The sequence below is a fragment of the Vulpes lagopus genome, chromosome 7 (assembly GCF_018345385.1).
Source record: "Vulpes lagopus strain Blue_001 chromosome 7, ASM1834538v1, whole genome shotgun sequence".
Taxonomy (NCBI): domain Eukaryota; kingdom Metazoa; phylum Chordata; class Mammalia; order Carnivora; family Canidae; genus Vulpes; species Vulpes lagopus.
The window spans coordinates 76566083-76627030 of NC_054830.1; the positions used below are offsets into that span (position 1 = coordinate 76566083).

General features: G+C 45.9%; 2 protein-coding genes and 2 pseudogenes across 2 annotated transcripts; 2 read left to right on the plus strand and 2 right to left on the minus strand.

Moving 5' to 3' along the window:
- Positions 1-19413: 19413 nt before the first annotated feature.
- On the minus strand, positions 19414-26013 carry SEC61B (SEC61 translocon subunit beta). Its single transcript, XM_041764046.1, has 4 exons — positions 25855-26013; positions 25564-25661; positions 22897-22998; positions 19414-19699 (listed from the first exon to the last, which is right to left on the minus strand). Exons 1-4 carry the CDS (start codon positions 25855-25857, stop codon positions 19612-19614), a joined length of 291 nt encoding a protein of 96 aa, XP_041619980.1. The 5' UTR covers positions 25858-26013; the 3' UTR covers positions 19414-19611.
- Positions 26014-26293: 280 nt separating this feature from the next.
- Positions 26294-30167, plus strand: ALG2 (ALG2 alpha-1,3/1,6-mannosyltransferase). The gene is made up of 2 exons (XM_041764045.1): positions 26294-26686; positions 29132-30167. The coding sequence occupies exons 1-2, from the start codon at positions 26339-26341 to the stop codon at positions 30032-30034; spliced, it is 1251 nt and encodes a 416-aa protein (XP_041619979.1). The 5' UTR covers positions 26294-26338; the 3' UTR covers positions 30035-30167.
- A 13810-nt stretch (positions 30168-43977) lies between these two features.
- LOC121495188 lies at positions 43978-46754 on the plus strand (annotated as a pseudogene).
- A 1081-nt stretch (positions 46755-47835) lies between these two features.
- On the minus strand, positions 47836-48627 carry LOC121495895 (annotated as a pseudogene).
- Between the last annotated feature and the right edge of the window lie 12321 nt (positions 48628-60948).

Here is a 60948-nt window from a genome sequence, read left to right on the forward strand (position 1 = left end):
AAGACGCCCTGAATTGGCCAGATAGAGCTGTGAGTCCAGGAGGACCAAAGCAGCAAGGACTTATACCACAGAGGACCAAGAGGTGAGGTCACTAGGAGACAGAAACTCAGAAATCTGCATAAGACCCTCTGCGTACCTACTAATAACACATGCAGGAGGAGAAAGTACCTAACATGGAAGAAGGAACCACCCGAAAAGATAAGAGACAACAAAGCCTCAGGCCCACATCGCGCTGGGAGCAGTGCCCAGACCCAGAAGTCAGACTGAAAAACTCATAATTCACAGGGCATGGGGCAAAGCACTCAGGAAGTTCCTCCCTCCACAGTGGGGTGCAAGCACCCCTAGACTGCTCTGCTCCAGACCTGCCTAGAAGGTCGTGACAGTAAGAACCAACAGAATCCCAGTTTCCCAAGTACTTAACTGTAGCCAGAACAATACTCATGATTTGCAAAATATCTAACATCAACAAGGTTAAGTGTAAAACATCTGATATCCAATTTAAGCTTACTAGGCACGTAAAAAATCAGGAAAACAATAATGTAGCCAATCAATCCACCAATCAATCGAAACCAACTCAGAACTAACACAGATGTTAGAATCAGCAAAGAAGGACCTTAAGTAGATATTATAATAGTACCCCCAGGGTTCAGAGTTAAGTAAACCCGGAGAATATGCAGAAGACCCAAATCTGTCTTGTAGAGATGAAAAACCACAACATCTGAGATGAAAAATGCACGCATTGGATGAACAGTAGATTAGAGAGTGAAGAAGAAAAAATAGTGAACTTGTAATGAACTTGTAGAAAGAGAATCTATGCAAAATGAAACACACAGAGAAAAACGAACTTTCAAAATCACAAAGAGTGTCAATGACCTGTGGCATAAGCCCAAGTGAGAATGGACCGGCTTCCAACCCTCCCCTTTCAGCTGCTCAAAGCCTGCTTACAACTAAGGGCAGCTTTGTCCTCCGAGTGGTGCTCTTATTTAAAGTGTTTTTAAATGGGTGAAAGGGAGTGGGAGATTCAGGTTTCCAGTTATGGAATAAATAAGTCAGGAGAATTAAAGGTCCAGCATAGGGAACATAGTCAATGGTATTGTAATGACAATGTAACTGGTGACATATGGCACCTACACTGTGAGCATAGCACCCACCAGTGTATGGAGTTTGTGAATCACTATGTTCTGTGCTTGAAACTATTGTAACATTGTGTGTCAACTATACTTCAATATAATAAATACATAAATGACCAACTTCCTTCTTTGGGCTTTATTTGTTCCTCTGCAAATTGATCATGTAGCTTAGAATTTCAGTTTTAATATTTTTCTTATCTTCAAAATTATCCTTTTTTTAAATCTGCAAAGCACATGAAAGCAGAATCTTTACGGCTGAGAGAGATTCCATGGTGTATATATATATATACCACTTTTTCTTTATTTATCTATAGATGAATATTTGGGTTGCTTCCATATCCCAGCTACTGTAAGTAATGTTGCAATAAACATAGGGGTGCACATATCTTTTCAAAAAAAAAAACCGTTTCTAGGGTATCTGCATATTTCACGTTTTTAAAAGTATATTGCAAAGATAGTACAGAGGTTTATTGTGTGCCCTCATCCAGGTTCCCCAGACGTTAAAATCTTACATAACTGCGGTGCAAAATGTTAATTTGTAAAAGGTTAATTTTTCAAAATTGATACTGGAACATTGCTATTAATGAAACTACCAACTTTATTCAGATTTTACCAGTTTTTCCATTAATGCCCTTATCCTGTCCTAGGAGCCAATATAAGATAGCACATTGCAAAAACAAACAAACAAACAAAAAAAAGATAGCACATTGCATTTAGTCCTTAAAGTTTTCACGTTTGGAAACCTAAGTACATATATCATGGCTATACAGCTCGCTTATTTATTTTATTTTATTTTTTTAGAGCTTTTTGTTTTGGAGTAAGTTTAGCTTTGCAGAAAAGTTGCCATGGACATATCCATCCAAATCAGCTGCCAGCCTATCTTCCCTCAAACCCAAGCTAATGAAGCAGCCTCTTTCTGGAACATTGCCAGTGGTAAGGAAGAGAAAAAAAAGAAGAAGAAAGAAAGAAAGAAAGAGTAAAGAGTATAGCAAATCACGTGCTGGCTAAAGATTTTGCCTGAAGGTGATATATATCACTTTCATTAATTAGCTGAAGCACGTCACATGACCAATACTAGAGTCAGTAGTGAGGGGAAGTCCAGACGTCTCCCAAAGAGGGTCAGCTAATATTTGGGAATAATAATCAAGCTTAGGAATTGACAAGGTTTCCTATAGAGGGTCAGAGGGCAACTATTTTAAGCTTTGCAGACCACACAGTCTGTGTCACAAGTATTCGCCTCTACTCCTGTAGCAAGACAGCCATAGACAGTACGTAAGGGAAGGAGCGTGGCTGTGTCCCAATAAAGCTTTATTTACAAAAACAGGCAGCGGCCGCCTGACTCAAGCGAGCCTGCCCCTGGCCCCACCTACCACACTGGCTGGAACTAACTTGAGAGGAAATGGAAGATCCTTTCAGTTTTATAACAAAATAAGAACTTGAATGACTGGTTTTTAAACGTTCCCACAAAGAAACTATAGGTTCCAGATTGGTTTTCCTGGGGTACTCTCTACCGTTTCATGGCAACTGTCAGACAAAGTATGAAATAACAAAATCCATGAGTTTGGATTACAGCAGAGAAAGGAAGCCTTGAAAGCACAGACGACAAAGAGTGAACAGGACCCAGTGTGCCTGCTGGTGACGAAGCAGAAGGTACACCCCACCCTGCTACCAGAAGAAGAGGATTAGCTCCCCAACTTTGGCCGGTCTTCCCCCCTCCTGGTAAACTCACCTTCCTACTGATCATTCTGGGCCATCGTGCTATTTTCACTTGCTCCCCGCTCCAGGGACTACCACCATTGCACCCACTTCCAGCAGAACAGTGCTGATGGGCCTCCCCTGCAGAGGACAAGGCTAACCTGGCGTCCGTATTTACCTAGACTGGGAAATGGAAACTGCTTCTGTGACTTTCCCACTGTGTGATCTTGAAAATCTCACACAATCTTCATTGTCTGGTTATCTCTTTCGTACAACAGGGATAAAAGTTATTTCCCTCCTTCACTGGGAGGTGATTAGGACCTAACCATTCACCATGTGAGAACGTGCCCGGAAAGGACCAGGCCGGCAGACACTTAGGTCATCACAGAATAAACAACATCTTGAGAGAGGGCTGGGGAGGGGCGATGTGGTCCATCGGCTAGAGGCAGACCCAAGGTCTAAATCATTGGTTTTTTTTTAACTTGAATAATGCACTGAACCATTTTTAAAATTTATTTATTTGTTTATTTGAGAGAGAGAGAGAGCATGTGAGACAGAGAAGATGAGTGAGGAGGGGAGGAGCACAGGGAGATGGAGAAGCAGACTTCCCGCTGATGAGGAGCCCAAGGTGGGACTCGATCCCAGGACCCCAAGATCACGACCTGAGCCGAAGGCAGACGCTTAACCAACTGAGCCACCCAGGTGCCCTTGGACCCTTTTATTTTTTAAGTCTCAGACTCCAAGCACTGACTTCAATGACTCTTACTATAATGTTTCCAATACATGAGGAAACATAAAACTAGGTTTTGATTTCTTGCGTTTCCTATATAATTTATAACAAGAGCATCTTTTAAAGAAGCACGTGAATAATAGTATCAAGGTGCAGTGAGCCAAGTAGAGTGAAGGCCTGAGGAAGATACTGGAAGTTGGGGAGCAGCCTTTTGAAAAAGATCCTCTGGGGGACCTGGGTGGCTCAGTGGTTGAGCATCTGCCTTTGGCTCAGGTCGTAATCCCGGGGTCCTGGGATCGAGTCCCACATTGGGCTCCCCACTAGGAGCCTGCTTCTCCCTCTGCCTATGTTTCTGCCTCTGTGTGTGTGTGTGTCTCTTATGAATAAATAAATAAAATCTTTAAAAAATAAAAAAGATCCTCCAACTTTGTCTTGCTTTTTCTTTCTCACATGGAAACTAGAACTCACTGTATTAAGATCAACACAACTGTCGTGAGCTAAATTGTGCCCTTGCCCCCAAATCTATATGTCAAAGACCTAAGCCCCAGTACCATGAGAGAGAACGTGACTGTGGTTGGAAACGGGGCCTTTAGAGAGGTAAGGTAAGAAGGGGCCACTACTAGTGTGGGCTCTAACTCAGTCTGACTGGGGTCTTCACAGAAGAGCAACACAGACAGGGGACAGTGAGGAGACGGAGGGACCATCTCATGACGACAGCAGTCAACCATCTGCAAGCCAAGGAGAGAAGCTGCCAGGAGAAACCAAACCTGCCGACACCTCGATCTTGGGCTTCCAGCCTTCAGCACTATGAAAACACCCTCCTGCTGTGTAAGCCCCCAGCCTATGGCAGTCCATTATGGTGGCCTGAGCCGACTAATACAATGATGTAAAGGTCATGATTTCTTTTAAAAGAAATTTCTTTGGGGGACACCTGGGCAGCTCAGCAGTTAAGCATCTGCCTTTGGCTCAGGGAGTGATCCTGGGGTCCTGGGATTGAGTCCTGCATTGGGCTCCCTGCTAGGGGCCTGCTTCTCCCTCTGCCTATGTCTCTGCCTCTCTCTGTGTGTCTCTCATGAATAAATAAATAAAATCTTTTTAAAAAAATTTCTTTGGTGCTTGCTTCTTCAGAAGGATATTGTCAGGCAGAAGCTAATGTTGTAAATAGTTATGATTTGCCTATGGGAATATTTATGGATAACCTCCCATGGACATGGGGTGGGAGTTGGGGGGTGGGCCGCAGGGGTGGGGGGGCCTTTTGCTTGTTTCTGTCCAGGGACGACTGCTGCCTACCAGACTTGAGGGCCAAGGCAGGGCCAAACTGCCTGATGGTACTTAGGAATTTTCTCGCTGGTGTGGGCCAGTCCCACAGCGGTGGACTCGTACAACCCAACACTCCACTGCTATTAGAATGAGCAAAGCAGGGATCCCTGGGTGGTGCAGCGGTTTGGTGCCTGCGTTTGGCCCAGGGTGCGATCCTGGAGGCCCGGGATCAAATCCCACATCGGGCTCCTGGTGCATGGAGCCTGCTTCTCCCTCTGCCTGTGTCTCTGCCTCTGTGTGTGTGTGTGTGACTATCATAAATAAATAAAAAAAATTTTTTTAAAAAAAAGAATGAGCAAAGCACAGCCACCTGGCATGATGGGGTGAATCTCATAGACAGAACGAACGAAAATGCAAGTCACAGAAGAAGACATGCGGGATGATCTCAGTCAAACAGAATTCACAAACAGGTGACTCAACTCTGCTATACTGGGATGGATACTTAGGTCATAAAACCAAAAAGAAAAGCAAGAAAATGACTTTCCCCAAAGTGAGGTCAGTGATGACCTGGTATGGGGAGGAGGTGCAGTTGTCAGGGGGTGACGCAGGGTGCGCACAAAGCTCCATTTCTTGACCTGCGTGGTGGCTACACAGCAGTTTGCTTTATAACTGTTCATTAAAATGTACAGATTTTTTAAAACTTTTTGTATAAATGACATCCCCCCGCCCCAAAGAAAACCAGGAAAAATGCTGAAGCAAACAGGACTAAACAGTAACTATTTTCAATCCTGGCAGGTCTATGTTATATTTTTAACTATATTTCTCTTTGATTTGGGATTGAGTTTTTTTTTTTCATATTGTTATGCTGAGTCAAAGAAACCAGGCAAAGAAAGAACACATACATTTGTGTGAAATTGAAGAAAGTGCGAAGTAATCCCTAGTGACAGTAAGTAGACCAGTGAGCGATTCCTGGTGGCCAGGTGGGTAGCCAGGCAGGGGCATGGAGGGAGGAGATGAGGAAAGTTCTGGGGGTGATGGATATGCTATGCTGATTGCTGATTGCAGCGATGATTTCATGGGTGTATACCTATGTCAAAATGTATCAAATCATAAACTTTAAATATGGATGGTTTGTTGTACGTCAATTATACACCAAGAAAGCAGTTTTTTTTTAAAGTCTCTCTTGTGCCTTTTCATATGTTTCACATCGTCTTCAATATACATATGTCGCTTGGAAATGAGGGAGACTGGAATAAAGACCGGGGATGCCGGCTCCCAGACCATCGTATGTGTCCTTGGGTCACTCACGGGCGTCAATCCTGTCGATGTATTTTGTTCTGCCTTGGACCTTAGAAGATGCTCCACTCTTCCCCTTCCCTCTTTTATCCCCTCTACCCCCTTCTATCTCTCCTTCCCCTTTGGCTCCTTTTCTCTTTGGCTCTCACTCTTGCTGTCTCAGAAAACCCCTTTCTTGGGGCTCGTGGGTGGCTCAGTCGGTTGAGCCTCTGGCTCTTGATTTCAGCTCACGTCCCAATCTCAGGGTCCTGGGATCAAGCCCCACATCGGATTCCACATTGAGCGGGGAGTCGGCTTGAGATTCTCTCTTTCTCCCTCCCCCTCTCCCCCTGCCCCTCCCTCTGTTCACACTCTCTAAATAAATAAGAAAGAAAGAAAGAAAGAAAGAAAGAAAGAAAGAAAGAAAGAAAGAAAGAATATTTTTTCTGTTTTGTTTTTGCCAATGGCACATGCAAGCAAATAAAATCTTCTAAAAAAAAGAAAACCCCTTTCTTAAAAAAAAAAAAGAAAAAAAGATTTTATTTATTTGACAGAGAGAGGGAGGGAGCATGAGCAGTGGGGAGGAGGCAGAGGGAGAAGGGGAAGCAGGCTCCCTACTGAGCAGGGAGCCTGATGTAGGGCTCAATCCCAGGACCCTGGGATCATGACCTGAGCCAAAGGCAGACACTTAAGGGACTGAGCCACCCAGGCCTCCCAAGAAACCCCTTTCTTCAGCTGAGCAGACAGCCTTAGGAGACATGACCACACTCGGAATAAGGAGAAACAATCATCTCTGTTACTGAAGAGCATCTATAGGTTATAACGTGCTTCCTCATATCTGTCTTTTGGCGCTCACAGCAATCCTTGGGTGGCACGGCAAGGAACCAAAGGCAGCCGTAACCTCTTCTGTTCTAAGCAGGGTGGTCAATTTCATATTGGGGTCGGGGCCGGGGAAAGAAAGAAAGAAATCTCTCCCCTCCACTTTCAGAGACTGTTCGTGGAGACAGCAGATGAAAGATCCAACCATTTCTTTAACTCCACCTCCCTTCCTTCAGCTGCGTGATGACCTCTTCATTTTAATGCGGTGAATCATTGGCTATGCAAAGGGGGGTCCAGAATGGAGTTGGGGATTGTGGCGGACTTTGATGGTTTGCCTACCTAAAATTTATTCCTATCTTCTTACTTACACAGGGCCCTGATTTTGTTGGAAGTAGTGATGTGCCTGGCTGAAAAGTTAGATTTCCCAGCCTCCCTTCCAGATAAGAGTGGCCATATGACCAGTTTCCAGTCAATGGTATAAAGGAATAAACTATAGATAAGACTTCTGGAAATGCTTCCTGAAAATCAGATTAGGTTGGCAGGTTTCTTCTCGGTCTTCCAACCTCTTCTGCCTGAAACATGGATGTAAAGCCTGGTGCTATGGCAATAATTTTGTAGTCCTGAGGTGATCTTGATTGAAGACAGTTGGCTTGGGCTAAGAATAGCAAAAAAGAGAGAGACAAAAGGTTAGGACATTGATGAGACTATGGCACTACCAAACCAGCCTTAGGATGTCTTTTCTCCAAAGTCCTTGGGAGAAAAATTTGAACCATATTTAAGACATTGTTCTACAGGTCGCCATGGAAGCAAAACGTAAGTCCTAAATGATAGAGAATTGATGAGCTAAGTAATACTGTGTTGTGAGGTGAGAGAGGAAATTTCTGGGATGAACCCTACAGAAGAGTATTTTTAAAAAGAAGGGAAAACAACAACACGATTTTACAGACCCCTCTGTTTTCTCAAGTTTTCTATAAAGTCTGCTACGCATGTGTAGATGCCTTCCTTGCAAGTGAAGGGAAATTCAGGGAAGGGGGTTGTGGTTCCTCATCAATGTGCACAAGGTAGGGGCTGCACCTGGGAGACAGCAAGTTGCTCCACCAGCTAGATAGATTCAAAATAAACAAGTTCTGGGAGCTAGAGGATGAGGAACTATTAGCATCACTAAAGCAGCTCATCTCACTACACCCAGGGGTGAGTTCTAAACCAATCCCATTCGCATCCATGTGACAGATACTGCAGTTAACATGAAGGTTACAGGAAAAAGTAAGGACCGGAGGACCAGAGAGGTCAAGTGACAGCTGGCTTGAGGGCAAGCTGTTCTAATTCAGGGCTTGTGGGTTTTTTATTCCCCCGCAGCTATACATGGGATTCAAGAGAGGCAGGCAAGAGAACAGCCACGGAAGCACGGCTTAGACCCTGTGAATCCTGGTGGTCAATGCGGACACAGGTTACAGGTAGACGCCCATAAATATATTTATGTGTGCCTGTTGCCTCCCTCCCACATGGGGTCGTACATGAAAGCCAGATATAGATAGGTAGATAGATAGATGGATAGATAGATAGATAGATAGATAGATAGATAGATAGATAGATGATAGGGATTCCTATTATTATAGAAAAAGAAAACCTTCAAACTACATTTGAATCTAGGCTGAGGGACACCTGGGTGGCTTCAGCTCAGGTCATGGTCCCAGGGTCCTGGGATAGAGCCCCATTCGGCTCCCTGCTCAGTGGGGAGCCTGCTTCTCCCTCTCCCTCTGCTGTTCCCCCTCCTAGTGCTCACTCTCCTCTCTCCCTTTCTCTCTCTCTCAAATAAATAAAACAAAATCTAAAATAAAATAAATAAAGTTAAAATTCACAAATGAATAATATCTAAGCTGGAATCGCAGCCCTGCGCTTACTCCCAGTGTGATCGTGGGTGAATCCTTTAACCTCTCTGGGCCTCCATGTTTTCACCTGTAACAAGAAGGATTGGCCAAACTAAGTTCTGAGGCCCAATCCAAACCTTCTAGGAGTCCATATAAATATGTCATTAAAATAAGATTGAATCAATTAAGCATTAAATGAGAATAAATTCAGCTTTATGTAAACCCAGCAATGCGAATCCACCATTGCACAAATCATAAGTCCCTGGAGAACAGGATGGATCTACAATTAAATGAGCCATGAATGAGTAGCAGCTCCTTCCTATTCTCTGCCATCCTTAAATCATTCCCTTGCCGTCTTGATACATGCGACAGCACATTTCTAACTCCTCACACCTAGGTATATAGGTATATTTGCATTAGGAAATCTACCTTAAATGGTGAAAATCATTTCCTTTAAGTAAAAACTAAATAGACACAATGGGAATTTAAATACACGCTAGTACTGTCCCAATAGCACAAGCGTGTGTGGCACGAAGCTGGTAACATCAGCCATGGAAGGATTTTATTAGACAAACTGGGTAGCTTACATTAAACATCCCAGCGCCTTCTCTTCATAAATGCAGCCAAGCGGATGGTGCCCCTCGTGAGCTCTATACTCTTTATTCTTACATTTAATGAGCATGAATAACCAGGAAGTGATGGTATCATTTATGAGTGCTCGTGAACCCAAGAAAAGGGTGATTTCAAAGATTCCGTGGGGATCTTTAAGGCCTTGTCTATAAAATGTGCCCGGATTAGCTGGGCTCCTCTTCAACCCCAACCTCATCTTCAGCTGGACTTAAAGTCCCAGGAACCAGATAAGGGAAGAGTCTGGAGTCTGAAACCCTCACCTATGAGTATGTCATTGAGTCATTTGCTAAATTACCCTCTAAACAATTATTTGGTCCTATTCTCTGGCAGCCCATATTATTGTTGAATAGGGAAAGACATCTTGTTCCCTGCAAATGGAGAGTTTAAATACATCAGACCTGTAAACAGAGCTCCTATTTGGCATCTACAAAATGGCCCAAAGAAGGCAGGGATTCCCAAAGAGCAGTGAGCTCCCTATCACAAGAGGTTTCCAAGCAGGGGTGCCAGGTTGAGCATCTGCCTTTGTCTCAGGTCGTGATCCCAGGGGTCCTGGGATTGAGTCCTGCCTCAGGCTCCCCGCAGGGAGCCTGCTTCTCCCTCTGCCTATATCTCTGCCCCTCTCTCTGGGTCTCATGAATAAATAAATAAAATCTTTAAAAAAAAAAAAAAAAGAGGTATCCAAGCAGAGTCAGAGACTGAACAGAAGATGTCAGATACAAATTAGAGCTTGGAACAGGAATTTTCTTTTCAGTATTAAAAGTTGTTGATTCTACAACCTATAGGACCAAATGGTACTCATTGTGAATATGACTACTTGTTATTGAAGGCTTATTACGGTGGCAGGCCCTGTGCTGAATGCTTTACTTGAATTCTTTCATTTAACCCTGACATAATGGAAGAGGCAGGCCTAGATCCTTTTATAAGGTACGATGCCTGAATATCTGCAGACAAGGGCACCGAGGCTCGGGATAGCCGAGCACCGAGAGCCACAGCAACTCAGACCCCTGCCTAAGCCCCCCCACCGCCTGGAACCTGCACCTTCTACCTCTCAGGGGGCTTCACCCACAGGGGCAGGAGTTGCATTAACTGGATCCTACAGGAAGCTGGCCCAGCCCTACCTGGAATCGTTCCTCTTTCTCAAGGTTTGTGCACAAAGAGGAGATTCAGGAGTGACAGCGCTAGCAAAAATAGAGTTTGAGGGGGTGTCTCAAAGGTCAAAGGGCTGCAGTACTGAGAACACAAGGGAACAGTGAGAGCAAGGGACACTGGGGCTTTGATGTCCTGAGACCCACTGCTCCAAAGAAGGAAAATTCTAGCCCGAGGTGCTTCTGTTGTACCTTAAGCTACAGCCCTATTTCCTCTGAGAGACCCTGGCTGCCAGGATGCTTGAGGCCAGAGCCAGCGTTGCATTGCCCCTCCTCACCATTTCACACCCCTCCTGACAAGAGCCATCATTTCCCAAGCCTAGGCTGCCTCTCCTAGAGCCCCCAACCTCTTCACAGACTGAGCCCCTGAGATTAGAGTCAGGAGAAGGTGGAAGAAAAATTTAAGACACTTCGCTTTCTCTCTCTTTATTCTCTCTCTCTTTCTCTCTCTCTCTCTCTGAAAAGGTAGCCCCCAGCAGTGTTTGTTCTCAGAGAGGCCCTGAGAAGAAGGATGGTCACTCTCCTTTCTCTGGGAGATAATTGAAGAGAGGTAAGAAAGTACCTGTGTTTAAAGGCAAAATGATGACAATTAATCTCTAAGCAGAGGGCCTCGCCTTTAAATTCTTTGGAGAAACAACTCTGGGAGTTTAATGACAATCAAGAGAATGAAATTGAATTAAGAGACATAGTAATTAAATCAGGAAAGAAGTTTCTGCAAAGGGGATGGTAAAGGAAATTAAAACCAGTAATGCTGAAAAATGTGGTGGGCAGAGTGGGGTGGGGGAGGGAGCACCAGTTGGGGGGTTTGGTGGAGAAGAGGAAGGAGCAGACCCAGCAGAGCGGGCTGGGAGGGCCCGTGTTTGGCCCTAGAGAAAGGAATTTGGAAATTGAGGAATGCCCTGGTGGCTCAGTGGTTGAGCATCTGCCTTCAGCCCAGGTGTGATCCTGGAGACCCAGGATTGAGTCCCATGTCAGGCTCCCTGCATGGAGCCTGCTTCTCCCTCTGCCTCTCTCTCTCTCTCTCTCTCTCTCTCTCTCTCTCTCTCTCATTCTGTGTGTGTGTGTGTCTCATGAATAAATAAAATCTTTAAAAAAAATAATTTGGAAATTATTCTTAAGAGACCAGGTGTTTGGCTCTTCCAGTTCAGGGCTAAATATGCCCACCTCGCAAAGGGGGCGAGCTCTTCCTCAGGAACACTGAAGTTGCCAATCAGATAAAATAAAAAACAGCGATAGGCTCAAAGTATGGTGACCAACCATTTGGGTTTGCCCAGGACCATCTCAGTTTTCATACTCAAAGCGTCATGTCCCCAGAAACCCCTCGGTAGAAGGCAAACCAGGAAGGCTGGTCCCCCTAACACGGAGGCAGACAGCCCAGGGTTCCCAGCTCTGCTAGGTGGTCAGTAGCTGCATGACTTTGGGAGAGTCACGCCATCTCTGTGGGCCTCAGTTTTCTCACCTGTAAAATACGTTGTCATGGTACCTCCGAAGACTAAAGAAGTTGCCATCTCCCAAGATGTTTAGAGTAATGTGCATGAAGGAAAAGCTTGAAAAATGGGAGTTGAACTGGGGAGGATTGGTATTAGCAAACACAATCCAACAGCTCATTAAAAAATAATACGTCATGACTGTTTCAGGGCTCCTTAAGACCACCCATATGTTTGCAGAGTTTCTAGAAAGACTCGGATTCGGCATATAGTTGTACTCACAGCTAAGGTTTATTACAGTGAAAGGATACACAATAGGTTCATCAGAGAAAAAAAGACACAGGTGTAGTCGAGAAATCCATAGGCAGGCTTCGTATACTCTGTTCCTCCTGTGAGCGCGTTCCTTTCTCTGGCCGCGAAGGATGCAGGAATGCGTGCAATGCTTCAGTCCAGGTAGGCCCATTAAAGACTCAGTGCCAAGGACCCTATCGGTCGGTAGTGGTATCATAGTCATCTACTGCCTGTCGACCAGCCTTATGAGTTAGGGAACAGCTCAAATGCTGAGTGTCCAGACCACCAGTCAACGGCCAACCTTGCAAACAGACCTTTCTGTGTCTGGCCTGCTATGCTAGCTCTTCTCATCCGAGTGACCAAGTAGAGTCCATTCCAGAAATGCAAGGAGAATATATGTAAGTGAAAACCTGAATCTAGATCCCGAGCTGTTGTGTACATCACCAAATCCCCGCCGGCGGGGCCAGGACTCCACTGGTCCAGCCTCTACTGCTGGTGGAGGAACGCCACCCACTCTGCTGAACATGCTCTTCTCACTACCCAATTCCTGCCAAGAATCTGTCACTAGCCTAGATCTCCTGCTTGGTCTCTTGAGTCAGAACACCGGGGTTTTCTCGGTTCATTGTGAGATGAACAAGTGTCCAGATGGAATAAGCTAGATGAAGCGGTGCTCACCTTGTGCATAAACAGGGGCCAGGTTTTTGCTGACACTGGGGGATTCCCACCGCTGGTGACCCAAAAGCCTTGTGCTTCAGATTTAGGGCATCCCCTTCCTCAAGATTAGGATACCAGAGGAGTGAATCAGAGCCCATGGATTTCTTTGCTCCCCAGTTGGGAGGTATTAGAGAAATAAGTCACTCGGGTCAATAGTGGGGAAGGGATTTCAGAGTTCAGAAAGGTTCCCTAGATGCTGCAGATGCAAAAAGGTCAGGAAGATATGAAGGAGGGTGATAAAAGCATTTCTGAGTTACAGATTGGCTTCCCCTTTAAGATACTTTTGTATTGGGGCACCTGGGTGGCTCAGTGGTTGAGCGTCTGCTTTGGCTCAGGGCGTGATCCCGGGGTCCTGGGATCAAGTCCCACATTAGGCTTCCTGCAGGCAGCCTGTATCTCCCTCTGCCTATGTCTCTGCCTCTCTCTCTGTCTCATGAATAAATAAAAATCTTTAAAATTTTTTAAATAAAATAAAAAGATACTTGTGTATTGGTCTGCTTGCACTGCCGTACAAAACAGCACCACTGGGGCGGTGGTAGGGCCTCAATTCTGGAGGCTAGAAGTGCAAAATCAAGGTGCTAGCAGGTTTGGTTCTTATGAGGGCTGTGAGGGAAAGAGCTGGTCCAGGTCTGTCTTCAGCTTGCTGATGGATGTCTTCAAGCTCGCATGACGTTCTCCCCGTATGGCTCTACATCCAAATCACTTTTTTCAAATCTCGTCTTCTTAAAAGAACTAAGTCATATGGGATTAGGGACCCAGCTAAAGGCCTCAGTTTAACTTGACAACCTCTGCAAAGACCCAATCTCCATGTAAGGTCACCTTCTGAGGTGCTAGGAGTTAGGGTCTCAGCACACAAATTTGGGGTGACACAATTCAACCTCACTACAACTTGGAAAAGTATAGGTGCAAATCAGAATTATTTTTTAATAACTTTCATTGGAGGACTGTGTTCCTTTGAACGCAATAGCCCAGGGATCTCAGTTGTATAGAACAGAAGAGAACAAGCGGAAGGTGGAAGGGGAGGGGGCTCAGGAAGAGGAGAAGAGGAGGAGCAGTGAGCTGGGTCAGACTACCTAGCCTGTGCCAGCATCAGATCACCTCTCACCTAAATTTAATTTTGATTTACTGCAGAGGCCTCCAATGAGCAGTGGAAAGGCTGCATGTGGCATTAACACAAATGTTTCACGGGTCTCTGGAGTGTCTCACGGAGGTGTCCCCCGTGTGGATACAGCAACTCTCCCACAGGGAGGCATGTGCAGAGCTCCCTACCGATGACACCTCAGGGGTGCACTGGGGTGTGTGTGGGGGGGTGCCACACCAGCCATCTGACGGCCCGCCCAGAAAGAAAGCCTTGCCCAGCCACGATCATCACACACTCGCCCCTTTCATCCTGTACTGCCTCCTGGAGCCAACTGCAGGTCCCAGTGCAAGGAGCAGTCTGACAAGGGTTTATTTTGCTCCTTCAGGCAGCACGGCTATAAAAAGAGGTGCTGTTAGAGACCGAGTGAGAGAACTGAAGGGCGAAGCAGGACCCTGGGCCTTGCAGGGCCTCCCAGCTCCACGGCCAGCTGACTACGCACACCACAGGGCTGCAAGTGCACGAAATGCAAAAGCCCACAGGGCAGGGTGAATTTCCCAGCACAGTGCAGAGACTGCAAAGCAAATGGAAACATGGTTGAAGCTTCAAAAGAAGAGGAAGGGGGACAAAAAACACTCTTGTGCCAGTGACAGGCCTGGAAGAAACCTCAGGCCCAGCGCCCCTGAGCCCACACTGTGACTCCTGCTCTGGAGAGCTGGCCCTCCCAGGCTGCTGCCAGCCGGATCGGCCATGTGGCAGGAGCAGACTCCTTACAGGCGATTCTCTCTCTCTTTCTCTCTCTCTGTGTCTCTGTCTCTCTCTCTCTCTCTCACTCACACGCACACACACACACACACACACACACACACACACACACACACAGAAAGAGGTGAGAACCACTGATTTCCATTCTACAGCCCAAACCCACGTAGACGGGTTCTAGGAGAATGAGCTGCAAGTGTAGGGTTTATCCTCTGCACTGCCTAGGACCAGAGCCTATGGGAAGAAACACCAGCATGTTTGCAGGACCAATTTAACCCTTTCCCTTGTAATTTGAGTTCTTCCCTTCATGTTTTCATGTGCTTTGTTTCATTGCTGCTAGAAATTGAGATACAAACTTCTAGACCTTTCCCCAAAATGGAACCATCTAGACTGTTTAGACTAGTCCCTGTTTCCTGTTCAGTAAACTTGCACCTTTTACTTTACTGCAATGTCTCTGGCATGGAATGGAGGCTGAGTTGCCAGGAACAGTATTTAAGCAGTTAGCCTCTACCTTGACCCTGCTCAGTCAATCCTCTACATGCTGGGCTCACCCGACATTCGTGGTCCCAAGAACGCAGACAAATGCACTTCTGCTGGCTGCTTCTCCTGATTTTGCTTCCCCTTATGAACCTGTTGACTGTCTTCTAAATTTACTAACATAATTCATTTTATTTTTACTAGCTGACCTTAACTGGCTTCACTCCTCCCCCTTTGATTAACACTACCCACTAATCAAAACCCACCACTCCGTTTACCTAGTTCCAGTGCCTAGTCCCTAGAGACAGGTCACTGACTTATGCACTGGCCCAACAGAGGGTCACAACACAGTTTCAAGGAAGAGCCCTGGCTTGGGGCTCAAGAAGCCTCAACCTGTCCTCTGCTCTGTTCTGCACTTGCTGTACAATCTGGGGCAACCCCTGGTCTCCAGGCCCCAGGCTCCTCTATTGCACAGGAGGACACAGTGAATTCTCAGCCACCCGGCTAGGGGCTCTCAGGGTTCCCAGGTTTCCTTCTATTGGACAAGTGACCAGCCAGGATGGATTTCCTGGGAGGCAGGGAGTTTTGTGACCCCTGGCAGGATTGCCCACAAACCCCGAGCATTTCTTAAACTATAGTTCCAACTGCTGATTTCACCAAGTAGAGCAGGCTTTGATATAGAGCTCCCTGTCTGGTTTCTCTGGAATCACAGAGCTATTTAGAGTCCATAGCCCCAGATGGGGCAAGGATCCAAATGCTCAGCCCTTTTAAACTGAGAGTGACCTCAACAGGTTATTTCAAAAACCCCGACAGAAGAGCATGGGACAGAGTGATCCGTAAATGCTTGTTGAGTGAATAAACACTATGCTTTCTCTACAAACACAAAAGTTCCATACTACAAACAAAGCTTAGAAGGGCAATTCCTGAGAATTCAATTCCTTCTGCAGAATCGAAAACCTCAAACTAAAGCTAAGTAATGCCTAGAGTAACACTAAATCATAGTGTGGCATGGTCTTAAGAGTCGTTATTTTTAAAAGCTATATTGTGGAAGCTCTATTGTGGTTCCCTTCCATCACCCTCAAACCTACATCTCTGAAATTATTGAAAATAAACACTTGTTAACCATTAGCTAACAAATTAACAAGGCGCTCTTAGATCTTTTCTCATTTAATCCTGGTGGGAATCATCATACCCATGGGCATTTACATGAGACAAATGAGGGCAGAGGAAGGAAGGGAGTCAAGCACGACCTCACAACTGGTAAAATGTAGGGCTAACTGTAGGAGTTGAACCCAGGTCAGGTACACCTCCAAGTCTGCAAGATGGGGTAGTAAGTACACTACCTTGGGACGTCGTCTTAGTAGTGGCCCCAGAAACGAACAAACTTGGTCCTGGCCTGAACCCTCCTCCCACAGCATGTGAAGTGAGGGGTGATAATAGCACTTTGCAGGAATCAAGAGCAGGACACCATGCCCGGAGAAAGTCCACATACTGTACAGGATTTTCTATTAAATGAAGCCAACTTTATAGACATTTTGGTCCTTTTTATCTTGATGCCAACATTTGTAACATTTCAGAACATCTTTTTCAATTCTATGAGGACCTCAGCACCTGGAAAAAAAAAAAAAACTAGAGTCTAGACTGAGCCAGGTGTGAAAATAAAAGCTATGGCATATTTTCCCTCTCCCAGGAACAGATCTCTCACCCAGTATTACCAGAATGTGTTCTCAGGCTCCTAGTGGACCCAGGGATCTTCATCTTTCAATCCCTCAGTCTCAGGTACTCTTGGGCCCTTTCCGCAATGACTTAAAAGGCTCAGCCCAAACTGCAGTTATTAATTCATCTTCCCAGTTTCAATCACTCAGCCCTTTTGCTTAACATGCAGTGGCTTATAATCATTCGCAAGTGGCTAAAATTAGAGCCCATAGTGAAGGGATTTGAGAATTCTTTGGGCCAACGTAGACTTAATACAAATAAAGATCTAATTTGTTAGGCTTTCAGAATTATGAATGGCTCATCGTCCCCTAGGATTCAAGAAGCATCAGTTTGGAAATCTCGATTTTAAAAGAAAGGAATACAAAAAGTGGTATATAGACACAAAGGAACGTCATTCAGCCTTAAAAAAAAAGGCTGACAAAAAGAACTCTAACATATGCTACAACATGGGTGAATCTTGAGGATATTATAATAAATTGGGTAAGCCAGTCATAAAAGGGTACAATACTCTATGGTTCCATTCCTACAAGGTGCTTAGAGAGTCAAATTCAGAGACAGAAAGTAGAATGGCTGTTGCCAGGGGCTGAGGGGAAGAGAAGAGGGCAGTTTTTATTTGAGGGATTTAGAGTTTCAGTTTTGCAAGATAAAAAAGAGTTCTGGAGATGGATGGTGGCAATAGTCGCACAACATGCATGTGCTTAATACCTCTGACCTACACACTTTAAATGGTTAAGGTGGCACATTTTACATTATGTGTATTTTGCCCGTTTTTAAAAATGAAAAAGAAAAGAGAAAGGAACAGCTTGAACACTGAGATTCTCAGTTATGGTATTAGCATTGTATTATCAGAGCCAACAGTAGCCTTGTAACATAATAGATGCTGTGTATTTTTAGGCCCAACCACCAATTTTCTTTCTGCTGAATGAAGCATCTCCTACTCTGCCACTGAAAACTAGCATTTTCTTATAATTCACTAGCTCAGAAAATCCCAGGACTTCCAGCCACTAGCCCACTGGAGCCCTGCGAGGCAGACGGGGCTAAAAGGCAGCATCTTGCAGTGAAGAGGACGTAACCCTCACCATCAAATAGCTCCTCCAAGTGGCTTCAGCATCTCCCCCAGAGGAAAAAAAAAGGACCCCTCTTCTGGACAAACAGATTTCTTCTGAAAATTAAATACATAACTTTTAGCTGTTACTGGAGCCATCAACCTGAGTATCAGAGAAAAAAATTCCATTAAAGATAATATAGTCTTTAATTTCTTCCCAGTGAAACTTTTTCCCCTGAATTTCAAAATGAAGACAGCTGCTGCATTTTTATGCAATGAGCAGTGCCCAGGATCCAAAGGAACCAGTTTTTCATCATTTCCCCCCAATAATCTCCCATTTGTTTGGATTTATAAGAGCACACTAACCCATATACTGCCTTAGAAAATATTTTTTAAGATACATACTCTTTAAGATACATCCCAACCTAAAATTACTCTGCAGCCAGAAGTCAAGAAATATACTTATGAAGCTGCTTCACTGTTCTAGGAAGTTTTCCTTAAATAGACTTGAGAAAGACGTTTTTAAAATGATCTATTTTTCAACTAATACACCTCTTCATTTTGTGATTCTGCTGAACAACTAGGGCATTTCTTACTCTTCAGAAATTCTGGCTTAGAGTCCTAGGCTCCTGCAGTATGCGCCCTGAACTATTCTTGGCGATTCCTAGGGTCTACAGAGACTGAATGCTTATACCCAGAAAGGCAACATAAGCTAAGTGAAACTTTAAACTCTTTTACTTTGGGTTGGAATTATATCAACTCAGTTTAAAAATGCTGGTACCTCACTCTGATTATCAAGGTCTTTAATTTTCCAAATGAAAACAAAATTTTATTTAATAATTCGATTTACCAAATAAATTCTTTCAAAACCATTTTAGCAACTATAGTGATTTCAAAAATGGAAATTAAAAATTAAAAATGGAAGTTCAAAAATTCTCCCAGAATTAAAAACTGAGAGAGAGAAGGGTCAAAAATATTATCTACAGTTTCAGAGACAAAGAACAGAATGAGCAGGCATTTTATCCAAGATATCTGGTTTATGATCCCTATATCTCTTTCCCTGGGTACCAGCTGCCACTCAACACAGATCTCCCTGATGGAGTCACAGACACACTCCTTAACAACCACAGAACACACACGATAACAATCACCAGGACAGAAGTACCTAGGAGAAAACAAGCCATGGCCAGTAACAGTATGTTGGACTTGAGTGACTGCATGGTCACCCAAGGAATGGTCAGTCCAACAAAGAAAACAATCACCCCAACACGTTTTCTCATACTCACTGGTAAATCTAAAGGCAGAGGGACTAAGGGACGTGGTGATTAGGTATCAGCAATGAGACTTTGTATAAATGAATTAAAAAGTTTATTAGCCATAGAAAAAAACTGATTCCTTAAAACCAATTCGTGTTAAGTTCCTTGCAAAACAATAAGCTAACAGAATATTTCTTTCTCACTAACAGGAAATCACTATGCTTTTGGTCCAAGATATGTTGAGTTTTTTTTTCCTTCTTCTTCAGATGACAGACAGATGGATGTAGCCGAATCTACGAACGAGTGTACTTGCCCCAAATGTGCAACATAAATACAGAAGCGATGAACAGAAGACTCATAACCAATACTGGAACAGGGCCACTGGAAGTAAGAAGAGAAGGCATGCTTACTTTTATTAATAATACATTATTATAGCTGTTAATAATAAAGATTGCTGAGGGGATAAAACAGAGGGAGTACCTAAGATTCATCTAAGGGGTATCACTTACGACATTTAATAATATTCTCCAAATTATTATTCTGGGTATTTTGAGGCTGTGGAGATGGCATTGTGATTACTCAGAAAGGAGAAATCCTTATTTTTTAGTAGAATGTACTAAAATATATACAAATAAAATGATTTGATGTATTGAAGACACTAGTGTCTCTAATTTCACATATTTGATATTTTCCGTAATAAAAAATAAGAAAAATTCTCCAGACTCTTTAAGTGCAAATAACCCAAATGCTGAACTATGATTTCAAATGAATATTTATTTACAGAAAACCTTCACTGGGGCACCGGGGTGGCTCAGTCAGTTAAGCGTCTGCTTTCAGTTCAGGTCAGGATCCCAGGGCCCTGGCTCCCTGCTCAGCGGGGAGTCTGCTTCTCCCTCTCCCTCTGCCACTCCCTCTCTGTACGCGTGTTCTTTCTCTCTCAAATGAATAAATGAAATCATTTATAAATAAATAAATAAATAAATAAATAAATAAATAAATAAAATGAGGACAACCTTCATTGTCTAGCTAGAAGGCACTAAGCATACAAAGACACATATCACATTGTAAGTTAGAAACTCACTTGATAAACAAACTCGCGACCCAGGACAAACAAATATTAACCTCATTTTATCAACAAGGAAAACTGAAGCTCAGAGATTATTACTTGCCTAAGAACACATAGCCAGAACAGAAAGGAGAGACCTGAACTCGGGTTTTCTGATTTGATACATATTGCTCAGTCTTTCTCTTTAAGGTTCCCATCTGGTTGTATCTCTGAGTTTAATACAGGAAGGAAATTGGTTTTACTCATCAGCCCGTCCCTAAATCAACTGCTTTACAAGCTGAGAAATCAGTACATGGGTTTCTTAAAAAGAGAACCCCTTGATCTCACACAACCTATGGATGCTGACTATGATGAAACGTTATGGTCCCTCCTTTGTGACTTGCCTGCCAACACCACGGTGGAAAATTCGAGATGTCACCGCACCTCTCAGATACAACTGGGTAGCAGACAAGGGAAAAGACCCCAGAAATCTTTACAGTGAAGGCAGTGGATTACGTAACAGAGTCCACTAGTGGCCGATGAACAACACACAGAGATCAAAGTCCTTGCCACACTGTTCTATTCTTCCAAAATCTGTACAATTATGGGAATAAACAAAATTTAAAAGTACATGGGAAGTAATCTTCATCGAGTTACATTTCATCACACCCCCTACTTTGCTGCAACATTAGAGCAACATGAGACACAGAGCATGAAGCTGAGAGTGCAGCTCCCAGAGAGCTGGAGTCTGGGAACCAACTGTCACCCCTGAGCGGTGACTGTGGCCCTGTTACTTGCCTTCTTCAAGCCTCATTTTCCTCATCTCTAAAATAGGGATAATCTCAGTGCCTCCCCCATCGAGTTGCTGAGGTATTAAGCAAGTTAATACAAACACAATGAAACCTTATAGTAATCTCCTAGGAGATCCTATTATCAGCCTGGAAAAAAAAATTCTCAACTCCTAAGAACCAGCAATAAGCTCCAACATGTAGGTCTGTAGATATAAATTCCCACAGCATCTTTTCATCAAAAACATCTCTCTTACTGATGATAAACTGTGGTTTAGGACACTTCAAGAACAGCTTCTATCCTGGGAGGACTCGAGAAGTAGTGGAAGCCTGCCTGGCTGCTCAACAGCACAAAAGCTGAGAGCTGGCGTAGGCCAGACACCCCCCGGAGAACAGGTTTGACCAACCTCTTGAGAAGCGTGTAAAGTAAGCCCCCTGGAGACCCTGAAGAACAAGGGGCCTCAAAATTTCTCTCTGAATAACCCACAAAAATTACCTTGAAACAAAGAGCAAAGGTTTTTAATGCCACTAATGCACACACACCAACCCCATGAATGATTTCTCAAACTCATCCTCACCTTACAAGTCTTCAATAGAACAGTTAAAAAAAAAAAAAATCAATGAATAAAACCAAATCTCAAGAATTCTAGGGAAGTCTTCGTCAACTACGTTTGTGATCCAAGTCAAGCTACAAGTCAAGTTAATTAAATTAACCCAAATAAATCTCTTTCTACCAGACAAGCAGTATGGAAAGAGCATGGGCCTGAACAGTCAGAAGACATAGTTCCAGCCCCTGCTGTCTGGCTTCCACACGTAACTGCCTCTGTGAACAGAGGCGCTATGCAAACAGGAGTGCATCATTATTCCAATTCCTCAGCCACTGGGTTTAAGCAGCAAATGGCATAAGCCATGGTGTTCTAGAGCCTCATGCTAAGAGACCTGCAGGATTAGCTCTGCCACACGGTACCAGAAACCAGGGAAAGTAAAGCGAGCAAGGCCTGGAGACCCTGGATACCCATCTTCTATCACCCATCACCTAATAAGCACTCCCGGACCGAAGAACTTACGAAGTGGTTAAGTTCACCCTCCAGGATCTAGCCACCACCCACCAAAGGCAAGGAGGCCAAAGAGCTTTTGGTAACACAGCCTAATGCAGAAACTCCCATTAGGTTGTAATAGTATCGGCCTGAGCCTCCAGGAGAGCTTTGAAAAATCACCCAACTCCAATTCAACTGGTTACTCCTATATCTCAGTGTGGGACCAGAATACCAAATGAAGAGCAATTTCACCTAATTAAGCAGTTTTCCCTCCAGTTCTTTCCATTGCCATCATTTATTTTGACACAGCTACACAAAGATCTTCCCTTGCTTTCACTCAATCCATGAAAAGCTGTTATTGCAGGCTCTAAACTAACTGATACACAGGCAAACCGAACCGAGCCCACGCAGCACAAACAAAACTCTTATGTACCGTAAATCCCATCCAAACTGCCCAATAGCTGTGGGACCCTGAAGGTCTGGGCAGCCCCGGTGGCTCAGCAGTTTAGCACCTGCCTTTGGCCCAGGGCATGATCGGAGTCCCGGAATCGAGTCCCACATCAGGCTCCCTGCACAGAGCCTGCTTCTCCCTCTGCCTGTGTCTCTGCCTCCCTTTCTGTGTCTCTCGTGAATAAATAAATAAAATCTTAAAAAAAAAAAAAAAAAAGAAGACAAAAAGAAACACAAGGTCTGCTCCCCAAGACTTACACCTTGAGCCCAGGTGAGTCTTCCGTGTAGAATCGCCACATGCCCCCAGTGCCCGCTGAGGTGGTGCGACCTGCGCTCCTCGTCCCACAGCTGGCATTTTTTCTGTAAGAAAAGAAATATTACAAACAGCTTGCTCTGGGAAGCCCTTACAACAGCATTATAATATATGCTACTAAAGAACCAAAAACAAAACAGCCCACAAAATACAAAAACTTTTCTTTGCAAGCACCCCAAATTCTTGCTTTTATTCCACTGATCATGATAACCACTAAGATAAGTACCTGCCATATGCTATGAATACAACCACCCCAAAGTAGTCACCGATTCCAATGTATGAACGAGGAAAACAGGCTCATAAAGGGTAAAGAGCCTAGGACCATGCAACCAGCCGGGAGCCAGGCTAGGCCGTGAACCCGGTTCTGACTCCAGAGATCATTCACCTGCCCACACATATGGATGCCTCATTTGGACAATGCATTTCAGTTTCTCTTCCCATGTATTTTTGTGAAGTCAAGTAATAAGCCCCTGCTTAAAAAGCCCTGAATCCATATAATCTGATCTTAAAATGACTCCTTTAAAATGCTTTTAAGTTACTGTATATGCTACAAAAGAGATAAAAAACAATTTAGCTTTCACTGTAATCCAGGTCCTAAAATGGGAGTATACATTTTTAAAAAAATTATTTTGTAATCTGTCTCCACTATTTCGATATACTGGCCATAGATCTTGGGCAGAGATAAGATGTGAAAAAATGTGGGAAAACACCCAACCAGAACGTGTCCCTCACAAGGGAATGAAGGCCTGGGAGATGAGCTGAGTGACGCAGGCAGCCCTGGCACACAGACAGCCCTGGCACACAGACGTAGCCAAACAGCACTGTGCCACCGACCACTGCATGGAGTCAGAAACCCGAAGTGAAAACCCTAGTGCCACCAACTTTTCTCACTGTGCTTCCAACTCTGATCCTAATCCCCATCTCACCTTGCCATGGCCTTTACCCCAAACTCTAGTGCAGACACATTGACTACTGGCTACATGGTGGCCTGGAAATTCCTAAGTCCATCTGTACGGCTGTTTCTATGAGAAAACCGACTGCAAATAGTAAACACAATAGTACCAGGATTTACAAATCAATTCATACACTTAGAAGAGCCTTCACACACAAGGATATACATCATTTAAGCTTCGGGATAAGTACCTGATATTTTCCTCGTTCATAAAAAGAACTTGAGCTAAATGGTAAACCCAGTGTGAACAGAAGTCATCAGCTGAGCCAGGTCAAGGACCCATGCGCTTTCCCACAACCTCCCAACTGCAGTGCGTGTTCTCAAAGTCTCCTGGAATTACAGGAGCCCCAAAGAAATCAGTCTAGGCTCTTTAAAGATTTCTTATACCTGCAGGCACGTGGAACAATGCAGAGTATCTAATAATCAGGGCGCCTGGAAATACCAAATGTACTCAAAATACCTCCCATCCCTCCACCGGAGAGCCAGGAAGAAGTTAATAGAGCCCATTTTAATCTCCTCAATTTCTATTAGGGGTCTATTTTACCCTTTCTTTCTGGCCACAGTGTAACTGCCTCCCTCTTCCTATAGCCTGTGGTTCCTTCAAAACTCCCAAGACTAGAGAGTGGCTTGATTCCTTCAATCATTCATCATTTATTGTGTCAGGCCACATAGCAGGAGATGATGAGCCATTGCTGTCAATATCTAACGAAGGAGATAAATATGGAAACATGAGAACAAAATCCTCCAGGAACAAAAGAGAAGCCTCACAGCTCCTGCTGCTTTCCAGGTCTGGGAAGGCCTCAAGAACCCCCCAGCTTAGTCCTTCAGAATAAATAGAAACGGGGTCGGGGGGGGGGATTTGTCTAGGGCTTCAAGGGTAATTAGCTCAGGTTGCTGGATCACCAGAGGAGAGGCAGCTGGGCTGAAAAAACACCTAGAGCATCAGTAGTCGCCTTTCTCTCTCTCTTTTTTTTTTTTTTTTTTAAGTTCAGCAACAAGAAACTGAGAACCTAAGAAGATGTGTTGAGAGAACCAGAGGGCAGGACGGGCTGGAGTGGAAATCACCCGGAGCGAAGACTTAGGAAATGCAAACGTCTAGATGAGAGAACTTGGGGCTAAACCGGAACAATGGACACGAGAAAGGAAACAACTGATGAGAACCTCCTGGAGTGCCGTTCCATCTTGCAAATGACTAAACAGAGACAGAACAGAAAAGAAAAAAAAGAAAAAAATCCACGATGACCCTTAAGTTTTGGCGCTGGGAAAGGAGAATGCGTGGTAGGAGTAGGGGAGAGAAAACTGGAGATGAAAGAGGAGTCCTGCATCTGACAAGTCTCGCTGGACTGAGTGCGACGGCTCCTCCAGGCCAAAACCGGGAGTGCGGAGCTCAGGTCCAGGCACCCGGTTCAACGACATCGGTTTTCTCTCCAAGCGGCAATCCTGATCCCATTCCAAGCAGGCAACTTGCCTCTCCTAAGAGCGGTTGGAAGGAAACGCCGCCTCCCCCTCGGGACACCAAAGACCTAAGGCCACGTCGCCTGAGGCTCATTTTGCCCCCGTGACTCGTAGTACCCCGGGGTCTCCTCCTCCGGACCAGCGAAATCTTGGGCCCCACCCGCCTCTCCGAGCCCACGGCCAGGGGGGTCGCGGGGATCCTTACCTCTGCCGGACCGTGGACCCGGCCGCCCGGGCGGCCACTGCTTTGCTGGGAGAGCGCCCCGACGAGCCCACGTTAGTGCCACTGGGGGTCGGACCAGGCTAGAGAGAGAGACACCGGGAGACAAGCGGGATGAGCGCCCCGGCACGCCCCCAGCCCCCCGCCCCCAAGACCCAGCCCCTGCACGGGAGACCGGCAAAGCAAGGAGACCACGAGAGGAGCGCCAGGCGGAAGGTAAGACGCGGGGCGACGCGGGGAGGCGCGGCCAAGGAGGGCCGGCTGCGGCCACCGTACCATGCTGCGGACTGGACGGCGCCGGACGCTGACACCGACGGCGAACGAGCGCTCGCTGAAGTCCTCAAAAGACCGGCGGCCGGAGAAACTGGCTCAGGCCCCGCCCCCAGGCCCCTCGCAGGGTCCTCGCTGGCTCCAGGGACGCCTGGGCTGTCCCACCAGATGCCTGTACAGATGTTGTTACAGGCGACTTCGTCAGCCGCCTGTGCGGGGTTACAGGCATTCCGCCTCCTTCCCGTGGCTCGCAGCGTCCTTCGTAGAGTCCGATCCCCACCAAACGGAATATACAGCCACGCTCAGGGGAGAAATTTCCTCCGGCAGACACACTGGGCGCCCGCAGGCTTGCGCTGACGTGGCCTGGCCCACGCAAGCGCCGCGAGGCGTGGTCGGCCCCGCAGAGAGGCCCGCTGGGAGCCCGGAAGGAGCATGCGCGGAAGCCGTCAGGGAGGGGGCGGGGCGCGGGCGCTGGCGCGGCGTCCGGAGCATGGCTGAGAAGCGGGGCCGCGACCCGGAGCCTGGGCCCAGCCCGTCGGTGCTGTTTCTGCACCCGGACCTGGGCGTGGGCGGCGCCGAGCGGCTGGTGCTGGACGCGGCGCTGGCGCTGCAGGCGCGCGGGTGCAGCGTGAAGCTCTGGACGGCGCACTACGACCCCGGCCACTGCTTCGCGGACAGCCGCGGGCTGCAGGTGCGCTGCGCCGGGGACTGGCTCCCGCGCAGCCTGGGCTGGGGCGGCCGCGGCGCCGCGGTGTGCGCCTACGTGCGCATGGTCTTCCTGGCGCTCTACGTGCTGTTCCTCGGCGACGAGGAGTTCGACGTGGTCGTGTGCGACCAGGTGAGGCGGCCCCGCGCGGATCGCCGGGGAGGGCGCCCTGCGGGGAGGGCGGAGCTGAGCCCCCCCCCCCCCCCGCCCCGGTGTGCGGCTCCGAGCCGCCGGGCCTGACCTGCGGAGACGAGCCCTGGGAGCGACGCTGGTTCTCGAACGTTAGGGACGCGCTAAGGTTGCACGTGGTTGCGGGGCCCGCAGAAGCGAACCTGGTGCGGCCCAGCCGTCTGCGTGTTGGCGCGGTTCCGAAGTGGACGGGGCTTGGGGCTCGCTGTAGGGAACGCAAGCCTTACAGGTCCATGCAAAGTCACTTTTTACTTCTCGGTGACCTGTGTGTCTTCGCCTCTTTGCACGATTTCCTTTGACTCTACCTCCAGGCCACATGCATCCGTCGCACTGCCTCCAGGTGTTGCAGACAGGCCACTCCGCTCCTCTGCAGCGTTGTGTGGAGAACAGGCGGGACTTGCCGTGCCCCTGTTAAACCTGTTCTCCCTTTTAGTCCTGGAAGAAGTCAGTAATAATGCCCGCCTGAATCTGCGCTCTGGCTATTTTGGATGCTGTGCTTTCCCCGTCCCCCCGCCCCCGAAAAAAAGCAAATTTATTTTTGAAAGTAACATTTACTCAGAACAAAAATCCAAATAGTGTAAGAGAGTGTAACGTGAAAGTCCCATCCCAGTTCCACTCCCTAAAGGTAGCCGCTGTTAGCAGTTTCTCCTGTAAACCTCCGGAAACTGCCGGTGGCCGCCCCTGCATTCGCCTCTGTTCTCAGGTGGATCTTCTTTGCAGTAATGAGGATGACACACCTACCGTTTGATAAATCACCCCCCGCCTTTTTTTTTTCACCCAAAATTCCTGTTCGGGACATCTTTATATCAATATTGGAGGTTCATTTCATGTTTCTCAATGGTTGCTGGAAAATCTGCTTTTGGTTAAAAGTACCATAATTTATACATTCACCTGTTAAAGAACACTCCTTGTGACCAGCATGTTGCAAATAGATCAGTATTGTAATGGACATTCTTGTACCTTTTTTCTACTTCTGTCAACGTGCCCTTTGAGTGAATTCCTGGAAATAAAGTTGCTGTCCAAGAGTTTATTTTAAATGTCAATAGGTATCGCCAAGTTTGCCTTTCTAAGAGGTTGTGTCATTTTGCTCTCCCACAGGGTATCCCGTTAATTCCATGCTCTTGTGCACAGTGGATGTTATCAACCATTTTAATCTTTGCAAATTGAAAGGGAAATAGGTTTAAGAACCTATTTCTTTTTTAAGACATGGACATTTCCAAACATCCTGCATGTGTCACTAGTCATTAAGCGTGAGGCAGCCGAGACTATAGTGAATAGAAAAAAAAAAACAGAGTTTGGAAGTAGGAGACCTGGGTTTAGTTCCAAATCTGCTACTTTATAACTGAGAAACTTCCTATAAACTTGGCATAAATCTTTCTATAAATCTTAAGGTGGTAAGTGAGCTAGAGATTAAGTAACTTGTAAAGATTATCCAACAAGAAAGTCTCTAGTAATGGCTGGCACACAGTTCGTGTTTAGTAACGAATATGATTAACATTTATTGAGTAATGCTATGTGCTAATTTCTTAAGCATTTTACATGTACCTGTGCATTTAGTAATCACAAAACAATACAGGGGTTTTTTGAACTACAGTTGTCACCATGTTATAAAAGAGAAAACTGAGGCATACGGAAGGGTAGATTACTTGCTCATGGTCAAGCAATCTTGATTCCAGAGCCTGAGCTCCACTTCCTTTTTGGAGAAACATAGTAGAGCTACTCTGTCCCTGTATGGTAGCCAGTAAGCACCTGCAGCTATTAAACACTTGAAATGTGGCTAGTCTGAACTGAGATACAGTGAAAGTATACACATCTGATTTTAAAGATTTAATGTGGAAACAGAATGTAAAGTGTCTCGTTAACTTTTTTGATAATGATAATACAATTTTTAAAATATTTTGTTTATTCATGAAAGACACCCAGAGAGGCAGAGACAGGCAGAGGGAGAAGCAGGCTTCATGCAGGGAGCCCGACGTGGGACTCGATCCCTGGACTCCAGGATCACGCCCTGAGCCAAAGGCAGACACTCAACCACTGAGCCACCCAGATGTCCCTGAAATGATAATATTTTAGATAAATATTTTTTAAAACTTCACCCTTAAAAAATTTTGTAATATGGTTACTAGATTTTCATTTCCATCGAACAGTGCTGTTCTAGGGGAAACCATTGGACTTGCAGCTTTAAATATTTAGCACACAGCCAGCAGATGTCTGCAAGCCCTCCCTACACCAGGCCTTGTACTGGGTGAGTCTAGGGGAGCACAAAGCAGAATCCGGCATTGCCCACAATGAGCCCACAGACTAGCAGGCAGGGGGGTGGTGGTACATTTGACTTGGTTGAAGTCAATTGACCAGTCTGTATCTGCTGTTGACTTTTGCTTTGGCCAGGTGTCTGCCTGCATCCCAGTGCTCAAGCTGGCCAGACGGCGCAAGAAGATCCTGTTTTATTGTCACTTCCCAGATCTGCTTCTCACCAGGAGAGATTCTTTTCTGAAACGCCTATACAGGGCCCCGATTGACTGGATAGAGGAATACACCACAGGCATGGCCGACTGCATCTTGGTCAACAGCCAGTTTACCGCTGCCATTTTTAAGGAAACATTCAAGTCCCTGTCTCACATAGAACCCGATGTCCTCTACCCATCTCTCAATGTCACCAGCTTTGACTCCACTGCTCCCGAAAAGCTCGATGACCTCGTCCCCGAGGGGAAGAAGTTCCTGTTCCTCTCCATCAACAGATACGAAAGGAAGAAAAATCTGACTTTGGCACTGGAAGCCCTAGTAAAACTGCGTGGGAGATTGACATCCCAAGATTGGGACAAGGTCCATCTAATCATGGCAGGTGGCTATGATGAAAGAGTCTTGGAGAATGTGGACCACTATCAGGAATTGAAGAAAATGGTCCAACAGTCTGACCTTGCACAGTGTGTGACCTTCCTGCGGTCTTTCTCAGACAAACAGAAAATCTCACTCCTCCACGGCTGCACATGTGTGCTTTACACACCAAGCCATGAACACTTTGGCATCGTCCCTTTGGAAGCCATGTACATGCAGTGCCCGGTCATCGCTGTTAATTCGGGTGGGCCCTTGGAGTCCATCACCCATGGTGTCACAGGGTTTCTGTGCGAGCCTGACCCAGTGCACTTCTCAGAAGCAATGGAAAAGTTCATCCATGAACCTTCTTTAAAAGCCACAATGGGACTGGCTGGGAGAGCCAGGGTGAAAGCAAAGTTTTCCTCGGAAGCCTTTACAGAACAGCTCTACCAGTATGTCACCAAACTGCTGGTATGATCAGACTTTTTTTTAAAGGAATTTGTGCTGTATTCATTAGTATCATTTTTTGTAGATTGTAGACTCATTTCTGAAACCTAAAAAGAAACCTAGAGTCCATTGTGAAAGCAATTAAAAGAAAAATACACTTGAATCTTGAATCTGAGCCACTTTCCTATGCACCACACCTTCCCATCTACTTTTTCAGAAAAACAAAATCCTGTTTATGCTTTATTTCATGTCTTACCAGTGTTAATATATAAAAATGATGCAATTCCATATTCACCAGAATCTTTCAATTCTGTTTTCTCTAGGCTATTGTTGCTTTGCCTACAAATTTTGAGTCCTCGTGTGCCTTACTTGGTTTTGATAGTTTTAAGTGTATTATCATTAAAGTTGATTAATTTGGGTTCATAGCATAATGAGAACAGGGTCACTGTGGTTCACAAAATCAATGCACCTAAGCATTCACTATCCTCTGTTAGGAAATTTTTATTAGTCATACCTTTGCCTGGATCCATAGAAGAATGTTCTGTACTTCTTCACAAAGATGATTTATTATATTTTTGCACAATGAGATGTGACAATAAAAGATGTTTATCTTAGGAAAAGAAAAGGGCCTCTGGGTTCTGTTTGGTATTGTTAGGAGTGTGGACAGCCAAGCCTGAAGCCTGAAACAAGAGTAAACCAGGTGTTGAAGTAATGGGACATTGTCACTCGTGGTTGTGCGTCTTATGTATGGTTGGTTTCTTCATGTCACCTGAGTCGTTGGCTTCATATTGTTATTTTGTTAAGCTCCTCCTACATGTTAGACACAGTTACTGTGTGTCCTTCAAGTCCTGCTTTCCATGCCATGGCTGTGAAGCTTTCCTTGACCCTCCTCCCACCTTCCTCTCCCCAGCCTGCGTGTGATCCTCTTCCATGTACCCTAGCTCTTTTGTGGCACTGAGCAGTTTTAGAGTTCCCTGCTTACTTGTTGGCCTAAGTAAAATAAACATAAAGCACTTTTCAATGTATCTTTAAAGCTAAATTCTTTTTTATTACCACTTTTTAAAAAATTCCAGCCCAACTTGGGGCTTAAACTCACAATCCCAAGAGCAAGAATCCCATGCTCTACCAACTAATCCAGCCAGTGCCCCAAAAGCTAAATTCTTTTTTTGAAAAAGAGCAATCAGTGATCACTAGCCAAAGGCTCCACATTCATCACTTCTGAGAGTACAGACCTGAGAGCCTAACAGCCTTAGGCAAATTACTTAATTTCTGTGCCTCAGCTGCTTCATCTGCTGTAACATTTTACATTCTTCATGGAGTAGTTGTGACATCACAAAAATACACGTAAGGTACTTAAAAACAGTACTTGGCACGTGGTATGGGCTATAGAGATACTAGCTATTTTATAATTTGGGGAGACTGAAAACCTGCAGAATTTCCACGTGGGTTCATGCTGCACTTGTGTATTGTTCTTTGGGGTTTTTTTTACAGAATGAAATTTCAGGTTGTAATTTATCACATTCATCTGTATCGCAGTATTTTCATGAAATGAAACAGCTGTACCGGAAAGGAGTTCTCTAAAGCAATCAAATATATTAAGTCTTTTATAGAAGAGTTGAGTTTGCTTTTCTTTGTCACGGTGAAAGTTTGTGAAAGTAGGTCATCCCCATTTTGTGGGGTTTGTGTTTTGTGGCTTGATGGGTGTGTTGCCCCAGGGAACTGCAGCCTGTGCAGAAAAGCCTGGTGGCTCTGACCCTGGCTTTAAGACAGACTGAGATCCTTAACCCATAACCGGTGCCTGACCATTCAGAGCATTAAAACTTGCCTATTTGACCATTTTTATGCAGATCCAAAATGGACTCCAGGGGTTCATGGGCCTTAAGTTTAGCTTCCCTTCATGGTCTTAAGGCCCAGCAGGTGACACTAAGACCACAGAACTAGTGGGGGGGGGGGGGCGGGATGCAGAACCCTGCATGCCCTGAGCCTCCAGCCTCTGATGGATTAACTCCTGGCTCCGAGACCTAGGATGGAGTTTTTGCCTCTAGGTTCTGTTCACAGTTTCCTAAACAAAGCTGAAGTTAGGGAGAAGAGAAGCATAGCACCCCGAAGTAAGCTGTCCAGGACTCTCCCAGTAGTAATTCTCCTAGCAATGACTGTGTGCTGGGCATGATACGACATACACAGCCAACAGCTCATTTATCCCAAGAGTTCCATGAGGAACTTCCCTTTATAGATGAGTGTGGCTAAGCAGCTTGCCTGTGTCACACAGCCTGGAGGGATGGGCAGTCTCAAGGCCCTCCAGTTGCAAAGTCCAACCACTCTCCCCTCAAGTCTGCCTTCACCCCAACCAAACTGGTGTGGCATTTCTTCCATGAAACCCTCTACGGTCCTGCCGGTGGGCCTATTGAGGTCTTCAGGGCTGGAAAGGTCTTGCGAGTCATTTGCCCCCTTCAGCTTCAGAGCAATCTTGTGAAAAGGGTGTGTTATCCCCCCATTGTACCCACAAGGAAGCTCAGGGAGATGAAAGGCTTGCTCAAGGGTTGAAAAGTGAACCAACCGGGATTCAGCGGTAATTAGCCGATCCATCCAGAACTGCACACGCCAGGATTTCTCAGCCCACTCCCCTTCAGTAACTATAAATATCACGAACTTGGGGGTTTGCAAAGCTCTTTCCAGGTTGTCTCATTTGCTCTTCACAGGATCATTCCAGGTAGCTGAGTCCACAGTAGAGAAGCTACGGCTTACAGCCGGGAAGCCCTGGAGCTGTAACTCCAACCTAGCCGTCTGATGCCAGGTCAGCAGTTGTGTCAGTTGTACAACAGAAGCCTCTTCAGTAAATGCTTCACCGCCTTCAAACTGCCCCACTCCCAGCTCCTCTTGTGCGACCTCACTCCACGTCTGCCAGCACAAGGAAAATGAGGCACCTGAAGGAACGCCGCCCAGCTCTCTGCTTGCTGCCACCAGTGCGCCTGTGCCAATATCACTCTCCTGTGGCCTCCTTTCTTTGCATTTCCAACTCCCAGCATCAAATCCACCCAGAGCTGAATAGGACCCTAGAGGTCACCTGGCCTAATTTGCTCCTACACAGGTGAGAAAGCAGGCCCTCCAAGAGAAGGAGACCTGCTTAAGGTCAGAGAGGGTCATTGTAGGCCTCCTCAACTTCTTCATGAAGCCCCGCAGGTCCCCTGCACTAAACCCTCCTCTATGCCACTTCCTTAGAACCCCTTACTCCTTCACCCCTAACCTCAGCCCCTGCAACTCCATCTCCAACAGCCTGTGAGGAAGCATCACCATCCAGACACGAGTGCCACACGTGCCCGTGGGGGGTGGGGAGCTTTCCAAATGACAAGCTCAGTTTCCAACCTCTGCTCTGATCAAACCTGTACTCCCTCCTCAGGAGGGAAGCGAGGGAGGGGTCTTAGCCTACTGACTCCTGAGCCCAGGAGCTGCTGGAGCCAGCACTCTGCACTTGTCAAGAGGATCAGAGGATTGAGTAGGGTTCAAAATCAGGGTGAATTGTCCTTGTGGCCCAGAGATGTGAACATATGCAAATGCTGAAATATCTTGTAGGAAGCACTATCACTAGCCAGCCCCTGATGTCATCTCAGACAAATATAGAAGTCTCTCGGGGGGTGTGTGTGTGTGTGTGTGTGTGTGTGTGTTGGGGATCTTGGGGGGAGACGCACAAGTGTAACATAGATGTGACTTGCCTTTGTGACCTGCCACTCACCCAAGAAGTTGGCAAGCACAATTAGAACAAACTACTAAAGGACTCCTGGGTGGTTTAGTAGGTTAAGCATCTGCTTTTAGCTCAGGTCATGATTCTGGATTCCTGGGATCGACTCCCAGCTGTACATGGAGGCTGCTTAAGATTCTCTCTCCCTCTGCCCCTCCCTGCACCACGTGTGCATGAAGGCAGTGCATCATAGAGCTGGATTGCCCTTAAGGGTACCGTTGGGAGTCTGCCTATGCCAGGGAAAGTCACACCATGGGGCAACGGATAGTCGGTTTAAACCACCCCAATGGGAGTATTTCCCTCTCATTTGAATGTTACCTAACTCAATATTGGGAGGTCCACCAATAGTCAAGAGAGTGTGGTACCAATGTAAGGATAGATGAATAGATCACTCCAACAGAATTGAATTCTAAAATACATCTGCACATATGTGGTCAATTGATTTTTGCCAAAGGTGCTAAGGTAATTCAACTGGAAAAAGATAGTCTTTTCAAGAAATGGTGCTCGGACAATTGGATATCTGTATGGGGGGAAAAATGAGCCTCAACCTTTACCTCACATTATATACAAAAATACACTTGATGGGGATTGTAGGCTTACACGTAAAAGCTGGAGTGCCGAACTTAGAGAAGAAAACAGAAGAAAATCTCCATAACCTTGGGGAAGGCAAAGATTTCTTAGATAGGATACAAAGAGCACAGAGCCCAAAGGGAAAAATTGATAAGCTGAATTGCCTCAAAATTAAAAACAGCTGCTCTTCAAAAGACACTGTTTTTTTTAAAAAATGAAAAGACAAGCCACAGATTGGGAGAAAATATTCATAGTTAACATATCTGATAAAGACCTGCAGCCAGGATATGTAAAGAATTCTCAGAACTCAAGAGTAAGAGGACAAATAACCCACATTTTTTAATGAGCAGCAGATTTGAAAGACCACAGAAAATATACTCATATCCAATAAGCACATGATAAGATGCTCAACATCTTTGGTCACCAAGGAACTGCAAATTAAAACCACAGCACAGGCCCACTGCACACCCATACAATGAAAGGCTCTGAGTAAGAATGTTGACAAGGATATGGAACATCAAGGGTTCTCACCCATTGCTGGTGGGCAAACAAAAAAGTACAAACACTTTGGAAAGCAGTTGGACAGTTTCTTATAAGGTTAAACATGACACCTAGCATCCAAACGAGCAATTGCACTTGCCGGTATTTTGCTTAAAATAAGTGACATATCTGAACAAAGACTTTTATTCAAATATTCACAGCAGCTCTACTTATTAATAGTCAAAAGCTGAGGGGACCTGGGCGGCTCAGTCAGTTAAGCCTCTGCCTTTGGCTCAGGTCATGATCCCCAAATTGTGGGTTCAAGCCCCATGTCAAGCTCCCCACTGAGTGGGGAATCTGTTTTGCCTTCTCCCTCTGCCGCCTCCCCACTGCTTGTGTTCTCTCTCTCTCTCTCTCTCTCTCTCATTCAAAATCCTTTAAAAAATAGTCAAAAGCTTAAAACAATCCAAGGGTCCATCAACAAGTGGATAATAAATAACCAAATGTGGTTCTATACAATGATATATTTCTCAGCAAAAAAAAAAAGGATGAACTGATAAACACAATGACCTAGATGAATCCCAAAAGCCTGCTGAGTGAAACAAGTCAGACACGAAAGAACTCCTACTATATGATTCCATTAATATGAGGCTTCAGAGAAAAAAAATCCAATCTACAGTGACAGAGAGCAAGTCACTGCTTGCAGCCCAGGGTGAGGCAGGGACCCACTAGGTAAGGGCACAAAGGAACTTTGGGGTGATGGAAGTGTTCTATGTATTATGATGCTGGTTACAAGGATGGATGAATTTGTCAGAACTAATAAAATACGTGCTTACATGGAATGTATGTTACTGTATGTAAATCATACCCCATAAAGTTTTTTTTTTAAAGCACATGTGCTGTAGTTTCATCTGTATAGGAAATGAAAGAAGTTATAAATGAAGAAATGCAAGAGTATATGTGCATATGTAATTACAAAAGTTTCTAATTAAACATATTACCAAAGTGGTAGCTTTGGTCATCCCCAGGTGAGTGTAACTATCAAAATGCACTAGATTTTTCTTCTGTTTGCTTTTATTTTTTGAAATTCCATAAGCTGACTTTCTCATAAGAAAATAAAAGAAAATCAAACATAAAAGTATAAAATACTCTTAATGGTCAGTTATGTTTTCACAACATATTTTTAGATATCTGTGGCCCTCTTGGGGATGTATAGTTTGTTCTAACTGATCCCTTATTATTACATGTTAAGATTGCTCTACCTTTTGGCTAGTAGGAGTAGCCTGGAGGAAAACGGACTTGAGTTTCTAAAAGCAAATATTTAAACTTTTAAAAAGGAAATTATAAAAGCAAAGGCATCCCAAAAACGGACATATGAAAAGGTTGCCAAACTGCCTAGCAGTACCCCAAAAGAAAAAAAAATAACATAATTCTCAAAAAAAAAATCACTAACTGGTGATATTCCTTTTCAAACCAAATCACCATGTTGGCCAACTTATTTTCAGCCAAATGTTATTCCTCTGTTGTGTTGTGGAACCTGAAAACCTAACTTAACACTTCAACTCAATAGAGCAATACAATATCCTGTGTCAGGACATGTGTACCACTATTTAACATCCTTAACAATTAGTTAGAACTCTTTCCCTTGCAAGTGACAGAAACCCAATTCTAGCTTAGGCAGAAAAGGGAATTTTTAGGAAGCTACGGGGGTAGATGATGTCATTCCAGGAAAAATTGCACACCTGAAGGGGGACAAGTGCAGGGATGTAGCTAGGCTTGAGGTTCAAACAGAACCAGCAATTCAAATGCCACCAAAACGTCATATTTTTTACAGGAGACTTCACTGTTGTCCCATAGACTAGTTTCTTCCTCGTGGCAGGAAACATGGTCACCAGTAGAATCTGAGACCTCCATCCACTGTCTATACCCCCAGAGAGGATCAGGTCCTCTTTTTCAGACTTTGAAGAGATACCAGTGAAATCATGAGATGGACCCTTCTCTTAAATGAATGCAGCAAGTCAGGGCCAAGGTTCTACAGCTTGCCAGGCCCAGGTTGGTTCCCGTGGACTGTGGCCAGGATCCAGGATCCAGGATCGACAGCAGCAGAACTCATGGAGCTGAGAGAAGGGACCCCAAGGTAAGCAAGAGGAAGGAGGTTAGAAGTCGGTGAGTCAGGCAGACAAAATAGGTGTCCTTTCCAGTACTCAAAATGGGGGTCCCTTAAAATATTCCACTCCAGGGGCCCTAGCCAACAAGCCATCCCTTCCAGCATACCTTTTGCTAATTGCTTCCACTTCTATAATAAAGCTTGCTGATATCTGTTTAGGACCTGTCTAGTGCAAGGGACTGGAATAAAGAAATGAAATTGTTGGCAATCCCTGGGTGGCTCAGTGGTTTAGTGCCGCCTTCCGCCCTGGGCGTGATCCTAGAGTCCTGGGATCGCGTCCCACATCAGGCATGGAGCCTGCTTCTCCCTCTGCCTGTGTCTCTCTCTCTCTCTCTCTCTCTCTCTCTCTGTGTGTGTGTCTCATGAATAAATAAATAAAATCTTTAAAAAAAATAAATGAAATTGTTAACATTTAATACTCTCTAAGCTGTAGAATTCTGCATTGTTCAATATTAATATTCCCAGACTGGACTTTCTTTTTGTTCATGTTTGAATAGCCATATTTTACCCATATTTTAACTTAGAAGGTTTGTTTGTTTGTTTGTTTGTTTGTTTAATAAGTAGCCTTAGTTTCCTTCAAAAATATCAGATCAGGGGCGCCTGGGTGGGTCGGGGCCCTGGCTGGGTGTCTGCCTTAGGCTCAGGTCATGATCTCAGAGTCCTGGGATTGAGCCCCACATTAGGCGCCCTGCTCAGTGGGAGTCTGCTTCTCCCTCTCCCTCTGCCTCTCCTCCTCCCTCAGCTCACGCTCTCTCTCTCTCTCTCTCAAAAATAAATAAATAAAATCTTTAAAAAATAAGCAGAGAAACTTTGGATTTAGGGTTTTTCCCCCCTACATCTAGGTATTGGTCTTAATGCTTTATGAAAGATTACTGGAATTGCTCTTATTATACCTTTAAATAGAAAGAAATGGATATCTTTTCTACCCCCCCCCCTTTTTTTTTTCTTAAAAAAATCACTTGCTGGGGCACCTGGGTGGTTGCTGGTTAAGCATCTGCCTTCAGCTCAGGTCATGATTGCAGAGGTCCTGGGATCGTGTCCCACATCAGGCTCCCTGCTGAGGGGAAATCTGCTTCTCCCTCTCCCTCTGTGATCCTTCTCGCTCTCACTCTCTCTCAAATAAATAAATAAAAATCTTTAAAATAAAAAAAAATCACTGCTTTCCCCTTCATTTTTTTAAAGATTATTTATTTATTCATAGAGATGCAGAGAGAGAGAGAGAGAGAGGCAGAGACACAGACAGAGGGAGAAGCAGGCTCCATGCAGGGAGCCCGATGTGGGACTCAATCCAGGGTCTCCAGGATCACGCCCTGGGCTGAAGGCGGCGCTAAACCGCTGAGCCACCCGGGCTGCCCCCTTCTTTTTTTTTTTTTAAATAAATTTATTTTTTATTGGTGTCCAATTTACCAACATACAGAATAACACCCAGTGCTCATCCCGTCAAGTACCCCCCTCAGTGCCCGTCACCCATTCACCCCCACACCCCCTCCTCCCCTTCTTCATTCTTTTGATCTGCATTGTTCTATGCTGTCATCCTGTTATTTTAATAGAAATGATTTCTCTCAAATACGTAAATCTTAAAAAAAAAATACGTAAATCTTTCGATGTCAGTTTGACAAGATATTTGCTATGATTGCTTAGACTTATTTCAATGCAATCAACTGGTCTCACTATTTCCCACAAGTTCTTATCTGCCATCCTTGAGTTTCCTCCATGTGGAACGCACCTTTGAATGACTTATTTTTCAGAGAGAATATACGCATTTGCGAAATTAATTCCCATTGTCTTCACATGTAAATAGCTTGATTGTATATAAAATTCTTGAATCCCATGTTTTTCTTTCAAAGCTTTACAAATGTTGTGTTATATTCTAGGTAGCTTTTCCTTATAATATGTTCTGGGGAAAATAAGCTGTAAAAGATGCTTCAGGAGAAAAGATTTCCATGATCACATAAGTATGGGTAATGTTCCATACACCTGGAATTGTGCCAGACGAAGCAGCATAGTAAAGGCCAGGAGACCTCTTGAGGTAACGAAGATGGTTTAACTTTATTTTCAGTGTATCCAAGCTATTTGATCACCGAAATATTGAGAAAAAGCAAATGACCAATCACATGGTAGTAGTTAACATTCGCTGAGGACATACTATGAACCAGGCGCTATTCTAGGACTTATCCGATGTCTGCCAACTCATTGGATTCTCACGGCAGTTCTACATGGTTGGTGGAATTTTTCAACCCATTTTAACAGATGAGAAAACCGAGGCAAAATGAGTTTAAACAAACAAGCTAGAAAATGATGAATTCAAACCCAACCAGGCAGCTGTGCGTTACAGCCTTAAGAGCCGGCAGGGTCAGAGCACAATAAAGACAACTTCTCTACCTTTTCCGAGCCTGAAACACATAACAAAACATCTCACTGCACCAGAAAGAAAAGGGAACTTTCCACCAACCAGTCTGCCACATTACGGCAGAGGTACCTTGGAGGGTAATCTGATTATCGTCTGCGCAAGTGCTCTAACTCTGCCGTTGGCCACCGTCCAGGACCCATCACTGAATACTCATCACCTCATCAATTCAGCCTCCTCGACTGACGGGCAAAACAACATCCAAATATTCATTGCACATCTGTGCCGGGCAGATTACACATTAGCAATTCAAATCTGCCCGGCGCACTGGCCATTCCCGCAAATGCGTCTGTTTGGGTGAGATGCCTTGTTGTCTGGGATGGATAATAAGGCAACTCGGTCTAATCTTGAAGAACAATCAACCCATCTTGCGAAGGTGACTGGCTGTGTGTGTTCTTGCCCTGGCAGCGTCAGAACAATGGCCCCATAATGCACTCGACTCAGCTGGCGATGAAGTCCCATCCTGATTAGTAGCCGTGGCTGGTGTCAATCACCACGAGATGCACCATTGTCCTCTGGTCCCCAACACAGTTTATTTACAGGAAAACAAAGGCTTTGGGGGGCTATGGCTGCTTCCCAGAGATTGCAAAATAGATTGAGCTGTCAAGCACACAAAGTAGATGAAGATTAATGAGTTGTGTGGACAATAAATGTGAAGAGATGACCATGAATATGCTAATGGGCATTATCCAGATACACTGTAATTGCTACCAAAATTAAAAGGTGGCATGAAGAAGATGGGTCACGAGGTGACAGGGAGATAATCTTGGACGCTTGAGACACTCACCCCAGATAAGGCCCACTACAGGTTTCCTTTCCCCGATTAAACCATCCCAGAGCATCATTGTTTGCAAGCTGTCTGAATAGGCTCCTTTTAAACAGGGGCATAAGGGGTGGGGTAAGGGGTGAAACTGTAAAAGTTACTTTAGGGAAAGGTGTAATTAGAATAAGGAAGGTGCTTATCAAAGGCAAGAAGCGATCAGCTGTCAGGCTCCCTCCTCATCCCCCAGCGACAGAATGAGGGACACCACTTCAAACTTGGTACCCTCCACCCCAGGACAGAGCCACACAATGCTATTTAGATCACCTTCTGGGGAGGAGTGGGTGAGTTTTCAAAGTATTCAATACTCTGATGATTTTTTGAAAGTAAACATGATACAGAAATTTGAAGAACATAATGTTTAAAAGCGAATGAAATTTTGTTTCCATGAATGATTTGATTTTGGAAAATCTTTCTGCTGTACAACTGTGGCATGACTGATCCCACCCAGCCCTGTAGCTGGTCCGCACAGGCTCCCATGTGGCGGGATACTGTTCTCTGTCCCGGTCCACTCTTCTTCCTTTCCAGCCTCACCTCTATGGATGGAGGTTAAGTTTGAAAAATAACAAACCGAAGCAATGCTCTGAGAGGTCATGAACACTAGAAAGAGAAATTTTTTCTTGTTTCATAGTATCTATCCTCTGGGGGACCTGGGACACTGAACCTCATCCCCGGAAGTCTATGGGACACTCACCCCTTGATTGTTAAGAATTCCCCTTTGCTCCTTCAGGCACATATTCCCTGGACTACCCCAGAGAAAGGGCTAGCAGGAGGAAAGGAGTTTTGGGGAAGAGGGCAGAGGGTAAAAAAGAGAAAGGAAGGTCAGGAGAAAGAAAGTATCTCAGGTACTATCTCAGGCTGACTCCTTATGGGCTGAAATCTGCCTAACAGGAGAAAAAAAATGAATTTTGCCCAAATGTATGAAACCATCTCCCCAAAGGGGGTGGAGAAGAAGGTGCTGCCTGCAGTAACTTTGGAAATGAGTGGTATCTGTAAAACTAAAGGCAAAAGGAATGACATGGAAACTTTTTACTCTAGCTGACAAAGTGGTTGCCCATGGGGGTGAAGGTTAATTCTGAAACTACTCTGTGTGTGCACTAAAATTGGATAGTTAAGTAAATGGATGGCAGATGGTGGGAATGGGTTCCTCATTGTCAGCATGGGGGTTCATAGGTGAGTATGATGAGGGGAGCAAGGGGTTGGAATTGATGACAACACTATGAATTCCTGCTTAACTTACTATAGACACAGACGGTCACACACAGAAATAGTATGGGGGCGCCTCAGTGGCTCAGTCTGTTGAGTGTCAGACTCTTAATTTCTACTGAAGTGTGATCTCAGGGTGGTGGGATCGAGCCCCACTTGAGCTCCATGCTCAGCATGGAGTCTGCTTGAGATTCTCTCTCTCTCCCTCTGCCCTTTCCCCAATTCTCTCTCTCAAATAAGTAACTAATAAAATCTTTTTTGAAAAATTAAAAAAATAAAGAAATACATATGGATGTGTATATATACACCGGTTAGTGTATACACATACATTTCCTTGTCTTCTCAGCGCAGAGGCCTAGAAAATGGCCAGAACGCTTTGGTCACAACAAGTACACCTAGCACCTGAACCATGGTTTCTAATATCATTCTCCAGTAAAAGGAACCACATAGCTTCTTAGAGAAATGGCCAATCCCAGAAAATGCTCAAGATGAGCCTAGAGCATCTTGTAATGCCAAAAAGAAAGAAAGCGAAAAAAAAAGGGGGGGGGGAAGAAAATTTAAAACCTACACTGATAAAGGGGTTATGTCAATGGGACAAGGGAGCAACAAAATAAAGAAAATTGTACTGGAATATAATCCAAAATATAAAATAAATATCCATGAGTCCAAAGTGATCTGAATAAATGACAAATAAATAAATGGAGGGTGGGCAGGAAATAAATTTTTTGTGCAGAAGGTATCTTACCCTTAAGGATAACTCCCTATGTGTTAATTTAGGGGCTCTGCACAGTTACTTCCTTCCAAAGGCTACACTGTGGAAAGAGGGAACAAGAGTAGCTTGATAGTGGAGAAATCTAACCAACACTACTTGGGCCAGTTCACCAAGGTCAACAGCAACAGTGATCAGTCATGTTGACAGGACGTACCCCAGATGCACTATGATGAGAAGGGCAATTTACCTCTGCGGTCTTCCTCCCCCTAACCCAGAACCCCAGTCTAATCATGAGAAAAATACCAGAAAGTCCCAATAGAAAGACATTCTACGAAACCTCTGATGCCTCATCCTCAAAACTAATCATTGGGCTGCCCGGTGGCTCAGCAGGTTTAGCACCACCTTCAGCCCCAGGCGTGATCCTGGAGACCTGGGATCGGGTCCTGCCTGTGTCGGGCTCCCTGCATGGAGCCTGCTTCTCCCTCTGCCTGTGTCTCTGCTTCTCTCTCTCTCTGTCTCTCATGAATAAATAAATTTTAAAAAAATCTAAAAAACTAATCGTCAAAAACAAGGCAAGTCTGAGCAACTGTCACAGCCAAGAGGAGCCTAAGGAGACGTGACAACTAAATGTAATGTATAGTGGATGGGGTCTTGGGACAGAAAATGGACAGGGGGGTAAAGTGGATAAAAACAAAGAAATCTGAATAATGTCTGGACTTGAGTTAATTATAACATATCAGCAATGGCTTATTACCCGTGACAACTGTACCGTCCTAATATAAGATGCTGGTAGGAGAGGGAACTGGTTGTGAAGTGTACAAGAACACTGTACCACCTTTGCAATTTTTCTGGGGGTCTAAAATATTCTAAGATAAAGTTTATATGGGAAAAAAGGAAGTTTGCAGCACCTTTTGTGCTCAGTAGCAAGCTCATAGCAAGACTATTCCTTTTAGTAATGGACTATGCTTGCGTGGCCTTCCGATGTGCAGGTCGCAGCCCGAGTTCTTAGCTGCAAGCGACAAAATGTACTCTGAGTAACTTCCGCAGTGGGGGGACTGTGCTGTAGGACACCGAGTGGCACACGGAGTGTACGAGAGGGCCTCAGAGGCCATGCAGCTGGGACAGGGTGGGCATGCAGAACCGGCCCTGGAGAGACCCCACTGCTGATGCCAGGACCCCACCTGCAGTCGCTTATGCTCCACGGTCTGCATGGTCTGCCCTGGAATGGCACAGCCTCGGATGCAGCCACCCGATCTGCCACCCGGGAAGTGGTTGCGGCTGCCACCAATACCTTGCCAGAATGGCTTCTGCAGGTAGTTTGCAATTCAAATCAGGGGCATGAGTCAGGTTTGGCCAAGCCCAGGTCATGGTCCTGCTCTGTAGGAAGGAGACATGGCAGCGAGTATTTGGCATTTTCAGTTTCTTTTTACGATTTTAGTTGTTAATTTATTTGAGAGGGGGAAAGGGCCTGGGGATGGAAGCAGCAGGCAGAGGGCGAGGGAGAAGCAGACTGCCCTCTGAACAGCAAGCCCGATGCAGGGCTCGACCCCGGGATCATGACCTGAGCTGAAGGCAGACGCTTAACCAACTGAGCCACCCACTTGCCCGCATTTTCAGTTTCTACAGCAGGAGGGTGTGAGGGCAAGGCTTTAGGATGAGTCTGAGGACTGAGCTGGGTTTTTCTCCAAGTTGTTGATAAATTGGCATTTCCTTTCACTAGGTCTGTGGGACAAGCCAAGGGAACCCAGTTCAGATGGGGATCACTATCGAAGAGAAGGAAGGATCTAGGTTATGGATGATCCAACTACACAGGGCTAAACCCAACGTAGATGGGACCAAAATACTTGTTTTTAGTAAAATCACTGAACAAGTATAATGGACTGCATTGTATTCCCCAAAATCCACATGCCAAGGCCCTACGCCGTAACTGTATTTGGAGGAGGAGGTAATAAGGAGGTAATTGAGGTTAAGTGAGTGTGTAATAGGCCCTAATCCAATAAGGACTGGGTTCTTCTCAGAAGAGAAAAAGACACAACAGCATATTCTCATTCTCTCTCTCTCTCTCTCTCTCCTTCTAGTGCACACAGAAGAAAGGCCATGTGAGGACACAATGATAAGGTAGATGTCTATAAGCCAAAAAGAAAAGTCTCAACCCCGATGGCCCCTTGGTCATGGACTTCCAGCCACCAGAGCTCTGAAAGACTAGATGGCTATAGTCTGAGCCCCCCGTCTTTGGTGTTTTGTTATGGCAGCCTGAGCTAAGACAGCAGACAGGTTTTCAGGGGGAGTTGTTCTAGAGCTGGCAGTGATCTTGTTTTCTGGAAGCTCCTGTCATGGTTTCTGTGGAATGCTGTGAGAAGAATTGCCATCGTACAGACATCGCCTCCACTAAGTGGGGTCTACTTCCTGCTTAGGTATCAGAGCTGTTCACTCCAGTGGCCCTGTGCACAGCAGAAGGGCAGGGGGCAGAGCTCTAGCTTTTTAGTTAGACAACATAGATCTTGAGTCTCTCCTCTGCCACTTTCTAGGAGGTGACACTGGGCAAAGTATGTCTCTGAGCCTTCGCTCTGGGATGAGAGCCTCCGCTCTTCCCAGTACAGTTGGAAAAGGTAGTACAAAGGGGCCAGCTTTTCTCAAAACACATGGTATTTGTTGTCACATAAAGGCAAGCCCTGCAGAGCCTGTGACTTCCTTTCAAACAGGACTCTGCAATGCAGGCCAGTGTTATGGAAGAACACAGTGCCATTGGCTACACTGAGCAAAGGTCATTTGCACTCCAGGCAAGTAAAAACAGCATTAATGCAGATTATAAGAAAACAGCTTAAAAAAAAAAAAAAGAAGATTTTATTTATTTATTCATGAGAGACAGAGAGACAGAGAGAGAGAGAGGCCGAGGCAGGAAGCCTGCCGTGGGACTCGATTCTGGGTCTCCAGGATCCTGCCCTGGGCCGAAGGCGGCACTAAACCACTGAGCCACCCACGCTGCCCAACAAAACAGGTTTTAAAAAAAGAGAGAGAGAGAAAAGAGAGAGAGAGAGATTTGGATACAGACTTAATAATAGACATAAAATTTTTATTGATTTTCTTAGTAATAACAATATATACAGGACTATGTTCTTATCTTTAGGAGATTTATGCTGAAGTAGGTAGGGATAAGGAGTCATGACATCTGGAATTACTTTCAAATGGCTTTGCAAAACAATTTTAAAAGAAGTAGAAAGCGAGATAGAGCAAATATGGGGAAGTGTTAAAGTAGTTAAAGCTCATTGAAACTGGTGACCTTGATAGATCCATTTTTCTTCATCTACTCACCATCCATTCACTACTCCCTGCCCAAATCCATTCTCCAGTCTACCGGGCACATGGCGGGCACTCGATATATTTGGTGAATTCATATTAAAAATAAAATCCGCTTTACCTGCTAACATTTGCATAGCTAAGTAAAGACGCAGTTCCAAGCCATTTGCAAAGAAATACCCACAACTAATGACTTTCATAAGTAAACATAATCTCCTTAAAATCACAATTGAACATTGATTTTTTTTCCTCCCAGAGTCTAGTGTCAAGCAAGAGCCCACTTGTCCTCTGTCCCAAGATGCTCTTGTTGGACCCTGCATTCTCGGAAGACCTGGTTCCGGTACCCTATGCATTTCTCCCAATCCCATGTGCCCTCACTAGGGTCCCTTCCACGGCAACGTCTTGAGAACAAACCATGTGGGAAAAGGAGTTCAATGGAAAATAGCACGTGTGTTGTAAATTTTTTTTAAAGATTTTATTTATTCATGAAAGACACCGAGAGAGAAAGGCAGAGACGTAGGCAGAGAGAGAAGCAGGCTCCAGGCAGGGAGCCCGACATGGGACTAGATCCTGAGACTGCGGATCATGCCCTGAGCCAGGGGCAGGTGCTCAACCACTGAGCCACCCAGGTGTCCCTGTGTTGTACATTTTTAAAAAATAATTTAAAAAAAAATAATTTAAACGAACTAGCATTGGAAAACATTTCTTTGCAAGTAGATTTTTGTTGGTGGCATTAAGGAAGACACTGAAGAACATCATCTAAGAGATTATTTTGAACAGTATGGGAAAATGGAAGCGGTATCATGACTGACCGAGGCAGTGACAAAAAGAGAGGTTTTGCTTTCGTGACCTTTGACGACCATGACTCTGTAGACAAGATTGTCATTCAAAAATACCACACTGTGAAAGGCCACAACCGTGAAGTAAGGAAAGCCCTATCGAAGCAAGAGACGGCTAGTGCTTTGTCCAGCCAAAGAGGCCAAAGTGGTTCTGGAAACTTTGGTGGTGGTCGTGGAGGTGGTTTTGGTGGGAATGACAACTTTGGTCATGGAGGGAACTTCAGTGGTCGAGGTGGCTTCGGTGGCAGTCGAGGTGGTGGTGGATATGGTGGCAGTGGGGATGGCTATAACGGATTTGGTAATGATGGAAGCAACTTTGGAGGTGGCGGAAGCTATAACATTTTTGGCAGTTACAACAATCAATCCTCAAATTTTGGACCCATGAAAGGAGGAAATTTTGGGGGCAAAAGCTCTGGACCCTATGGTGGTGGAGGCCAACACTTTGCCAAACCATGAAACCAAGATGGCTATGGCGGTTCCAGCAGCAGCAGCTATGGCAGTGGCAGAAGGTTTTAATTACTGCCAGGAAACAAAGCTTAGCAGGAGAGGAGAGCCAGAGAAGTGACAGGGAAGCTACAGGTTACAACAGATCTGTGAACCCAGCCAAGCACAGTGGTGACAGGGCCTAGCTGCTACAAAGAAGACATGTTTTAGACAATACTCAGGTGTATGGGAAAAAAACTTGAGGACTGTATTTGTGACTAATTGTGTAACAGGTTATTTAGTTTCTGTTCTGTGGAAAGTGGAAAGCATTCCAACAAAGGGTTTTAATGTTTTTTTTTTTTTTTGCACCCATGCTGTTGATTGCTAAATGTAATAGTTTGATCATGACGCTGAATAAGTGTGTCTTAAAAAAAAAAAAGAATGAATCAGACATTTTAAAAATTCTATTAAACATTTTCAGATTCTTTCACTGTTTCAATTCATGTGCTATTGCTTTTTCTCTTATTCCAAAGGAAATTTTGGAAAAATCAGAAATCAAGGACAAGGAAAATGAAGTCATCCTCACCCCAAAATGACTGTCACATTGCTATAGGTTCTTTTGTATAATAATAATAATGATAGATATTACCATTTAGTGGGTGGTTACTATGGAGCAGGCACAAGAATATGAGAATATGGGATTTACAGATGAAGAAATCGAGGCTGAGAGAGGGTAAGTCCCTTGCCCAGGATCACACAGCTGGGAAGTGTGAGACCGGGATCGGACCTGTAGATCTGTTTACCTCCAGAGGCCAAACTTGTAACCACAGCACTACACTCTGTCCCATAAATCTCTGTCATTTTTTTTTCAGTTGAAACCATTTTATCTCATAATTGTCTTCAAAACCACAATGACACTATGTTCTTCATATAAAAACATTAGTACAGATAACTATACTTTCTAGGAAATGATTATATAAACCCTCTCAAAGAAAAATGCACACCATTATATGGTTTCAGACAAGTTGTTTGGGAATAACACCTCTGGACTGATTCCTAAAACATACCATAAGACCACACTGAATCTTTTGGTTCAAAGTATAGATTATTGTCATCAGTATGGACTCCTGCATTCTTACATATTTGATAATACACATATAGACTGGTTTGTGACTTAATGTTGCATTGGTTCATCAGCCTTTTCTGCGGGTGCATCAGCAGGTTGAGCAGGCTGTGTTTTTCTCTGTGGCCTTTCTTCAAGACCTTCCAGGAATGGAGATACATCACCCTCATCATCAGTCATAAACCCCGATTCTTTAGCAACAATTCCAAAGGAAACATTCTTTGTAGTTAAGTCCTGTTCCGCAGGAAGTGTCTCTCGTAAGGCACGCAGACCATGTTTAACCAGTTCATTCATATTGCATTCCATAAACCCAGACATATGTCTCTCCAAGTAAGTACGAGCTGATTGAGAACGGGCTCCAATGGACATGGCTCTACAGTCAAAATAGTTGGCAGATGGACAGATTTGCAAAATGTGAGAGCCCGTATCATCATAACCAGCAATAAGCAGGCCAACACCATATGGTCTCCGGCCATATCGTTGTGTCGGTATCTGGGTCTTGCTTCCAATTAGAGATACAAGACGAGACACAGGAAGAGGTCTGTCAAATACAAATCTGGAATCCAAACACTCCTGGTGCATAAAATTACATAACGGTCTAGGAACAGCAGTAAGTCCCGCAACTGAGATACCAATATGGTTATCAACATGGAGAATTTTCTTCTGATGGGCCGCAAGCTCTGACTGTGCTCTCTTCAATGCAACCAACACTGCATGGGTTTTTGATTTCAGACCAACTGTGGCTGAGCCTTGTTTGACAGTTCCCATCACATCCTCACTTTGATGCGTCCTGCCCTGAGGGCTCCAAAAAGTGGCATCATTGTCACACTAGTTGCAAAACATGCTTTCCAGCTCGGGTCTGGCTGCGGCCTCCTGCAGAGGTGCAGATTCAGGAACCATCTCTGTCATTTCTTTACAAAAACAAGAATCTATCAGACAATCCTCTACTGTTGGATCATTACATTGCTTCCAGTTTGGGTTTATTTTCTTAAAAAAAAAAAAAAAGATCTCATTTACTTACTTATTTTGGGTTTGGGTTCATTTTCTTAAAAAAAAAAAGATCTCATTTATTTACTTATTTTAGAGAGAGAGAGCAGGGTGAGGAGCAGAAGGAGAGGGGCAAGCAGCCTCCTCACTGAGTGTGGAGCCTGATGTGGGGTTCGATCTCACGACCCTGAGATCACGACCAGAGCCAAAATCAAGAGTCAGATGTTCAACCAAAGGAGCCACCCAGGCACCCCTTGTGTTTGTTTTCTATTGCTGCTGCTGTAGCAAATCACCACACATTTTAATGGCTTAAAACAACATGTATTTATTCTCCACCATGGTTATGTCCTTATACCATAGGGCACCCTATGCTGGCGTCTTCCCCAGGGTGGCCGGTCCTATGTGATCAGGAGGATAACTGAAGACTTTCTGTAGCCTGAGATCCCGAGGGCCTGCCCTTTAGAGCACCCCTGCGTGAATCTCTAAACTATATAAACTAAATAGCTCTCCCAGACGTTCCTTACCCCCTACTGGACGTGGTGGGAATTCCTGGATCTTTATCCAAGAATCCAGTACAAAGCCAGGGGCACTTCCTCTGCCCATTTCTGGGCGGTGCTGCATCACCACTCCCAGGCCGCACCAAAGGTGGACTTCTCTGAGGGCCTCAGAGCACCAGCCCAATATTTTTTAATTTCCCCAAATAGCAGGTGGGGGAATTTCATCTACATGCACTTCCTCTCTGAGTTTCAGCCCCACAGTGGAACAAGGTATTAGCCGCTGCCACACTAATACTGTATAACGAACCACTTCAAAACTCAGTGGCATCCAACAATTAACATCTATTTTTTTTTTCCCACTCCCGCATCTATGCTTTGGCTGGGGCAGCTCTGCTCCAGGCCCAGGGCCACGGGGTGGGCTCCGGGTTGGGGCTGGATTCCCATTTAGCCCACATGACTCTATATTCTCCTTGGACCTGTCAGAGACACATTCTTCCCGTGGACAATCAAAGAAGCGCTGGAGAACATGCAAACACATTGCCTTTTAAGGCCTTGGCCCGTCCGTTCACATCCCACTGGTTTAATCAAGCCCCTCTGCCGAGTCCAGCACAAGTGAGGCAGGGAAATATGTTCTCTCCTTGTGTGTGTGGCAAGGTCACAAGACCGGGAGAGAGCCATGTTCGGGCATTTACGAGAAACTAGGAGGAGGGTAAAGCTCTCTCTTGCCAGGAGCCTTTGAGAAGACTTCAGAGACAAGATGACTTCTATTCTGTTTTTAAAAAATAACAGCTATTTACCAAATGGCTCCGGGAGGAGGGATACTCTGAGTAGAATTTGCAAGTTCAGGGACCAAGAGGTGGAGAGCACCTACTGAGTCCCCAAAGCCTGGTGTGAAGAGAATGAGGCTGGTGAGAGGGGCCGAGTCAAATCCCAGAGGACTTCATGAGCCAGGCTAGGGGTTCTGAGGGTTAGACTTCACTCCAGAAGCCATGAGGAGTCTGTGACGGGTTTTATACAAAGAAGAGGCTTGACCAGCCTTGCACAGGGGAGGGGGAGGTACATGCGGGTTCTCTCACTTCCACAGCAGCCCTCTTCCCAGGAGGATCCCCTACTTCCAGTCACCCAACGCCCCAAATGCTTGGGTGGTCTCCTTTGCCCCCTCACATTGAGCATCACCGCTCGGGCCTCACCCTAACGGTGAGAGAGGTCTGAGGAGGATCTTTCAATGACCCTTGGAACACAAACTGCCCTGTTTCACATGATCTACTTAACAAAACTTGGGTGGCTGTAGACCATTGATATAAATTCCTAGTCTCCACAATATTTATTTTAGTCGGTGACTAGGAATGTTTGAACAGCATACAAATTTACGGTCAGAAAATATTAGCTCCTAAACACTGCCACCCTGCACCCCAAATCACCTCTTTAAATTCAGATTGTTTTCCCATTCCATCATTTGCAATCAGAGTTTTCATCTTGGACAGATTTTTACAGGTCAGCCCTACACCAGGGATTTATTTGTGCCCATAAACAAAACCCCGATATTAATCGCAAACTATTTCTGATTCTCGGTTAACATTCTTAAACATCTTGAGTCCCAGGGGGCTCTTTGCCCTGTCATATGAAGATGATGTTTCAGGATTTATATTTCCCCAAAGAAGCGAGCAGATCATAAAACCTAATGTATTCCGTGGTTTGGAATGATAATTTCGCAAAGAGGTGAGGGAATATTTCACTGTGGATCATTACAGCATCCATGTAAGTTGTTAATATACTACTTACTACTTCCCTTTAAATATTCATCCAGTTCCTGTTTATAGACTAGCTCCTATGTCCCCAGCGTGGGCTGCGGGTGGGTCATGTGCCGGGGACGGGGACTAGTGAGGACAAAGCTGTGGGCAGCTTCCTGACTTGGGGTAAGAGGGTTGGGGATGGAGACAGAAGGGAAGATGCCAGAGACAAAACGGCCCGTTGTGACCAACGCGCTGGACACCAAGAGGGGAGAGAGTTTGGCAAGGAGGAGGGGCGGCAGGGGTGAGGACATCAGGATCCAGGACGACGCTGTATGTGACCACGGGGTGTCTGTCCCTGACACTCGGCCAGGTTGGGCAAAGGTGTGTGTTTGTTGGTTTAATGGAATCAGAATCAATTTAGCACCGATTTGGATTCTGTGTATTTACTGATACGGGATGAGAGGGAGACAATGGTTAGAGATCACCTAGTCCACCCTGCCCATTCCACAGATGAGGAAATCGAGGCCCACAGAAAGAAAAGAACGTTCTCATTCTTTTTGGGGACATGGGCAGTGGAATAGGTGAGCGAGCACACACGAACTCCCGAGGGGGAGCCCATCTCCCTGGACGAGCTGCAGGATTCCTGCAGGCCCGAGGGCGGCCACTCAGAGGCCCCCAGCTGCCACCAGCAGCCAGGGGTCCTGCCGGCCTCCCTCACCACCGTGCCCTTAGGCCTGTGCTCTATGATGTCCTGGGGTCCGACCTCTTGGCTCCCCCAGCTCTGGGGAGGCTGTGGCCACCAGGGCGGGGACACTCCAGGGGGCTGCTCCCCATGCCCCAGGCCTGGCCTCTCCTGAGCAGGTACCTGGGCTCCCCTGAGGGCAGCAAGCTGTGAGCAGTCAGACGCAGGCCCAGGCTGGGCCGTCAGGAAAGGCCAACCACCCTTCGGAGTCAAAAGAGAGAGACTATTCTTCGCCCCCTCCTCCCGATTGGCACAGCCGTGATCGTTCTCTCTCAACACTGCTCAGAGGCCCGCGGGTCAGGGGACCCTCCCAGAGAGCCCATCTCCCCATCCCTGCAGAGGTCACGCCGCGAGGTGGCGTCAGAACCAGGGCCAGAGGGCAGCCCGGGTGGCCCAGTGGTTTAGCATCTGCCTTCGGCCCAGGGTGTGATCCTGGAGACCCGGGATCCAGTCCCATGACGGGCTCCCTGCATGGAGCCTGCTTCTCCCTCTGCCTGTGTCTCTGCCTCTCTCTCTCTCTCTCTCTCTCATGAATAAGTAAATAAAATCTTTAAAAAAAAAAAAAAAAAAAAGGGATCCCTGGGTGGCCCAGCGGTTTAGCGCCTGCCTTTGGCCCAGGGCGCGATCCTGGAGACCCCGGATCGAATCCCACATCAGGCTCCCGGTGCATGGAGCCTGCTTCTCCCTCTGCCTGTGTCTCTGCCTCTCTCTCTCTCTCTCTGTGACTATCATAAAAAAAAAAAAAAAAAAAAAAGTTAACAAAAAAATTAAAAAAAAAAAAAAAGAACCAGGGCCAGAGCTCTCACCCGCCGTGCACCGCCTGCCCTCGCCCTCCTGCCCCTGAGCTCTCAGACGTAGGGACGTAGCTCGGCGCCCCTGGCCACAGACCAGCCCCCTTCCGTGGCACCCCAGGACCCGTGGCCTCCGGCTCCCGCTCCTGGCACGGGCTCCGGAGGCAGCAGCTCTGAGCGAAACCTCCTGTCCTCCCGCACCGTGTCCTTTCGGGCCCCTTCACTTCCCTCCTGCCGTGTAAACCACCCCATTTTACAGGCGAGGCCACTGAGGCTGGGGGCATCAGAGCCCACAGTCCTCGGGACTTCCCGCACCCCGCTTCCGAAGGTGCCATCCCTAAACTAGGCTGCTCCCTGGGATTGGAATCCGCTTCGAAGGTGCTCCAAAGCTCCTGGAATGGGGGGAGTCCCCACCAACCTGCCTTAACAAAGTCATCTTCCACAGCCCCCCCGCCCCCCATGTACCAGGTGGATTCCCGGGTCCGCAGGAACAGCCCATGTGCGGGCGACTGTCGCCCTCCGGTGGCCGAAGAACAAAGTGCTTCCTAGCGGACCGGGAGAACAAAGACGTGGTCTTCGGGCCTCTCCACAGGCCACAGGGAATGTGGGGGACAGGTTTGTGTCCTGGGGGCCCTGGCCTTTGCTGCCGTGGCTCCATGGACAGAGGACAGAGGAGAGGGACACCTGCTCAGGAGACAGCTGCCGAGGGCCGGCCGAGGCCAGGGGCTGAGTCTGAGGACGGGGGTGAAGATGTGGCTTGCCTGTCGCTTTGGCAGGCACTCGCCTGGGGGCCTGCTCCAGGGCTCTCCAGGGGTCCCCTGAGGGGACCCCCCCCTCCTGCCCCTCAGCTGCCACTGGAACCTGACCTCCAGGCCCAGCTCTCACCCTCTGCCGGAAGCCTGGCTTGTCCCACCACCTCTCCCAGAGCAGGTGACAGCTGGGTGACACCTCCGCTTCCGCCTCTGCCACGGGTCAGGGTGAGTGGGGACGGTGGCGCATGTCTGCTCCACTTGGTATTCCTGAAGGCAGGGCTGGTCTGTTCAGCTCCCAGAATGAGGCCGGGCCCCGCCTGGGGTGGGTGAGCATGTTTGCTGAATGAGAGAAAATTTCAGGCGAGTTCTGGGCCCTGGGTAGGCCCTGCCCAGCTATGGGCTCACTGGGTCACGGTCACGGCTGCAACTGCACAGGGTGGTGGGCCCGAGTCGGGGCACGGGACCCAGGCTGCCCGAGTCAGACTCCTTGCTCTGACGTTTGCCAGCTCTGGCACCTTCTACGTGTTATCCAATTTCTCTGGGCCTCCCACGGCCCATCCAGAAAAGGGTGATGACACCAGCATCGGAAGATTGTTTTGAGCGTCCAATGCGTGAACAGCTGGAAAGAGGTGAGAACAGTGGCTAGTCTTAGGAAAGCTTCAGAAAAGCGAGTGCTTCCTGCATGAACTATGTACTGCGGCTTGTTGTGAGTCTGGATCAGCCTGGGACAGTACATCTCAGCTGCCTTTAATGTAAAAAATGATCTTTCCGGGGCACCTGGGTGGCTCAGTTGGTTAAACATCTGCCTTTGGCTCAGGTCATGATCTCAGGGTCCCAGGATCAAGCCCAGCACCAGGAGCCTGCTTCTCCCTCTACCCCAACCCTAGCTCATACTTCTCTCTCTCTCTCTCTACCTCACTCAAATAAATAAATAAAATATATTTTAAAAAATGATCTTTCTAATGCACAAACTTGGGACAAGCTTCTTCACCCTATGGCCAACATGCCATTGACGTAAGAACATCATATGCCTTAAAGACATTTGTGGCTTGACATTTATGGACTTAATTAATGAATTAAGAGGTTCTCTTTTCGGGGCAGCCCCGGTGGCTCAGTGGTTTAGCGCCGCCTTCAGCCCAGGGCCTGATCCTGGAGACCTGGGATCGAGTCCCAAGTCATGCTCCCTGCATGGAGCCTGCCTCTCCCTCTGCCTGTGTCTCTGCCTCTGTGTGTGTGTGTGTGTCTCTCATGAATAAATAAATAAAATCCTTAAAAAAAAAAAAAAGAGGTTCTCTTTTCCTCTATAAAGATTTGCACTCCACGTGTGGATTCATAAAGGCGGCAATAACCTAAAACCGAAACGCTGGCCGTGGTGGCCACGCTCTGACAGAACTGAGCAGAGACCAGTGGCAGAGAGAGGAGCCATACATCTCCCGAGACCCCTGAAGACCGTCGTGTTAACCCAGGACCATTTAATATTTTCATTAATGACTTGAAGGATGGAATCGAGACCCAGCTAATCAGATGTCCACACGATACAAAGCTGGAAGGGATCTTAGCTACTTTGGAGGACAAGATTAAAATACAATCCAAGCTTGACGAATTGCAGAGGTGGACCTAAATCAATAAACTGAGCGGCAATAAAGACAAATGCAAGCTGCCTTGCGCAGAGCTGAGGAAATTATCCGGGTACCAAAGGGCGACGAGAGAAATGAGTTTTGAGGGGGCCGGGAGGAGCTACCCGGGGGTAAACTCATCAAGTCATAGTATTTGTCAAGTGGAGTCTCGACTCTATCATCTAGTGGACATCAAACATCAGTGAGTTTTAAGAATTATCCAGAGAGCTTGGGGAGAAATGCAGATTTCCAGGCCACAGGCCCAGGATCCTGGTTCAGTAGGACAGGACTGGTGCCACGACGATTCTGGCACAGGCCACCCGCAGGTGGCTAGAGCCTGGCAGGTAGGGAGGCCCCTACTGACCACACCGCTGGTTCCCAAATGTTTACTCTAGAACACTTGTTCCATGGGATGCTCTGCAAGAAGTGACTTCTGAGAGCAAGTAAGCTTAGATATGCTCCCTTTTAGAAAGAGAAACAAACAGTATGTTTATGACTCCAGATTTTTCTGCAATTAAATAAATAGCTTAACGTGGTTTAATCCAGAATCTCCCAAATTTTGGACCGGGGAGCCATTTCTTCATGTGACATGGAGCAGCATCTTGTGGAACACATGTCAGAAAATGGGATTTCCATTCAATTCACCAAATTCTCCCTCAGTCCTATCCACTGTCCCGGGCCAAAACCCACCCAGGAGGCTGGAACTTGAAATCATTTTGAATGCTGCTCCGTCAGACTTCCCTGGGTCCTCTAACACTGAAGGAGAGGGTGAAAGAAAACTGCGTAGGGGCTCCTGTTGCCCGTTAACCACATATCCCAGATCAAGAAAGAGAGGGAGGGACATTTTCCTTCTTCGTTCATTGTCTTCCTTGAACTTATGTCCAAAACTTCGAGCAGCCTCCCCATGGCCAATTCCCTTAACTGTCTTAGTAACAGACCTCGTAGTGTTGAAGGGGCCATGTGGCTCACTCGAAAACCATATTTCTCAGGCTCCTTTGCAAATGAGGTGGTTAATCAGATGTGTGCAGAAGTTGCTGGGGAGATTTCTGGGGAATTACTTTAAAAGGAACTTACACATTTGGAAGGTACCCTTTTTTGCTCTTCCTCACTTCCTCCTTCTTCCTGCCTGGAACACAGATAGAGTAGGAGCACTGGCAGCCGTCCTGGGCCATGAGGTGAACTCGTGGATGGAAGCCACTCACTAAGTAAGGATGGTTGAGCAGAAAGTGGATTTTGATGGCTTTGTGAAGCCACCAGAGCGATCCTTTACTGCCTAAGAGAAAAAGATGCACCTCTCTTTGGTTTAAGCCATGTTTTTTTTTTTTTTTCAGGTCTCTGGTTACCAGTGGTTAAATGCAATTTTGAATTCACGGAGAGCAGAACCATCAAAGCCTTTTTGTCATTTTCCACAAGTCTCAGCCATGCTGGGCTGCCATCTTGACCATGTTTCCATGTGTCCTTGCTGTACTTGTGCGCGCGCGTGTGTGTGTGTGCACGCGCATGTGTGTTCTTAGCCTGTTTTTGGCATAAGTCAGTTATGTTGCTTGGCCCCAGCCGTGTCCTGTGCAACCCTGCCTGTGTCTTTGGCTGCCTCTCTCTCATTCTCTCTTTTCTCTTCTACTGGAATGAAGTGCAGAATGGAATCAACTCAGGATGACATTTTTGAGAGCTTCACATCATTCTGGACCAAATTTCCCTTTTGGAATCTCTGTCCTTGGAACACTTTGTTCTAAAGTTTGGTGAGTTGCATTCCTCTGTGGAGCCAGTGAGCAGCTCCTGAGGCGAGGGGCCTGCATGGAAACTCATCCCGAGCATTCCTTCACATCACCGATGGGACTTACTGAAAAGCCAAGGAAAATCATGCGATTGCAAAGAAACACTAGCACTGAGCATGCTCAAGAGTCAGGATACACAGGCTTCACTCCAGGGATGGATCAGAGAGCAGAAGGGTCCCCTCTGCAGCCTATGTCCTCTCTCCCCCTTGGTGACTTCCCCGGAGCCAGGGGCCAGTGGAGCACCTGGGTTGGGCTGTTCAGCTCTGTTAGAGCCCCCCACCCATGGGCCAGGCTGCTGCTTTGCCCTGTAGGCACCTGCCTAAAGAGATCCCCTTGAGTTCCCCTTTGCTTCTAGCCATGTGACCTCAAAAGCAACACAAAGGCCTTTGAACATTTCCCATCCTGTTCCTTGACTGCGAAGTCTATTTGCACGGAGCTTCCTTCCAGGATCAGACCTAGTGAGGCTGTTGCACTTTCTGAGACACTCAAATGGGAGAGTCCCGCCAGAAGGGACTCGCGCCCGGTGACTGCCCAGTGGCCGACAGGTGCACACATCCACTGTCACCTGCACTCCTGCCCAGTTCTCCTCCGCTTCCTGATCCCCTGAACCAGCCTCACTGACTCGGCTGCAAGGCCTCTTCCTTGTTCACACTGTCACCTCAACGTACATGCCAAACCTGCACACAAAGTCTATTTTCCCCCCAATAACACAGGCAGCGTGTACACCCTGAAGACAGGCAGCAGCCTGGTGTCCTTCGTTAGGCATTCCCAGTGCCTCCTGGTGACTGAGTAGATGCATGGACAAATGAATGAATGCTGAATAAACACGGAACACATTAAACATTTATAAACATGCAGCAACTGTGTTACCAGCATAGGGAAGTCGTTGAAGGCAAATCTCACAAGGTTTTACTCAAGGATCATCAGACTTAGTGCTGATAACTCGACACAAAAGCTACCCCACTCTTTCTGCACAGCCCCCAGATGGTAGCCTCTCCTTATAAGTTAAAGTGTGTTGGGGACACCTGGGTGGTTCAGTTGGTTGAGTGTCGGCTTTTGGCTCAGGTCATGACCTCAGGGTCCTGGGATCCAGCCCCACATTGGGTCCCTGCTCAACAGGGATCTGCTTCTTCTTACCCACTGCCATTCACCCTGCTCTATCTCTCTATTTCTCTCTCTCTCTCTCATGAATAAATAAAATCTTTTTAAAAATAAGTAAGTAAATAGGGGTGTCTGGGTGGCTCAGTCGGTTAAGCGTCTACCTTTAGCTCAGGTCATGATCCCAGGATCCTGGGATGGAGCCCCATGTCCAGCTCCTTGTGCAGCAGGTGGCCTGCTTCTCCCTCTCCCTCTGCCTGCTGCTCCCCCTGCTTGCACGCTCTCTGTCAAGTAAATATATAAAATCTTTTTAAAAATAAATAAATAAATAAAATGGTTCCCCTTAAAAACTTCATGAAATTCAAGAGGTAGGCATCTAATACGTCAAGTCATTTTTTTTTCAACCTACTTCCCAGATTGCGTATCAGATGCCCTGTGCTTCATCTCTGGCATCCTTTGGCCAAATAAACCAGTCAGGGCTCAATTCTCCAATTGACTGGATGGTTCAGGGAACAAACCCTCAAATCTGATTACAGGAACATTCATTACTTTAAGTCTTCCCTCAGGGTTCAGAGCTCATAAAAGAAACCTCCAGAGGCTGTGGCTGAGGGCAAGAGAGGCCCCCGTGCTGCGAATCCACAGATTGGCAATAATTAACCTGAACTAATTATGATCAAGCCCCGGGTCAGTCTTCCCTGAGCAGGGCTGTCTCCTGACAAGCTACTTTCCAAAGCAAGAAGTTTCCACTCAAACACAAAAGGAACATTCAGAAGATCCTGATATTAAAAAGCATGGCCCAAATAGGATCCTCTCCCAGGCAAAGCTGGAGCAGGTGGGAGGCACACTGGCAGGGACACAGTGAGAGCCCCAGCCAGGCAAATGCACAAGGACACTTTCCCTGGAATCTGCTGCCCAATCCATGAGGATTTTAGAGCAAAGACAACCAAAAATATCACCACATAAAGACAGCAAGCTAGGATAGATATGCACATTTTATTTAATATCTTTAAAAAGGATGTCGGGACACCTGAGTGGCTCAGTGGTTGAGTGTCTGCCTTTGGCTCAGGTTGTGATTCTGGGATCTGGGATCCAGTCCCAGGGAGCCTGCTTCTCCCTCGGCCTGTGTCTCTGCCTCTCTGTGTCCTCATGAATAAATAAATAAAACCTTAAAAAAAAAAAAAGGAAAGATAGTTTGCCACAGAAACAACAGCCAATCAACATAATCAACCTCACTCTAGAAATAAAAACGTGAAAAAAAAAAATCACATGCTATAAGAACATCTTGTCTTTTGAGATTGTTAAAGTGGTTTTTTACATTAATGTGCATATTCCCAAGGGGGTGGGTAAATTGGGCACCCCCACACACACTGTTGGTGAGAATAAATGTGCAACTTGTAGAAGCCAATTTGTCAATAGGTAACAAAAGTCTTAAAATATCCTTTAACCTTGTCACTTAACAACTTTATCCTGGAGGCAGTGGTTCTCAAGCAGAGGCAGTTTTGCCACCCAGGGGACACTTGGCAATCTGTGGATATTGATCGCCAGGATATTGGGGGAGCGGTGTGCTATCGGCATCTAGTGAGTAGAAGCCAAGGATACTGCTAAGCATCCCGCAATGCACAGTGCAGCCCCCAGAATAAGAATTATTGGTCTGAACATCAACAGTGTCACTGTGAAGAAACCTTGCCTCAGGGGAGAAACCCAGGTGAGTACACGGGAATCTATATCCAAGGCTATTCGATGCAGCGTTGTATAAAAAGTCAAAATATTAAAAATAGTGTATGTCAATAGAGGACTAGTTAAATAAGCCATAGTTGGCTTAGAATACCATAAAGCCACTAAAAATTGAATAAGTCTGTTTATTAACATGGAAACACAGTGCTAAATGAGAATATCTGGTTTCTTTTTTTTTTTTTTGAAAAAATTTTTAAAATTATTTTTTTAAGTCTTCTCTATACCCAACATGGGGCTTGAACTTCTAACCTGAGATCGAGACTTGCATGCTCTACCGACTGAGCTAGCCAGGCATCCCAGGTGAATATCTGGTTTCTGATATGGGAAACAAAGGCAGAAGAAAAATTATTAAATCTCCTTACTACCTACAGCCTATTGACAAGTCCTTGACACAGGCAGAGTGACCATCCTCTAGGGACTCAACTCCCTTGATGTTAATACTTTGCTAAGGACAAAAGGCAATCTTAGCTCGACCCCCAGGATCCTGTAAGTCTACTTTAACATTTAAAACTTCCTTTGGAAACTTCCTTTATCTCTAAAGCCCCAAGATACATGTTGGTGATCGTTCCCCAAGCACACGGCCCACTGATATACATCCAAAGGGTCTCATGACTCAGGTTTTATTAGACGGTAATAAATGACCTTTCCCCAACAAGAGCCAGCCCCCTCAAGGTCCTGGGAACCTTGCTTCCAAAACTCCTTAGAGCCTTATGCTATCCCTAACCCCTTCCCAACTTGAAAGTCTATAATGACCACTCCTCATGATCCCAGGGCAGCTCTTTCTACTGCCCATGCTTTAATAAAATCACCTTTTTTCACCAAAGACGTCTCAAGAATTCTTTCTGGCCGTCGGCTTTGAACCCTAACGTTTTTTCCTACATCAATTTCAAAATCATACACCTAATAGGATAATGCTTTCTGTGTGTGTGTGTGTGTGTGTATATATATATATATATACAAAAAAAACTGAATATATTAAACCACCATGTCACATGTTCGACAGTGGTTTTCCCTCAGTGAAAACATGATAGGTGATTTCAATTTTCTTCTAGCCCATCAGTGTCTTCTATTTTTCTTCCAACAGCACTGCCAGTGGGGACCCTGTAATGAAGCTTTTGAGACCAAGGACTTAAGAGTCAGACACTGGCAGTCCTGGCTGGGTCCTTTCTCAGCCATCCGAAGGCCTGATAGATCTAGTACTACTGAGGCCGCATCGCCAAATGCTCACACGCAGCCGGAGGATCCCCATAAACAGGTTCACCCCAACTCCCATAAAGTCACCTCAGGGCATGTGAATATGTCCCTTTTCTCTTCCTGGAAGTCACCCAAAGCAACAGTTGGTTTTTTTGTTTTCTTTTGTTTTTTTTTTTTTTTTTATTAAACCTGGAGACATTTCTAATTCCAGAACCAAAATTATTCGTCAGGGCTGCCCCAAGCAG

Bases quoted from the DNA above. Each gene is read 5' to 3' on its own strand.
- SEC61B (XM_041764046.1), bottom strand. The intron at 22,999-25,563 runs GTAAGGATCCCC...CTTTTCTTACAG, and splicing joins GGGTCCACGGTCCGGCAGAG to AAAAAATGCCAGCTGTGGGA. The intron at 19,700-22,896 runs GTAAGTCTTGGG...TCTTACTTCCAG, and splicing joins GACTCACCTGGGCTCAAGGT to TGGCCCTGTTCCAGTATTGG.
- ALG2 (XM_041764045.1), top strand. From the start codon at position 26,339: ATGGCTGAGAAGCGGGGCCGCGACCCGGAGCCTGGGCCCAGCCCGTCG. The intron at 26,687-29,131 runs GTGAGGCGGCCC...TGCTTTGGCCAG, and splicing joins ACGTGGTCGTGTGCGACCAG to GTGTCTGCCTGCATCCCAGT.